This window comes from Petromyzon marinus, unplaced genomic scaffold (genome assembly GCF_048934315.1).
Source record: "Petromyzon marinus isolate PM22_M1 ecotype Great Lakes invasive population unplaced genomic scaffold, UKy_Petmar_22M1.pri1.0 PM_G_Scaffold_14, whole genome shotgun sequence".
Classification (NCBI taxonomy): Eukaryota; Metazoa; Chordata; class Hyperoartia; order Petromyzontiformes; family Petromyzontidae; genus Petromyzon; species Petromyzon marinus.
In genome coordinates this window covers 2,667,818-2,739,906 of record NW_027422695.1, presented here as the reverse complement: position 1 = coordinate 2,739,906, position 72,089 = coordinate 2,667,818, and the positions used below count along the sequence as shown (strand labels likewise).

The following is a 72,089-nucleotide window of genomic DNA, read 5'->3' as shown; positions in this document are numbered from 1 at the left end:
TCGGGATATTCATAATGAATGGTCATTCAGTCCATGCTTATTTAATCCATTTAGAATGCAGTTAGACTGCAATAGTTACGTTGCATCATGGATATGTTGGTTAATATCTGATGCGGAAAGTGACTGATGGATACAGCAGACTCGGCCAAATTTGTGGATTCACCGCGAATTCTCAGATTTTGACGTGAATTAACAACTCGTGGATTTTCGCCTCCTCGGCCAAAATGTGTAAATCTAACAACAGTGAAACCAACATTGGCGTTCTTGAAAATCCACGTGGCCGCCCCTACAGTGGAGCAATTGCATTTGTTTTACTGATTGTCCGTGTCGGGCGGTGGTGGTGGTGGTAGAGGGTTACGACACATTAACAATAACGCGAACTAACCCCCAAAAACATTCACGAATAATGCTGCTCGCGAAAAGCCTACGCGTTACACGAGTTGCATTTGTTTACAATGTGTGGGCAGAGTTTGATGCCGGTGGGGCGTGGCTCTGCTATCCACGTCGTGGGCCTGGTCTTCTGCGGCGTTCCGCAGGAATTGTCATCACCGATTTGGTCGTTTAGTGCTACACGTTTTAGTTTTTTCGTTTGCAAACTCGAGCGAACTCTGCAGAGACCCCGAGTTGGATTTCCTTGCTCACGGCCCAAAAACCGGTGTGACAATTATACTCTTTGGTTCTATTCGATAAAAGTCACGTAGGTAAAAAAATAAAAACAACAAAAAATCTAGAAGTATGACAATTATCTGAACCGGTCGTGGGCCTCCCCGAGATCGACTCCGCCTAAAAGTAGTACCTTGTGTGACCTGTAAAACATCACTGCTGGGGAGACAAAGGGGTGCCGGGCGTGGTTTCTGGCCACCCACCCCCCTCGTGTGCCACAGTGCCGGTAACCTTCGCAGGTGCTGCTGCTCGCCACTAACAGCGCTTGCCCCCGACAGCCTGTTCGAGGCTACACGGGGGATCTTTGTCTTTGGCGGCGACGGCGCAGGAGGTGCGCGCAGGAGGCCGAACGGCGTCCGGAGGAGCGAGGAGACGCGACCCGCGGAGAGCTTCCATGGAGAGAGGCGGGAGCGGGGCGAGAGAGAGAGGGGGCCAAGGAACGGGGCGAGGGAGGCCTGAGGGAGAGCATCGAAGGGGGGCGGACGAACGGCAGCGAGGGACCGGGGCTCGCTTCGAGGGGCACAGGAACTTGGCGGAACCGGGGAGCGGGAGGGGAAGAGGGGAGAGAGAGACGGGGCGGCAGGAGTCGAGGGGCGGAGACGTGGCGAGTGGGAGGCAGCGAGACCTGACGGCGTGGGGGACGCAGCGAGAGAGAGAGAGAGATCGCCATCAGAGGAATTTCATGCAACGATTTTTAAGGGAGAGGTTAGGGGCGCACAGTTCGGAAGGAGCGAGAGAGACGACGGGGCTGGAAGAGTCGAGGGGCAAAGACGTGGCGAGAGAGAGGCAAAGAGATGGGGAGGCGAGGGCACAGCAGGAAGTGAGAGAGAGACATCAGAGGGCGCCTCACCTTCAGCGACTTGTAAGCGAGAGGTTAGGGGGGTTCAGTTGGGAAGGAGGGAGAGAGACGGGGGGACAGGGAGGGAGAGAGACGGGGGGGGCAGGGAGGGAGAGAGATGAGGGGCAGGGAGGGAGAGAGATGGGGGGGCAGGGAGGGAGAGAGCGAGGTGTGGAGGGGGGCTTCGATCTACGACCCTTGAGGGAGAGTTTACCCCAAGTGGGTGAAGAGAGAGGGGGGAAGGGAGACAGTAAGTAGTGGGAGAGTAGCGTGGGGGCGTGGGGAGCAGGACGGAAGAGAAATGATTATCTGAACCTGTCCTGGGTCTCCCCTATGTCGATTCAGCCTCAAATGAGTACCTGGTGCAATGTTTAAACATCATCACTGGGGAGACAAAGGCAGACGGGCGTGGTGTTGGCCACCCACCCCCTCGTGTGCCACAGTGCCGGCCTTCATAGGTGCTCGCTGACAGCGCTTGCCCCGACAGTCTGTGTAGGTTCCGTGGTGGGGGGGGGGGTCTTTGTCTTTGTTACCGTATTATTAACATTTTCTGAAGTAAAGCTTTTGATCAGAAGCAACCTGGCCACAAATGACAGCTTAACGAAGTGACCCATCGTAACGTGAAACTTTATGGAAGCCAGATAGTCTGAAAGCGTGACGTTGATCTAGAATTCGGAGGGAGGAAAAACAGAGAACCCAGATAAAAATCCACGCAATGACGGGGAGAGAGACAGGCGAACTCCGAATGTGCAGCAGGCGTTTTGGAACAAACTCACGACCTCCTCTATAACCAGGTGAAGTAGTCCACGTCTTTTCAGACACCGTTGTGTCATTTACGTTTTTAATTTCTCAGCGTTTCTGTTCCTTCATTCTCGCGAGTCACGTACGGTTGCGTTGGAACGTTCGCCAGCTGTTGATTGCGCTACGTAACACAATCTTTTTTGTTTCCTGGATCGTCGGTGTTACTGCCTAATCGCTTATGCCTAAAAAGTTTACAAATATATACGAAGGTGACATCGTCACAGTGGAGACGCGCTTCGCCGCTCCTGACGCCGTTGTCCGACTTGACCACCCGAGTGTGACATTGTGGCCGTTGCCCTGCGTCTACATCAGCAGCCGTGCGGCAAGAACAAGCACGTGACACGTGGACACGCTGCACGATGGCCACTCCAGCAAGGTCTTTATCAGGGTAGATGTAATTTTTTTGTGGGTAATCGACAAATCAACTGAAATTAAAATATATCAGTGGTCTGAAGATAGCGACAACAGCAATTGTAAATCCGCTGCCAGCAGCGGACATTGGAAGATTTGCGGATAATATGCCGACGTGAAAGAGGAGGCCTACAGGGCTTGAAAAACTGACTGCCCCCAAAAGTACAAATACCGTGGGATTTGGACCCGGGCTAGGATTATGGCTGTACTGTGAGAAGATTCGGTTTCTAGCTTACGCAGTGCTGTTGTTAGACAGCACAACTCGCATTTGGGTGGGTTAAAAGTTAAAATCCTTGGTCAGGAATGAAGTCAGCTCATGGTCTCTCTGGTGATTGATAACGCGTCACTTTCTTAGCCAGGTCACTCGCGGTTATGCTCCATATAATCCAATCCTGGCCATATGAATGTGGAATGTCCACCTGTAACTCAGATCCACCAACAAAGTTGAGCACCAACCCAATTTAGATTTAAAGCTTTCGTGACTGCAGTGATTCATATTCTTGGTTCTTTCGGTAAAGTCATGTTGAAGGGAAACAATAAAATAATAAAATATATATAAAACAATAAAATTATCATGACGTTTCGACTGTAACACAAACAGTCATCATCAGGTGTGAAAAAATCAACGGCAAGATGATGATTTACAAACACAGACACAATTTCAACCGAGAGGATGGTTTCAAATTAAGCAACCATTGGAAAGATGTTCCAAATCGAACTAAACATTAAACTAATTTCAATGGTACAGTATATTTTTCGAGTAGTGGTACCCCAAACTTTCGCAGCTCTTATAAATTCCCATTTTCACACCATCAATAGGTAAACTCCCCCACCCCCCTTTCCCCCCCCGCGCCAAACTGCAAGTCCACTGGCACGTACACCACCTCTTTCCTAAAATCAACCAATCAAATGCTAATTTTTATGCTAATTTCTTTGTCAGAACACCTTGCTTGCTCGCACACAGGTCCGATGTCTGAGCGTGGTTGTGTTTCGCTAAATTCTCCTGTTTGATGAGTACTAGGTGCCTCGGTGAATGTATATACTCTAACTTTAACATAGCTATTTCTGTGACCAGTTACTAGCTAATCACTCAGCTATTTCAATGCTAAATTCGATGCTAATTCCTTTGTCAAGGTGCTTGGTCTTCTTTATCTTCTCACACAGCTTAAAGGTCGTGATCTAAGCGTGGCTTCTTCCACTCCAGCGCTGTCCTCCAGACAGGCTCGTCCCTTCACCTGATGAAGGCCGCTTGTGTTGTGGCCGAAACGTCGTGATTTTTTGTTATTTTATTTTCACCTACGTGACTTTACCCAATAGAACCAAAGAGTATGGACTGTGTTACAGTTGAAACGTCGTGAGAATTGTTTTATATATTTTATTATTTTATTGTTTCCCTTCAATGTGGCTTTACCGAAAGAACCAAGAATATCAGCAACCCAATGTCAATGTCGAGCAGGGGGACACTATTGCTTACATTTCAGATGACTGAGTTTCACTCTGGTGTTACGTGTTTAGTGTCGGCCGTACGTTCATGCACAGGGTAATTGTGCAAACACATGGGGAAGTACTGTGCTCATTTTACATTAAAACACAACTGGAAACAGCAGATTAATGCTCACCTGGGACAGCTTTTTTAGATGGACCAGAATCAAAATATTTACGTAAAAAGGTAGATGTGAGCAAGTTGGAGTTTAGAACGCTGAACTTGAAAATTCAACACTTAGGCTTTCGTGACCAATATCCATAGGTTTTTTTATATATACGGAAACAGGAGGATTTCTCCATAGCTCTGGCTGCTGCTGCCTGATGAGGCTGGCTGTAATTACTGGCAAAACATCACAGTACTCGAATTGTAAATGTTGTGTGGGGGTTTATTATCCAACACACAACCAACCGGTGTGCTGAATTGGCATGAATTCTAGATTTGAAGCTTTCGTGACTGCAAGGATCCATACTCTTTGGTTCTATTCGGTAAAGTCACGTAGGTAAAAAAATAAAACGTCGTGATTTTTGTTTAATGTTTTACCTATGTGACTTTACCGAATAGAACCAAAGAGTATGAATTGGCATGCTTTGTTTACGTGACAAACCTTGCTGATTGGCTGTGTTGCGAGGTGGTGGTGGATGTAACGACACATTTACGTGAGCTAACCCAAAAAAAAAACCTCATGGCTGATAAATAAAGGTAACATAGCAACGTGGCCTGAAGACTAAAATGTTGAATTGGTGCGTACTGCCTGCTGTGATATACGGTTTAGAGACACAGCCATCAACCGACAATAAAACTGAACAAAAACTGGAAATAACGTAAATAGGCTTGTCGAGACACACATTTGGAAATTGCGCCGAGAGACAGGAAGAAGAACACGTGGATCAGAAAACAAGCAGGTTGATGAAAACATTCAAAAGTGAGCGGGCTTGGGCAGGACACATCACTGGAAGGGTTTCATGACCAACATTCAAGGACACTCGATGGAGTGGAAGCCAAGAAACGAGATGCCTCCGAGTGGAGCCGAAGTGATGAAATCATTCGTAATAAAGGTGATGAAATCACTTTAACATAGCTACTTCTGTGACCAGTCACAAGCTAATCCCTCAACTGTTTCAATGCTAAATTCTCCTGTTTGATAAGTAAACCCCTTTGTCAAGGTGCCTCACTTCTCTCAACCGGCTTCAAAGACGCTGCGAATCTCAGCAGTGTTCATTGTAGCTCTGTCGTCCAGACAGGTTTGTTCCTTTCACCTGAAGAAGGCCACTTGTGTTGTGGCCGAAACGTCGTGAGAATTTTATTATTTTATTCTCATTCTACGTGACTTTACCGAAAGAACCAAAGAAGGTGATGAAATCAGCTCACGTGCTGTGGGTTGATCGTTGCATCGGCACAATCGTGAGAAGTGGCGGCGGTGGCGGTGGCTCGAGGCCTTCATCCAGCAGTGAATTTGATCGTTGATTTATTTATGATGTTTAAATTTAATCGCAGGCCAATCTTACGCGTAACGGGGTCACCCCCGTTGTAGCCTTTCAGCTGTGGCCGGTGTAAGTCGTGAACTGCCTCCACCTTCGGCGAAGACGGCAGAGAATTTATCATGAAACTCTGGCATCACTCTGGGGAAGCTGCGTATACGCCGCTACGCTCAACTGATTATATTTTAAATCACTAAGCAACTGGAAAGTATGTCAATTGTACGTGTGGTATAAGCCGCGCTTTGCATATTCACAGTGTGGTGCCTGTAATTTATGGAAACATTTTCTGTTTGTAAAAAGGGCTTAAGGCCATCCTCTTAAAACGCCTAACTTGGCGATCTTGGTATTGTGGATATCGGGAGGTGATTCGCCCTGAACTGCCCGTTTTAAATAGCGTTGTGCTTGTGCCCGTATGTATGCCGGCCTAAAAAAAGAAAAAATTCACCTGACAGGTGTCCTGTTGAAGAATTTACCCGTCGTACAACAGCAGTATCCTGCCTTGCTAAATGCAGAAAATGTGTTACATAATAATAACAAGCCTTCGCCGTGCACATGGGCGGTTCAGGGCAACTCACCTCCAGATGTCCACAATACCACGATCGCCAAGCTAGGCGTTTTAAGAGGATGGCCTTAAGCTCTTTTTTTAATCCGAACCGGGACCTGGGGAATGCACAGGTTCCCGGTTCGGATAATAATAATGTTTTATTTTATGTTATTTTATTTTTTACCTACGTGACTTTACCGAATATAACCAAAGAGTATGGATCCTTGCAGTCACGAAAGCTTCAAATCTAGAATTAAAAAATAATAATATTCACTGGCATTGGCCGCGAGCGGGAATCGAACTCGGGTTGGCAGGTTCGTAGCGCAGCGCGCTGACGGCTACACCACCGCTCCCCTTCGCCAGGAGCACGGCGACGTCACTGCCCCCCCCAACCACAGCCGCACAATCAACAACAACCGCACAACAACAACCGCATAATCAACAACAACGCTCGTGAATGCCTCGGCGGGGCGCGTTGTGGCGGCGCCCTCTTTGCGAGGTTTTCTAAGATCGGTTTCACACGACGGCTGTCTCCCCACAAATAATCTGTCTCATCGTGCCGCAGGGCCCAGGTGCCGCTAGCGCGCGACGTTCACTGCGGCCGTTTGAATTTGGGTTCTCGTGCGTGCGATTGGATTCGGGTGAATTAATGTTCAACGCTTTGTTTTATATCTCTCTCTCTCGTAATGTTGAGCGTAGGCGATCAAACCAGCCTGCAACCACAGCCACCTGGGGTGTGTTGTATATATAGGTGTTATGAAAATTGATGAAAATAATGAAAATTAAATGAAATTTGATATTTGCATAATTTATCCGAAATTATGTTAATCGGTGTAATTGTGCGCATAAATTATGCTGATTCGAGAGATAATCGTATTAATTTATGCGAGTGGGCGTGGTTATGATAATGCAAGTCGTTATGGATTATCAGGTCGAGCCTCGGTGACGAGGATTGTGTTATGAATTGGAATAACGCAATTAATCGTATGCAGTGACGCAGGCGTTGTGAACGTGAATGAGAGAGAGTCGATTCGACTCTGCTCTTTAATTCCGTATTATCGATAAGGATATGATTACTCTCGATTGAACATTATGAATTATGTGTGTTAGGGATTATGTGTGGTGATAGTGTGCTTATGATAGGTCCCCAGGATTCAGATCTCAAACGCAGAACAATATTATGCAGAATTTCAGGAAGAATCACACACAAACCTTCTGCTTTAATCAATTTTATTTCTAGCTAACTTTAATTTTTGGATAATATAAAAACTCAATCTCGGGATTTTGGAATTTCAACACAGCGTTAACATGATACCATCACGATTGCGTTGTTTCACCTCGATAGCGGCACCTGTGGTTAATTCCCGACGCGTAACGCAATCGATCGGTTGTTGAGAGAGAGATTAAAAACATGCGAACTATTCTATCAAACCTTAACTTTATAATATGCAAACTTGTATGCTTGAATTGTTACACAACACGGCACTTGGTCTTTGATTCGTATCCAATCCTTAATACATTCTGATATGCGAAGTTATTATGCTTGAAATCGTCAGCAAAGTACCACGTTGATGTTCGTTCATTGATTCATAACGATTATGAATTTAAAGCGTTCGACTGAAATACTTCTAATTGCCTTATCAACACCACTCGATGGCCGCAATGCTTCGTTACTTGAATTGTCACACAACACAGCATTCGGTCATTGATCATGCGCGGCCCTTAATGCAATTATTGTCAAGTTGTTAACAATAGGATGACTGATTATTATGCAACGCTACTCGTTGAAAGGGCACTCCAACCAGTATTATTCTTGGAGTTACAAATATGCATTTGAATTCGTTATTTCATTCGTGGATACCAGCAAGATTATGTAGAAAGAAAAATATTAACGAACGACTCAAGTATTTCTAATCGACTTCTCAACGCAACTCAATGGGTGGCGATGTTTCCTTTTGAGATCCTTATCTCGGGCAAATCTTTTAATTAATTGTGGCCAGACCCTTGACAGGGAACCGGTTGAACCCGCTCTTCACCCCCGCGAGCGGCGCTCCGTGGTGAGGTGCCAAGAATTAATCCTTGTTAATGGGTCAGTTGGTAATTTTTGCGGTTAGAAGTACAGCCCCAGCACAATATTACAGAGGAAAATTATGAACACTCTTAAAAACGATGGATTATTCACTCGGTCGTTGCGATGTTTCCACAATCACGGATAATTCAATGGCTTGAGGTTTTAGGCTTTGTTAATGACCCGTGTGTGTGTTGAATGGTATGAGTGGTGAAAGAGTAGACCAATGTTCGGAATCGATTCTTTGCGTCAAGCAGACGTCTGGTTTGTCGTGTAGTGGGGGGCAGTGTATCATACGTATCAGTTGATTCTTCTTTCAGTAGTTGGTTCGGACTCGACGGACGTTGGTGTACGAGTAGATACATTGTTGTAGCTGAGATGACCGTCTGGTAGACGGCGTTAGAAGCACGCCCGCAGCGGCGCGGTTGTACGCGGACGGTAGGTAATGCGCGCAGTGCGTCTGCGAGCAGCAGGCACGCTGGTGCTCCGTCGTCGGCGGTTGTAGATTGCAGGCTCACGATTCGCTCGTGGTGGCGCTGGCCGCTAACAGCGGCAGCGGGTCGCCAATCGGCGACACTCGCCGATTCGGCGAGTTGTAGAGGCGTCTCCGGCGTCGGTGATGGCTGGTCTTCTGCTGAGATGAGTTGAGCGGGTCTTCTGCTGAGATGAGTAGAGATGAGTCTTCTTCTGTTGAGCTGAGTTGAGATGAGTCTTCTTCTGTTGAGCTGAGTTGAGATGAGTCTTCTTCTGTTGAGCTGCCCCCGAGGGCTGATGAGTTGATTTCAATGCTGAAACGGCTCCTTTTTATGCCAAAAATCTCTCTCCTTCTCGGCTCCCCCTCACGAGGCGGAGCTATCTTTGATCTGATCGTATGTCGGTGGGGGGGTTCGTGTGTCGGTGGTGGGGGGGGTTCGTGTGTCAGTGTGTATGTTTGTGTGTGTGTCATTTATGACACGGTTCTGTTCGGGTCTTTCCTCAAGCCATAAACATCAAGACAACAGACGCCTCGATTCATCTTGGTGGCGTCTGGTTGTCTACTCCATCCACCCAGAGAGAGGGGCGGGTTCCCCCCCCCCCCCTTTTTCGTACACGTTTTCGACGCACAAAGAAATGGTTAAGATTTTTTTTAAGTTTAACATTTCACATCACAGTTGATATCTTATCATACACAGTTATGATCCTGCTTGTGATTCATAGTATTTGATTTATTTTCAAGTGAAGATGCTCTTCCGAGCGACTGCATTTTATCACGTGCTGCAGGGAAAGACAAAGGTGGCCAGGATCTTCCCATCTCTCTATACTTTGCAAATATCATTTCGACTCCACATTCTACCAGCCTAATCCACCCCGTTACCTTGGCTCTTACTTAGCTTATTAATTTTCGTCACTTTGTGTGTTTATAAATGTGTGACAGTTTAACTTAAAGCTCGCTCGCTCTTTTGCTGCCCGTGTGCAGGGTGGGGTGGGGGCTACTACTAAGTTCCGTGTGTGGCAGATGGTCCCCGCGATAACGATCTGTTTGCCCTAGCGTGAAATTCCTCTCTCGCGCTCTTCGAGAGAGACAAAGGTGGTCGGGAGCACCTCTTTATACTTTCGACTTATATTTCTCAAATACCATTTGGTCCCATGTTTGCCAAGACTCGTGTTTGTAACTACGTCCTCCCGACACCTCTCGGTTTTACCGAGGTTCGAATTGTTATGATGGAATTATTAAAAAGAAAAATAATTATCATCCTAAGTTTAAGAGGTCCGTTTCTTGATTGTTGGAATCCATATCCCTTGGTTCTGTAAGGTTCTATAATGGAATGTCGTGTAAGGTTAACACGTTATTATTAATATTATATTGCAATTTTCTTTAAAACTTTCTTTGCCTGGTTGCCGTGTGTGGGGTGGGGTGTGTCTCCTCATCAAACCCGGCTGGCTTTTCCAGATGGCCCCTTGTGATAAGGTGTAATTCCTGCTTCTCCGCGCTGTGAGAGAGACAAAGGTGGTCGGGGTTGCTTGGGATATTGTTTAAACTCTTTCGCAAGTTTGCCCGTTGTCTCATTCCTTCTCGATAACCTTTGATGTGACTCGGTATTCCTGCTCCAAGCTTTCAGTAAAAGTATTAAAGGTGAAAATCATTTGATAGCGAATTAATCATTGGATAATAATTCACTGATGTGTCTGGTGGCCTGTTCTTAATTGGAGTGAGCGTTAGGATCGCTAATTTTATCTTATTCTTGTTGTTGCCTCTTAATTTTTTTGTTGTTTTACTGGCAAATAAGGAAAAGAATATGTATACGATTTACCCTGTTGGCGTCTCCGTGTCTAGTCTCTTGGTGTTCTGACCTCGGAGGGACCTTTCCTAAGGGGCCCATCAAACTCTTGTTCATCTGGAGATTTTCGCCGATAGCTGTTACATCCTCGCCTTGAGAGTTTTATTATTTCTTTATATATATATGGCCTGTTTATGACCGACATCTGGTTTTTCGTGTTTCTGGCTTACGGGTTTGATTCATTAAAAAATATATATATTGTTCGTCACGAAAGAAAGGAAAAAGAAATCTAGGTGTATGCATCCGTAAATATTCTTATGGATATTAATTGTGGAAAAAGGGCCGTATACAACAGGTGGTTTACTCTCCCCCCCCCCCCCCCCCCCGGTTGTTGCAGCCTTTCCAGAATCCCTGCGTAAATTAAAACGTCGAGTTTAAATTTCGATTTAAAGCTTTCGTGACTGCAAGGATTCATCTTCTTTGGTTCTTTCGGTAAACTCACGTAGAATGAGAATAAAATAATAAAAGAACACAAAAAATTTCTCACGACGTTTCGGCCACAACGCAAGCGGCCGTCTTCAGGTGACAACAGAGCTTCAATGTCTGTCGTCCCGACAGTTCTGTACCTTTCACCTGAAGACGGCCGCTTGCGTTGTGGCCGAAACGTCGTGAGAATTTTATTGTGTTATTTTGTTGTCGAGTTTGCATGCTAAGATTGGTCCACACACCAAGTTCCTACAGGGACGTCTCTCTCTTTAATGTGGAACACCGGAATGGAGTGAAATCACAGCTGACGCATCTGAAGGCATTCCTGTATTCCCCCGGGGAACGTTTCACCCCACACGTACGTGTGTGTGTATACACGTCTCTTAATAAAATGAGTGCAAACCTGCAAGGGCGTATATTTATATAATTACGTGTAAGTTGAAATGGATTTTTGTTGTTGCCACGGACAATGTATGCCATTTGAGACTCTGATGCAGCCGGACGTCATCAGTAAATGTCAAAGCAGCCAGACGAACTTCCCTCAACACGAGCAGCAGAGGGATTGTCAACACCGCTGGCGTTTCCCTTCGTACCCCAACTCCCATCGCTCGCGTCTTTTATTTTTACGCACAATTAAAGAGTCATTGCCCGAAACGCCGCCGACTGCATACACGTTTAACCATTTTGATTTAAAGCTTTCGTGACTGCAGTGATTCATATTCTTAGCTCTTTCGGTAAAGTCACGTAGAAGGGAAACAATAAAATAATAAAATATATATAAAATAATATATCTTCTTTGGTTCTTTCGGTAAAGTCACGTAGTACGAGAATAAAATAATAAATTTATAAAATTTAATAATACAATAAAATTGCCATATATTTTATTATTTTGTTTCCCTTCAACGTGACTTTACCGAAAGAGCTAAGAATATAAACGTTTAAACATTCTTAAGGCCACGGTGTTGTTAAACGTTTTGCTGTTGTGGGTAATTATAACCGTCATCAGGTTGCGAGTTTGACATTTTAAATGTTTATTGCCGCATGAGCCGAGTGGAGCGGTGGCGCAGTGGTTAGCACACCGCCCGGGTTCGATTCCCCGCCCACGGCGGCGCGCATCAGTGGCAATATTCGAACCGGTCCTGGACCTGCCCACCCACCCCTCCCTCCCCACACTTCACCAGCCCCCACTGGCCAGAGTGGTCAAATATGGTGAATCACCCCCCCACCACCACCATCACCACCATCACGACCGACAACAACGGCGTGCGGAAGGGGTGAAGTGACCGTGACCATCATCCAGCAGTGGGTCAATCAAGGACTGACTTCAATCTTTATTTAAAGATTTCGTGACTGCAGGAATCCATATGTAGTAGGTAGAAAATAAAAAATATATATTTTATTTTATACCTACGTATAAAATAAAATGTTCATTCCGTAAAGTCACGTAGTAGGTATAAAATAAAAAATATATATTTTATTTGATACCTACGTATAAAATAAAATGTTCTTTCGGTAAAGTCACGTGGCTTTTCCGAAAGAACCAAAGCGTAAGGACTGACTTGGTCCTTACATTACGGAACACGTGACAAGCCACAGCAATGAGCATCACCCCCCCTGTCCCCCCCACCCCACACACTTCCGCTCATATACGTCCCTTCCGCCCACGCCCCTCACTTTCACTTCCTGCCCACGCCCGTCACTTTCTGCCCACGCCTCACTTCCGCCCATTTACGTCACTTCCGCCCACGCCCGTCACTTTCACTTCCTGCCCACACCTCACTTCCTGCCCACGCCTCACTTCCGCCCACACCTCACTTCCTGCCCACGCCTCACTTCCTGCCCACGCCTCACTTCCTGCCCACGCCCGTCACTTCCGCCCACGCCCCTTGGCTCTGCTGTTCGGTGGCTGAGCACGTGGGTGGGGTGCGGGTGGTGGTGGGGAGTTTCCCACAAGTCGACGAGAAGCGAGCGAGTGGCGAGCGGCACATCCGAAGGGCGACTCCACTCACAGTCGCCCGGGGCTCCGCACCGCCTCCACGCCCCCCGAGGTAAGAGACGGGACGCGGCGAGGATGGAGCGGTGGGGACGCCCGCGCCGTTCCTGGCCGTGCCCCCCGGTGGTCGACTCGGCCTCGAGGGAGCTCCTCGTCGGGTGCGGCCCTGGCGCTTGGTCCGCCCTCCCGCCTCGTGCAACCTTTCCCCGGCCTTCGCGGCCCTGCTCGCCGGCAGCGCTTTGCCCCCGGCGGTCTTGCCGGAGGCTACCCGGGGGATCTTTGTCTTTGGGTACATCGAGCGTGACCTGAGACAGTGGGGGCCGAAGTTTGACTCCCTGCCGCGGTGAACGCGACGAGCGGAGAGAGCCTCGTGGCGTGTACACAAATCGATTAAAAAGCACCAGTCGGAATTTCGATTTAAAGCTTTCGTGACTGCAAGGATTCATCTTCTTTGGTTCTTTCGGTAAAGTCACCAACATGTAGAATGAGAATAAAAATAATAAATTGATTAAATAAAATAACACAATAAAATTCTCACGACGTTTCGGCCACAACACAAGCCGTTTCAATGCTAAATCCTATGCTAATTCCTTTGTCAAGGCGCTCTGTTTCTTCTCACACAGCTTAAAGGTCGCGGTCTGAGCTTGGCTTTGTTCGCTCCAGCGCTGTCCTCCAGACAGTCTCGTCCCTTCACCTGATGAAGGCCACTTGTGTTGTGGCCAAAACGTCGTGAGAATTTTATTGTGTTATTTTATTTTATCAATTTATTATTTTATTCTCATTCTACGTGGTGACTTTACACAATACCTCCAGTCAAAATGTAAACAAAAAACATACTATGATAATATATAATGCATTGACCTTGAAACTGGTTGGTCCACACCAAGGGACGGCTTTCTTTCTAAGGGACAATGCCACATATATTATCATAGTATGTTTTTGTTTGCATTTTGGCTGCAGGTATTGTGGTTAATGCAGTAGACATGATTCCTTGTTAAAAGGTTTCAGTTTTGTTGCCAGAAAAAAAGGGGAAAAACCCTATTATTATTACAAATCGTGCGATTGATAAAGAGTTGGAGCCGTGATTGGAATACGTGATTGTAGCGTTTCGCCAAGGCGAAATGCCAAAGTCGCTCGCGACACTGCCCCAGGCTTGGGGCTTGAGTCCCCTGCTGATGTCTCTCTGTGCGGCAGGATGTGGCGATCCACTCGGCATACAACCTCGCACTCCCCACCAAACATTCCCCGTATCCCTCCCCCCACCTCGATGTCCCAAGATCCCCGTCCTCTCATCCACCCCCCCCACCACCACCACCACGATCCGATTGTGTCGAGAAGATTCCAGAAGAATGGATTATTTAATAAAGAATTAAAGCTTTCGTGACTGCATAAATTAGTTGCTGTTTTTTTCGGTAAAGTCACGTATGTAGGAATACCATAACGTTATATTAAAATAAATCAATCACGACGTAAAGGTAACTTCCCCGTAGAAGTGTGTTAATAAAGAATTAAAGCTTCTGTGACTGCATAAATTACTCATTGGTTTTTTCGGTAAAGTCACGTATGTAGGAATACCATAACGTTATATTAAAACAAATAAATCACGACGTTTCCTCCTGCCCCGTCCTTTCTCTCTGGCCCCTCCCCCCACCTTCACTTCTTATTTAAGGCTTCCGTTTCATCCGACCTCACTTCTCTGTCCGTCCTTGCCTCTTGGTGTCTCTGTATTTCTGACTTGTACCTCGTATTTGTTCACTCTGTCTATGCTGGTATGTTCAATCCAGAGGTTGAACACGAAATTTAACACTCTTCTGAAATTCGTGGTCCGCCAGGTAAGTGTCTGTGTTGTTGACCTGACTGGTTGTGTATCACGTAATTTTCCTTAGGTTTGTTGAATTCTCGTCTCTCCTTGTTGTATTTGCCTCCGTGATTCGTTTCTTACGCCTGATGAGGATCGCTTGTGTTGCGGTCGAAACGTGATTGATTTGTTTTAATATAATGTTATGGTATTCCTACACACGTGACTTTACCGAAAAAACACAATGAGTAATGTATAATTTGTCTCATTGTTTTATCCCCGTTGTCTGTGAACTCGCGTTTGAACTCTGCGGTTTTCCCTTCGTCTCGTTGCGCCCCCGCGCGGTCCATCTCTTTGCCGAACAACAATTGTGGTGATCGCATCGGTGCCCATCGAATGGTCGGCGATGATACCGCCCCCCCCGCCTTGCTGATCTCGATGCGGCGGTCATCGTTGTCGTCAGCCACGCGGTCATCGTTGTCGTCAGCCACGCTCGATCCTTGGCGGAGATGAAGACCCTCCCGCCAACCCACGGCCGTCTCTCACCGGTCGCTGGTGACGACGCACCAGCGATGTAACGCGACGCACGACATCTCCCGCCCGCCTGTGCTTAAACACAAAACGTGCGCGCTCCTCCCGCACCCCCCCCCCCCTCGCAGATCGCATCGGGGCTACGCTAGCGATGACAATGATGACGACGATGACGACGACGATGTTGCTGCTGCTGCTGGTGGTGATGACGGGGGCGGCGGCGTCGGCAGACGTCTCGCCGATGCCTTCACCTTCCCAGCCGCCGTGCGGGCTGTGTCCCCCGGGCCACCACGTCTCGCTGCCGTGTTCCACCAAGGCCAGCGAGCAGCAGCAGCAACAGCTCCTCCTGGAGGACGCGTCCGACGTGGAGGCGCGTTGCACGCCGTGCCCGCCGCGCCACTACACGCAGTTCTGGAACTCCCTGGACCGGTGTCGCTACTGCGGCCCGCCGTGCAAGGAGGGCCAGCGGCTCGCAAAGGAGTGCAGCCCCACGCACGACCGCGTGTGCGAGTGCGAGCCGGGCACCTTCCTGATGCTGCCGCAGGAGTTCTGCGAGCGGCACAGCGGCTGTGCCGCCGGGCACGGCGTCGTCACCAAAGGCACGCGCGGGGTGGGGGGCGGGGCGGGGTGGGCGGGGAGGGGCTGGGCTACACCACGTGTGTCGTTGCCATTCGTCCGGCGATCGATTCGCCCGTGACCAAAGACGCCGCTCAATCGTTGCGTCCGATTTAATTAGTTGAATCGATAAGGGTTCGTTCCGCGTGGCCTCCCCCGTCAACAGATCCCTGCGGCGAAAAACGCATGAACGCCCAAACTCCCCGTTCATGCATTCTTCATTCATTGGCTAGAGGTTAAATCGTTCGCGCATTATTCCTGTTGGGCGCTGGAGATTGTTTCAATCTCCAGCGCCCATCGGGACAGAGCTCCTTCGCACGCAGCGCGAGATTTCTACCCCACTCAGAAATCAATTGGTTCCTACTTTCACTCCTTTGATGATCATTCATTTGTAAACGTATTTACTGTGCCCCGCCGGCCAGTGCTCGTCAAGTCGGGGGGAATCTTATCTCCACTCTCCTATCTCCCAGTTATCTCCCAGCGCCAATTTATGCCTATTCTTCTTCTTTCGTTCTTTCGGTAAAGTCACGTAGAAAGAGAATAAAATGATAAAATAACACAATAAAATTCTCACAACGTTTCGGCCACAACACAAGTGGCCTTCAGGTGAAAGGAACAAACCTGTCGGGACGACAGAGCTACAATGAAGAAGGCCACTTGTGTTGTGGCCGAAGCGTCGTGAGAATTTTATTGTGTTATTTTATTATTTTATTCTCATTCTACGTGGTGACTTTACCGAAAGAAGCAAAGAAGATGAATCCTTGCAGTCACGAAAGCTTTAAATCGAAATCTATGCCTATTCTCTTCTCATCTTTCTCTCTCTCTCTACGCATCTCTACATTTTGTCCCGCGTCTCTGCCCGCCCGTGCGCCCCCCCCCCCCCCGTCTCGCGTCTCCGTTGTTCCGCAGGATCCCCGCGCGAAGACACGCGCTGCGCCCCATGCCCTCGGGGATTCTTCTCCCCCGAGGCGTCGGTGGACGCCCCGTGCCGCCCACACACAAACTGCTCCGGCCCGGGCTCCATGGAGCTGCTGCCCGGGGCCTCCACGCACGACGCGCTCTGCTGGTCGGGCGCCCGCGTGGAGTCGCGAGCGTGGGGACGCGGGGCCGGCAGGTGACCGCTCTCTCGCTCGCTTTTTTTTCCATACGGACGCGTCGTTTTAGCGGCAACCGTAGATCGACGGCGTCAAATGTTGATTTAAAGCTTTCGTGACGGCAGTGGATTCATATTCTTGATTCTTTCGGTAAAGTCACCACGTAGAAGGGAAACAATAAAATAATAAAATATATATTAAACAATAAAATTCTCACGACGTTTCGACCGTAACGCAAGCGGTCATCATCAGGTGTGAAAAAACCAACGGTCGTGAGAATTGTATTGTTTTATATATATTTTATTACTTTATTGTTTCCCTTCAACGTGGTGACTTTACCGAAAGAACCAACAATATCAACGGCATCGTCGGAGGACCGCGCTACTGGCCTCGGAGGGCAGCCGGTGCGGATGCCGCACGTGCCCACTGGGGAGAGCGCTCCGGGCTGGACACGCGTTCGCAATCTGGTCCACGGTCACGTATTTATCCGTTTAAAAAGACTACTACAACCGCAGTACATTTTGGATGTGTGTGTGCGTGTACGTCTTTGAGAAATTGTAACGTAATCGTGAAGAGGTCGCCGGTGCATTCTCCACGTTGCAGGAATAGAAAACGATAGGAATGTTCGCCACTTGAACGAGACGCTAAATTCCACGCGATGGCGCGTGACCGACCGGTAGCACAGCGAGAGGTACGCTGACGCGGTCTCGCTGGCTACAGAAGCATTTTCTGAGTCCATACTCTTTGGTTCTATTCGGTAAAGTCACGTAGGTAAAAATAAAACAACAAAAATCACGACGTTTCGGCCACAACACAAGCGGCCTTCATCAGGTGAAGGGACCGGGCTGTCTCGAGGACAGCGCTGGAGTGAAACACAGCCACGCTCAGACCGCGGACCTTTAAGCTGAGTATGGATCCTTGCAGTCACGAAAGCTTTAAATCTAGAATGTTCTGAGTCGCCAACCCGGAACGGATCTCGGTTGCCTGACTGCAAGCTGGCACGACGCCCGCGCCTCCCAATTAGCGAACGAGCTGGCTACGTGCAGTGCGAAATAAGTACGGTGAAAAGTCCACCTTGCGAAAGGTGATCCCGGAACAACGCGCTTTACATCTCCTTCCCTTCCTTCCGCTGCAGAGCCTCCGTCGCCGCCGCCGCCTCGTCCGCCGCCCCGGCCAGAGGGCCCGTGCGACGCCGCGACCCTGCGGTTCGCGGGCGGCGTCCGCCGCCTGCCTCTGTCGTGCCTGGCCCACCGCGGCGCAGGGAAGGCCGCCCACGTCCGGGAGCTGCTGCTCGGCGCCATGGGCGACGCGGGGCGGCGGCGCGGGCGCGGGCGCAGGAAGCAGGGGGGGAGGAGGCTGGAGAAGCACGTGAAGCTGCTGCTGCTGCTCCGGGTTTGCGCGAGGAGACCGCCCCGCCGGGAGGAGGGTCGGTGAGGATGCACGGTTCGCCGTTGCGGAGAAAGACCTGGTCGAACAAGACGGGGGTGGGGGGGGGGAAGGGCCTTTTAAATGGTCGTGTTGTAGTAGTCACGAACCGAGCGTGAGGGCTCAGAAACATTGATATAGCAACCATTTAAATCAATGTTTCAGCTGCCCAGCCGTGATTATATTGGGTTAAGTTCGGCGAGTTGACCGCGCAAAAATTGCCATCTTAAAAGGTGATTTGTTCGAATAATTCTGGGTTTCAGAATTTAAAATGTTGGTTTGATCGCCATGCGCGTAGGGAAGCCGTGGCTCCTGGTGGTAGTTCCGCGTGACATGCTGCTGTGGGCCGTTGGGCAAACTGCAGAAACATTTTTGGGAAAGAGATGACAGTTTTATATAAGCTGTAGCCGGAGTCTTTCAAGCCCGTCGATTGAAGCCCTCTAAATTATCCAATATAGAACACTCATCGCATTAATGAAATCGACTGTAGAGGGTTAAATAAGTACACGATGAGTGGTGATGATGAGGTATGATTAATTAAATTACATTCCATAGCTTGTAACAGAGGACACACATTAAGGTTATCGCATGCCACAAACTGCTTTGGGGGCAACATAACAGTGACTAACTTTAATAAGCCCACATTATTAACAAACGCTTCCTCACGACTGAAACCTTTAATCGCTGTACATTTCAGACAATTTGCCCTGTTATAAGGTGCAGAAGAGTACGGCGTAGTTACGAACAGCGACCACCGTGACAGCTAAAATGTTACAAAAATCTCCGATTTGAAGAAGGTTCATCGATAAACACATTCTCCTGCGGAGGGAGCTGGTAGGAACGTTGGGTTGCTCGGTCAATGGCCAGGGTCAACGGCAGTGTGGTGTATTCCACAAATAGGTCCGACTGTGAGGGCGGGCACAAGCCGGCGTGAGTAGGTTAAGCGTTGAGTTTTATAAGGGCACCACGGGGTGACCAGTCCCTCCCCACCCAGCCCCACCCCTCCCACCCCCCACCCAGCCCCTCCCCACCCTCCCCTCCTCACCCTCCCCACCCAGCCCCTCCCCTCCCATTTTTGGATGCACGACGGACGGACACAACAATAATCCCCTGTGGGCTGGTGGTGTAATAACCAGGAGGTTCCTGCCAGTACAAGCATGTGTTTTTCACGTGAAGAGAGAATGGAAATATATTTCAGCAGTATTCACAATCTCTCCTACAAGCAGGGCTCTCAACGTTTCCCTAGAATGCGTGCTGGCTTGGAGTTAGGAATTATTAGCAGAAGGCACTGCACCCAGAGAGTGTGAGATACACCCATCGTAAGAGTCCATGTTGTTGTGTAGGCCAATTAGTTTAAAGGGCAATGCATACATTACCGAAGGATATTTGTTTGAACAGTTTACCGCAAGTATGTGTGGTTAATGCAGACTGGATGCCTTGTAACAGGGGTCCGTTTCGTGTTTGAACATCTTAACACCTGCCGCCTTATTGCCAGTAAGGGTAAATCCTCCTTTTTGTATTATTCCATCGCTATGTTTATTGCTCCAAGTATCCTTACAATCAATCCAATGAGAGCTTTATACAAGAACAATAAGGATACACGAGGATATGGTTTGTCAAAGTTCCCAGAAGAGTGTTGATGTGAACAAAAATAACAAAAAAAGATTTCGTTGGTGAGATTTCTAGAGAAACATTTCTGGAGCAGAGCGTAATGTACCTCTAAGTACTGGGGGACTGGTTAACGCAGTTCCTCCACATGTTTGTTGACAGCACAGTATTTTTATAGTTGCGTGTGCACACGCGTCACATGACGTGTGCACGCATTACTTTTTTGGAATGTTCAATGTGTTTTTGTAATTGTCACGGATGGTTACGTGTCGACTGTTGAAACCTATGAATAAAAGTTGCACGAAATGTCCGCGTGTTCAAAATTCCTCGCCAATTCGGAGCGAATCCGAAATCCGCAAATACGTCGTCAGCTACGATCTGTCGTTTGCCGGCTGAATGCCTCCCTTCAATCGTGGCTGCGGTGGCAAAAAAGCCACCGAGCTTTTTCTGCCCGTGAGCTGTGATCTTACCGCCCCGTCTGCGTTCATCGGTTATCGCCCCCTTATCGCCGTGCCGCCCTGAACAAACTCAACAGAAGGCCTCCACGGTAATATTATATTGTCCTGAGAGGAGTTACGGTCGTCCTGAAGCCAACTCTACCAGAGCGAGAGAGAGAGAGAGGAGGCAGTGTGCGTAGAGTTGTGGTGGGCCCCCGAAAGTTCACCGCGACAAGTCAGGGGCCCCGATGCTGATGGGAAGATCGCCAGTTGGGGTAGACACGTGGCTGCGCCTCACCACGTGACCTCTTGACCCACACGACTGAATCCGCATTCCTAAGGCTACGCGAGCACCCCGCACCCTTCCCGTGCGCTTACAAGAACAGAACCCACATCCCCCAGTAGCCCCCCCCCCCCCCCAGCCTTAACAGCATGTTAGGGCAAATACTAATAGGAATCCACTGGAGACAGAGCCGGATTAAGATTGTGTAAGCCCCCTGGGCTACAGGTACCGTGAGGCCCCCCGGTAAAAACTGTTGAAAAGGAAAACAAAGTTAAAGAAAAATAAAATGTTTTTTTTTTACAAGGCTAACGAATAAAATTCGGCATGCGCAACTGAAATCACTTTTCACTTCGTCTCTGGAGGCGCTTCAGCTGGACGAGGCCCCTGGGCTGCAGCCCCTGAAGCCCCCCGCCCCCACGCCCGAATCTGGCCCCGATGTTGGTGGATGAGTGAGCGAGTGAGGACGAGTGAGTGAGAGAGAGAGAGAGGGGAGTGTGAGTGAGGACGAGTGAGTGATGTAAGCGCTATCGGTTCATCCGGCGGTTGTTTATTTTAGCGTTTCGGCGGCAAACGTGCGACCGGGGCGACAAGCTCGTACGCGCGGAACGTTGCAAATTACGCGGCTGTGGAAACTTTAGCTGACGTGGAAATAAGTCGATAATCATTAACATTATGAGACCTCCTTTGCCAAAAACAAGATATAGGAATAGGTTTTACCCTTTTAACTGGCACAAAAACTGACACCTTTATTCAAGGCATCATGTTTGCAATGACCACAACACAAGCAGTCAAAATGCAAACAAAAAAGACAACTCTGATAATAATATGCACTGTCCTTGAATTTGATTGGTCCACACCCGAGACAGCTTTTCTTAGAGCTTAGTCTCCATTGGTGTTGGACCAGAAGACGCCAAAAGGCGTACAACTCAAAAACAGCGCACTATCAGAGTATTGAGGGCTCGGGGTGAGCATTAACATTATGAGACCTCCTTTGCCAGAAACAAGATATAGGAATAGGTTTTACCCTTTTAACTGGCACAAAAACTGACACCTTTATTCAAGGCATCATGTTTGCAATGACCACAACACAAGCAGTCAAAATGCAAACAAAAAAGACAACTCTGATAATAATATGCACTGTCCTTGAATTTGATTGGTCCACACCCGAGACAGCTTTTCTTAGAGCCTAGTCTCCATTGGTGTTGGACCAGAAGACGCCAAAAGGCGTACAACTCAAAAACAGCGCACTATCAGAGTATTGAGGGCTCAGGGTGAGCATTAACATTATGAGGCCTCCTTTGCCAGAAACAAGATATAGGAATAGGTTTTACCCTTTTAACTGGCACAAAAACTGACACCTTTATCCAAGGCATCATGTTTGCAATGACCACAACACAAGCAGTCAAAATGCAAACAAAAAAGACAACTCTGATAATAATATGCACTGTCCTTGAATTTGATTGGTCCACACCCGAGACAGCTTTTCTTAGAGCCTAGTCTCCATTGGTGTTGGACCAGAAGACGCCAAAAGGCGTACAACTCAAAAACAGCGCATTTGACTGCTTGTGTTGTGGTCATTGCAAACATGATGCCTTGAATAAAGGTGTCAGTTTTTGTGCCAGTTAAAAGGGTAAAACCTATTCCTATATCTTGTTTCTGGCAAAGGAGGTCTCATAATGTTAATGCTCACCCCGAGCCCTCAATACTCTGATAGTGCGCTGTTTTTGAGTTGTACGCCTTTTGGCGTCTTCTGGTCCAACACCAATGGAGACTAGGCTCTAAGAAAAGCTGTCTCGGGTGTGGACCAATCAAATTCAAGGACAGTGCATATTATTATCAGAGTTGTCTTTTTTGTTTGCATTTTGACTGCTTGTGTTGTGGTCATTGCAAACATGATGCCTTGAATAACGGTGTCAGTTTTTGTGCCAGTTAAAAGGGTAAAACCTATTCCTATAAGTCGATAATCCTTCGACGCGCCCGCGCGCACAAAACCAGAGCGCCGCGCAAATTCGAGAATGGTGTTGAAGCCGCGTCAACGATTGGCGGAAAACAATAAATCTCGAGGCTCACTCAAACAACAAATATTAAGGAACGCGACCCTAAATAACAAACCGTGGGGCGGCGTGGCGCGCTCGCGAGTCCCAACGTACCGCGGCGACGGTGCCGAAGCAGACGAGCAAAAAAATTCTAGATTTGAAGATTTAGTGACCGCGAGGATCCACACACTCTTTGGTTCTATTCGGTAAAGTCACGCGGGTAAAAAAACAATAAAGAATCACGACGTTTCGGCCGCAACACAAGCGGCCTTCATCGGGTGACTTCTTGTCCCGTTGTCTGTTAAAAGCTCTAACAGATAGGTGAAAACCCTCCCCGTAGAGGCTATCAAGTCTAGATTTGAAGCTTTCGTGACTGCGAGGATCCACGCTCTTTGGTTCTATTCGGTAAAGTTACGCGGGTAAAAAAATAAAATTAAAAAAAATCACGACGTTTCGGCCGCAGCGCGAGCGGACGTCAAAGGTCTCGCCACGGAGCCCACACCACTGGGTGACGGGCTAAGGAGCTCGGGGAACGAGCGGCGAGGGTCGTCGAGCCTTCCGGCAAACTCGTAGCCACCTACCCGGCGGGTACGCGGGCGGTCCGTGTACACAACGCGCGCGCACGTGGCATCGTGACGTGTGCACGTGGCATCGTGACGCGTGCACGTGGCATCGTGACGTGTGCACGTGGCGTCGTGACGTGTACACAACGTGTGCACGTGGCATCGTGCCGTGTACACGTGGCATCGTGACGTGTGCACGTGGCATCGTGCCGTGTGCACGTGGCATCGTGACGCGTGCACGTGGCATCGTGACGTGTACACGTGGCATCGTGATGTGTGCACGTGGCATCGTGACGTGTACACAACGCTTACCACGGGAGCTGTGCACTTTGAAATGATCGTCTGATGATGAAAACTAATTCACTTACAACTGATTTAAAGCTTTCGTGACTGCAGTAATTCATATTCTTAGCTCTTTCGGTAAAGTCACGTTGAAAGGAAACAATAAAATAATAAATATATTATTGTTATATATTTTATTATTTTATTGTTTCCCTTCAACGTGACTTGACTGAAAGAGCTAAGAATATAATATTACTTAGAACTGTTTTTGTCCTTCCCCCCCCGCTCCCGCATCTCCGACTAGCGCACGGTTGGCATCGTGCTCACGCGCACCTACGTGTACGCACCTGGCCGAGTCGGTGGGACACCCTTCACCAAACACACACTGCTGCATTCCGAGGTGGGTTGACCGCCGCTCCCCCCTCCCTCCCCGCGCTGTCACACGCCACGCGGGGAGGAGCCGCGTGCCGCGGCGGTCTCCGCCAGCACGGCCTGCAGCAGGCCGATGTAGCGAACCGTCGCGCGCAGTGTCGCCGCCCGCGACGGCCGGAGGCGGTCCGGCGGCAGCAGGCAATGCAGGAGCAGGAACGCGCGGTTCAGGTTTCGCACCTGAGGGCACGGACACGCAGACGGACGGACGCGCGCGGACACGCCGTCAGTGCCGGGGATGGACGCCGCTTGGCCTTTGAGCGGCGGCGCTCGAGGGCCAAGCGGCGTCGAATTTAACTCGCTCCGCCACCCGTGGGCGAGGACTCGGTTCGACCAGACTTCAACCGTCTCGCGTCACCCCGTGCCGTGTTCCAACAACCGCATGGCAGGCCACGATAACGCAAAGTCATAGTAATAGGTTTTACCCTTTTAACTGGCACAAAAACTGACACCTTTATTCAAGGCATCATGTTTGCAATAACCACAACACAAGCAGTCAAAATGCAAACAAAAGAGACAACTCTGATAATAATATTATGCACTGTCCTTGAATTTGATTGGTCCACACGCGAGACAGCTTTTCTTAGAGCCTAGTCTCCACTGGTGTTGGACCAGATGACGCCAAAAGGCGTACAAGGATAAAACCTATTACTATATCTTGTTACTGGCATAGGAGGTCTCATAATGTAAACGCGAAGTCACTCAAAAGCACGGGGAGAGAAACGGACGCATGGGAGGATGGGCACACGGACGGACGGATCCGAGTTTTAAGTTAAAAAATAATTTGTTTTACGCGGCGTCCTCGTCGCGGGCCATCTCTTCGCGCGACGATGAGCGACTTTACGTTTTACACCTCAGACGTTTGAAAGGGCACCCGCCAGCTCTCCCAGTGGCAGCTATCCTCGTGCTGCACCACATGACGCCCGGCCTGCAAGTGGGGGCCAGTCGGGAGGAGACTGTCGCTGCTACGTGTGGTCCCAACTGATGTAGGTGCAGTGTCAATGTTTAAAACGTCACTCACATGGACCACGATGGGCTACTCTATTCACGTAATCGCTGGTGTGGCCTTCGAGATCCGAACTGAATCTGGAACGTGCCACCACTGGGCCATATCACCCCCCCTCCCCTCCCCCCCCAAGTTTTGTTTTAGTCTGAGTCAACCTAAGGGGATCGTGGCTTCTCACCCGGATCCTTTCGCGCACGTTCGCTTTGCTCTTCCGAGCTAACGCGGCAGCAGCCGCTGTCCTCGGGGAGGCGGAGGAGCTCCAGCGGGAGGAGCGCGAGGAGGTGGAGCAGACGGCGGTGGAGGTGGTGGAGCAGACGGCGGTGGTGGAGCAGACGGCGGTGGAGGTGGTGGAGCAGACGACGGTGGAGGTGGTGGAGCAGACGGCGGTGGAGGTGGTGGAGCAGACGGCGGTGGAGGTGGTGGAGCAGACGGCGGTGGAGGTGGTGGAGGTGCTGGAGGTGCTGGAGGGACCCGTGAGAGTCCTGCAGAGCCCAGCTGGAATCTGAGACCCCTTGAGAACCACGCTGGACGACCCCCCTTGCAGCATCCGCTGCTGCTGTGGCTGCTGGTGGTGGTGGACCTGCTGCTGGTGGTGGACCTGCTGCTGCTGGTGGACCTGCTGCTGCTGGTGGTGGTGGACCTGCTGCTGGTGGTGGTGGTGGACCTGCTGCTGCTGGTGGTGGTGGACCTGCTGCTGCTGCTGCTGCTGGTGGTGGTGGACCTGCTGCTGCTGCTGTTGGGGGTAGTGGACCTGCTGCTGCTGGTGGTGGTGGTGGTGGACCTGCTGCTGCTGCTGGTGGTGGTAGTCGACCTGCTGCTGCTGCTGGTGGAGGAGGACCTGCTGCTGCTGGTGGTAGTGGACCTGCTGCTGCTGGTGGTAGTGGTGCTGCAGGAGGACGATATCGACGAGACTTGGCTGGGAGTTGTCTCGCAGCTCGCCGCGCTGCACGGCAGAGAAGAGCTCCGGTGCCGGGGTGCGGAACAACCGGGGTGGCGGCGCCGGGGTGCCCCCCCGGTGGCCCGGTGCTCGGCGCTGCGGAAGGAGAAGCGCAGGGCGAGAGCGAGCGACCCCCTCTCGATGGGGGGGGGGGGGGGGGGTAAATTCGTTGGCCTGCTCTTCCACGCTGGCCAAGACGACTCGGGGAGAGGCGGCGGCCACCCCCACGCCTCGGCCCGCCGCACGCGACCTGCCCCGTTGGGCTTCGACTGCCGCACCACAGAGACCGCCACAGAGACCGCGAGTCATTGACACACCGCGGTCACCCTCGTGGCAAACAGCAATTACAACACAGCCAACACAATGAACACAGCACAGCGAACACAGCGAACACAACACAGCAAACACAGCCAACACAGTGAACACAGCACAGCGAACACAACACAGCCAACACAGCAAATACAGCGAACACAGTGAACACAACACAGCGAACACAGCACAGCCAACACAGCACAGCGAACACAGCACAGCCAACACAGCAAACACAGCGAACACAGCGAACACAACACAGCCAACACAGCACAACACAGCCAACACAGCGAACACAACACAGCCAACATAGCACAGCGAACACAGCGAACACAACACAGCCAAAACAGCACAACACAGCGAACACAGCCAACACAACACAGCGAACACAACACAGCGAACACAGCACAGCCAACACAACACAGCGAACACAGCACAGCCAACACAACACAGCCAACACAGCAAACACAGCACAGCGAACACAACACAGCGATCACAGCACAGCGAACACAGCACAGTGAACACAGCACAGCGAACACAGCACAGTGAACACAACACAGCGAACACAACACAGCCAACACAGCACAGCGAACACAACACAGCGAACACAGCACAGCGAACACAGCACAGTGAACACAACACAGCGAACACAACACAGCCAACACAGCACAGCGAACACAACACAGCCAACACAACACAGCGAACACAACACAGCGAACACAGCACAGCCAACACAGCGAACACAGCACAGCGAACACAGCACAGCCAACACAGCACAGCGAACACAACACAGCGAACACAACACAGCGAACACAACACAGCCAACACAGCACAGCGAACACAACACAGCCAACACAACACAGCGAACACAACACAGCCAACACAACACAGCGAACACAACACAGCCAATACAACACAGCGAACACAACACAGCCAACACAGCACAGCGAACACAGCACAGCGAACACAGCACAGTGAACACAACACAGCGAACACAACACAGCCAACACAGCACAGCGAACACAACACAGCCAACACAACACAGCGAACACAACACAGCGAACACAGCACAGCCAACACAACACAGCGAACACAGCGAACACAACACAGCCAACACAGCACAGCCAACACAGCACAGCGAACACAACACAGCCAACACAACACAGCGAACACAACACAGCCAACACAACACAGCGAACACAGCACAGCCAACACAACACAACACAGCGAACACAACACAGCCAACACAACACAGCGAACACAGCACAACCAACACAACACAGCGAACACAGCACAGCCAACACAACACAGCAAATACAACACAGCCCACACAACACAGCACAGCGAACACAACACAGCCAACACAACACAGTGAACACAACACAGCCAACACAACACAGCCAACACAACACAGCCAACACAGCACAGCGAACACAACACAGCCAACACAACACAGCGAACACAGCACAGCGAACACAACACAGCCAACACAACACAGCGAACACAGCACAGCGAACACAACACAGCGAATACAACACAGCCAACACAACACAGCACAGCGAACACAACACAGCCAACACAACACAGCGAACACAACACAGCCAACACAGCACAGCGAACACAACACAGCCAACATAACACAGCGAACACAACACAGCCAACACAACACAGCACAGCGAACACAACACAGCCAACACAGCACAGCCAACACAACACAGCCAACACAACACAGCGAACACAGCACAGCCAACACAACACAGCGAACACAGCACAGCGAACACAACACAGTGAACACAACACAGTGAACACAACACAGCAAACACAGTGAACACAACACAGCCAACACAACACAGCGAACACAACACAGCGAACACAGCACAGCCAACACAACACAGCGAACACAACACAGCCAACACAACACAGCGAACACAGCACAGCGAACACAGCACAGCCAACACAACACAGCCAACACAACACAGCGAACACAGCGAACACAATACAGCCAACACAACACAGCCAACACAACACAGCCAACACAACACAGCGAACACAACACAGCCAACACAACACAGCGAACACAACACAGCGAACACAACACAGCGAACACAGCACAGCCAACACAACACAGCGAACACAGCACAGCCAACACAACACAGCGAACACAGCACAGCCAACACCGCCCCTCACCGGCTGGCCAGGCCAGGGGTGCCCCGGGGGTCGACCCGGCTCCAAAGGCCCCGCGGGTCCCGGAGGCCACTGCCGGAGTCTCGCCGGGTCCGCGGAGGCCACGGGTCCCGGAGTGGTCACGGGGCCCCATGGGTCACGTGACCCCCGGGAGCCGGCGTGCAGCCGCTCCGTGGCGCAGGGGGCGACGGGGCTCTGTGGTGCATCAGAGACGTTCACAAGGCACTGTGGTGCATCAGAGGCGTTCACAAGGCACTGTGGTGCATCAGAGGCGTTCACAAGGCACTTTGGTGCATCAGAGGCGTTCACAAGGCACTGTAGTACATCAGAGGCGTTCACAAGGCACCGTGGCGCATCAGAGGCGTTCACAAGGCACGTCACGTGCATCAGAGGCGTTCACAAGGCACTGTGGTGCATCAGCACCGTGGTGCATCAGAGGCGTTCACAATGCACGTCACGTGCATCAGAGGCGTTCACAAGGCACCGTGGTGCATCAGAGACGTTCACAAGGCACGTCACGTGCATCAGACGCGTTCACAAGGCACAGTGGCGCATCAGAGGCGTTCACAAGGCACGTGGTGCATCAGAGGCGTTCACAAGGCACTGTGGTGCATCAGAGGCGTTCACAAGGCACCGTGGTGCATCAGAGGCGTTCACAAGGTACTGTGGTGCATCAGAGGCGTTCACAAGGCACTGTGGTGCATCAGAGGCGTTCACAGGGCACGTGGTGCATCAGAGGCGTTCACAAGGCTCTGTGGTGCATCAGAGGCGTTCACAAAGCACTGTGGTGCATCAGAGGCGTTCACAAGGCACTGTGGTGCATCAGAGGCGTTCACAAGGCACCGTGGTGCATCAGAGGCGTTCACAGGGCACGTCACGTGCATCAGAGGCGTTCACAAGGCACTGTGGTGCATCAGAGGCGTTCACAGGGCACGTGGCGCATCAGTGGCGTTCACAAGGCACTGTGGTGCATCAGAGACGTTCACAAGGCACTGTGGTGCATCAGAGGCGTTCACAAGGCACGTCACGTGATTTTGTTTCTGCTGAAGGTCAAGTCGAGGTCAAAGTGATTTGCCACTCAGGTGAGCGGCGGTGCTCATGTCCGGTTTCACAGCCCTGAGCCGATGGTGGAAATTCCATATTCCTCTGGCGGGGGCGATCCCTTTCAACTCCCCCCCCCCCTAACAAAGTGGTCGTTATTTTATCGACCCTGGCAGGACTGGAAAGGCGGCGGGAATTAATCTCCTGAAATGTCGGAGATAGGCGCACGCGAATGAAGATGCATACACACACACACGTGCATTCATTCGTTTGCACTACAGATCGGTGAAATAAATGTGCGGTCTTAATGAGGACCTACTGTGCAATGTGTGTTGACGTTTGCGACATCGCGGGGGGGGGGGAGGGAGGGGGGGTGGCGAGGGAGCTCCGTTACCTGTGAGCGTTGTGGGATGGCACGGCCGTGCGAGGCGTTGCGCGCCGCCACGCAGCAGATCACCCCGGCCGGGGGTGCCGGCGGGGCGCGCCTGGTGCCTGCCTAGCTCACAGCGGCAGCAGCAGCAGCGCCAAGGGCTTTCACGCCATGCCACAACACCCCACTGCTACCACCACCACCACCACCGTCACTACCGCTACTACCATCGCCACCATCGCCACCATCAATATTACAACCAGCACTATCACTACCAACACCACCGTCAATACCACTACTACCATCGTCACCATTGCCACCATCAATATTACAACCAGCACTACCACTACCAACACCACTGTCACTACCACTACTACCATCACCACCATCGCCACCGTTAATATTACAACCAGTACTACCACTACCAGCACCACCGTCACTACCACTACTACCATCACCACCATTGCCACCATCAATATTACAACCAGCACTACCACTACCAACAACACCGTCACTTCCACTACCATTGCCACCATCAATATTACAACCACCACTACCAACACCACCACCATCATCAATACCACTACTACCATCACCACCAATGTCATAACCACCACTGCCACCGTAATCAATACCACCACTGCCATCACCTCCGCCGGCACGTGGAATAAGCCGCCCTACCTGCGGCACACCTGCACAACTCGCAGCTCCTGGGTGGGGCTCACCGGACCGAGTCTCACCTGGAGGACTCGGGTCTACCCGCAGCGCACCCGTGCGGCGACTCGCACCTGGGCTGCCGACACTTGCGTGAGAGGCGCCCCGCGGATTGGCGTCCAACCAGGGCGCGCCAGACTGCGCCTCTGCGTCACCTCCGCTCCTCGCGCCCGCACGAGTCCCGGCGGCGTCTTCGCCGTCGCCCGCACCGCGACCCGCGAGCTCGCCGCCCGCCCGCCCGGCTTGCCAACCGGGCGAACGCGACTCCGGCTTCGGGCGGGGCGCCCGCCACTCGCCCGCCGCCCACGCCGGCGTCGACACCGGCCGCACGCCCGTCGTGAACCTCCAACGAGCGTGGCCCTTCTGAGAGCCTGGCTGGCACTCAGCCACGCCTGGCTGGCACTCAGACACACCTGGCTGGTATTCACCCACACCTGGCTGATACACAGCCACACCTGGCTGGTACTTATCTACACCTGGCCGATACACAGACACACCTGGCTGATACACAGACACACCTGGCTGATACACAGACACACCTGGCTGATACACAGACACACCTGGCTGATACACAGACACACCTGGCCGATACTCAGCCATGCCTGGCCGATACACAGACACACCTGGCTGATACACAGGCACACCTGGCTGATACACAGGCACACCTGGCTGGTATTCACCCACACCTGGCTGGTACACAGACACACCTGGCTGATACACAGGGACACCTGGCTGTCACTCACCCACACCTGGCCGATACACAGGCACACCTGGCTGGTACACAGACACACCTGGCTGGTACACAGACACACCTGGCTGATACACAGACACACCTGGCTGATACACAGACACACCTGGCCAAGGCACATCTAGAGCTACGCGCAGGTAACCCTGCGATAGTGAGACTAGCCCGGTGCCGACACCACGTGACGCAGCGCCTGCGAGTGGCCACGTGGTGCTCGCGGCTGCGGCCTCTCCTCCTCCTCCTCCTGCTAAGGAGTTGGAGTTGGGAAGAGTCTCGCTGGCAGCGCTGCACTGCATGGCGGTCGTGACGCTGCTGCTGCTGCCTCTGTTGCCGATGATGATGCTGTCAGATAGCGACAAGGGCAGTGCTGATGATGCTGTCAGATAGCGACAAGGGCAGTGATGATGATGCTGCTGCTGCTGTTGAGGGCCGATGATGATGCTGCTGCTGATGATGATTGAACTGATGATGCCACTTAATGCTATCGCAGCTGATGATGATGATTGACAAACATGATTGTTATATTCTTTGGGTCTTTCTGTAAAGCCACGTAGATAAAAAATATATATAAAAATAATAACAATATCATATAGCGGGAGAGCTGCTGAGGCAGTAAACATAAATGTGATTCCTGCAGTCACGAAAGCTTTAAGTCATTAATATTATGGTCATCGCAAAAAATCCAAACGGCTCGGCATTGTACGAAATGCATAACGTAACCCAAGAGCTACAGTATTATTACTACTACCACTGCTTAACGCGGTGTTTGTTGTTGTTGTTGAAATTAAGAATGGTCACATTCTCCAGAAAGTGCGTCTATGAATCTGGAGACTACGGTAGAGAACGCACAGAGTTGGGGGTCTGCCACGCGTCCACACCCCACCCCCCACTCGGCTATTTGTAGCTCGAATAACAAACGTAAACGCGAGACAACAGACCGTCCTGCTGGCCTGGTGAAGCTTCACTTTGTGCCCCAACTCCTTACAACATCACCACCAATGTCGAGTCCAGTGAACGATCATTAACAAGCCCTCCACAGCGCCGGCGGTAGCCACCGCTCCACACACGCACCGAGTGAACAATTCACTATTCACTAGGCGCACTCCTCCTTCAGCCTGCCCGCCTTGATTCATCAATCAGTGGGATTGCGACACTAATTTGCATAATTGATTGGCCGATGCCTTGACGGCCACGTGACGCTGGGAAGCCACGCGCGTGGATGTCAATGATTGCCAATCGGGTTAATGAGTTAATTGCGAGAGCACGTGACGTAGACGCGTGTTTACAATGCATTATTGGCACTTATCTATTATATTCATCACTCGCACGAGTGGGTGGAGGTTTATACATTGTGTCCGTGTGTGTGTCTGTGTGTGTGTCTGTGTGTGTGTCTGTGTGTGTGTCTGTGTGTGTTTGTGTGTGTGTCTGTGTGTGTGTGTCTGTGTGTGTGTCTGTGTGTGACTGTCTGTGTGTGTGTGTCTGTGTGTGTGTCTGTGTGTGTGACTGTGTGTGACTGTGTGTGTGTCTGTGTGTGTGTCTGTGTGTGACTGTCTGTGTGTGTATGTCTGTGTGTGTCTGTGTGTGTGTCTGTGTGTGTGTCTGTGTGTGTGTCTCTGTGTGTGTCTGTGTGTCCGTGTGTCCGTGTGTGTCTGTGTGTGTGTATGCGTGTGTGCGTGTCTGTGTGTGTGTGTCTGTGTGTGTGTCTGTATGTGTGTCTGTGTGTGACTGTGTGTGTGTCTATGTGTGCGTGTCTGTGTGTGTCTGTGTGTGTGTCTGTGTGTCTGTGTGTGTGTCCGTGTGTGTGTCTGTGTGTGTCCATGTGTGTGTGTCTGTGTGTGTGTCTGTGTGTGTGTCTGTGTGTGGAAGCGTAACACATTGTAGTGTAGTGGTTAGCGCTACGAACCCGGCGACCCGAGTTCGATTCCCGCTCACGGCCACCACCGGTGACGATTATTTTAACCGGTCCTGGGCCTCCCCTAGGTCGTCTCAGCCTCAAACGAGTAACTGCTGTGGTGTGTGAACATCCCCACTGGGGAGACAAAGGCGGCCGGGCGTTGTGGATCCAAGTCCTGGGCGAAGCCGGGTAGTACAGCTAGTATTTTATAATCAAGGCCATCTGTCACACTTATAACGTACTCGGTACATGCTGTCAGCTCCACTGAAACAAATTACGTAATTATCTTCATTATGAAAATCATGCAGGTCAATCACCGTGGCGTCAATTATTTTGAAAAATATTGCAGAGCATTAATGTAATGGACGATGCCCATTTATTAACGACGTTAACGAACCTATTTGTTATTGATGTTTTAGTTTTTCCCGGTCAGGAAATAAAACAAATTTAAACCAGCTACAACAATCACGGGGATATGACGGTATCTAGCAGATGGATCGTACGATCATCACGGATCGTACGATTGTCGTTGATACGGCGTAGTATCACCACGTCGCGAGGACCCTGTGTAGCGTCGGACATACACAGCACGTGCTGCCCGGTGTCTACTTACCTGTGGTTGGGGGCACAGTCAAATTGGGGGTGCCACCCTGCGCTGGGGAGAGACAGGGAGCCGGGACGTTGAGGGGCCGGGTTCTCCCCCCACCGACCCCGGGTGAGGGGTTGGGGATTTCTTCCAGAGCCATGATGATAAACAAAGGCAGGCCAAGCCCACTTTACCACGCCATTTGCTTAATCGGGACAGTTGCACGCACGCCTCTTAACTATGCTCAGATATATTATTGGTTCTTTCGGTAAAGTCACGTTGAAGGGAAACAATAAAATAATAGAATATATATAAAACAATAAAATTCTCACGACGTTTCGACCGCAACACAAGCAATCATCATCAGGTGTGAAAACCTGATGATGACTGCTCGTGTTGCGGTCGAAACGTCGTGAGAATTTATTGTTTTATATATTTGATTATTTGATTGTTTCCCTTCTACGTGGTGACTTTACCGAAAGAACCAAGAATATGAATCACTGCAGTCACGAAAGCTTCAAATCAAAATTCATGCTCAGATGTGTTTTTGGCATCTTTTTTTCCCCCCAAACGTTATTCCAGAAACGTGCGTTCCGTATGACGTCACGTGACGAAGTGTCCGTCTGGAACTCTCGCGAAGCGGAGCGGCGGCCTCCACCACCCCCCTCCCCCCGCTCGCGAGGCGGATTTCGCAAGCGTTTCTGAGATTCCCTTCAAATGACCTTCGATTGACACACACACCCACCAGGAGGAGGGGGCACAACACTTCACGTCGATGCCCTGCGACGAGGCGAACAAACAGCATGTTGATTGGACGAGTCGAATTATGGTGAGAAAAAAAAATATTTATTTGTGTAGAGCTGGAACTTGGCCCAAATTAAGTGAGAACTATTTTTAGCATGATGGTTAGCGTAGTCGTTGGTGATTTGGCCGACATCAAATGTACACATTTAAGGGTACGGTTTAAACATTAGGCGGTTGTTGCTTGGATTCAAACCCAGGGTCTCGGCGATTCTGGCTCAATGCCCTCGCTGCAGATCCGTCCATCCGTCCGTCCCAACGACACTCAAGATAAACAACTGGAGCTGCTCAGAAATCCATCAGCAAAAAAAGGCATTTTGAGATGAAATTGGGTTTCAAATAGATTTCAGTGAGGAGCCTAAAGGATATCAGTCCATTGTACAACGTCAGTCTCTTAGAAACTCAACCGCATCGGCTTGAAAACAGTAATTGAGGTGCTGCTCAGTTAGTCCTGAAATTTGCGGATAAAATAAAAACCAAACAGACGAATACATGATCATAGGGGTTTTCCCCTTTTCTTCTGGCAACGAAACAGCGGCGTTAAGATGTTAAAACACCAAAACTGAAACCTTTTACAAGGAATCACGTTGCTGCATTAACCACAATGCTTGTGGTCAGAATGCAAACAAAAACAACACACTCTGATAATATTTGATGATGCATTGTCTTTGAAAACTGATTGGCCCACACCAGAGACAGCTTTCTTAGGAGCCTCGTCTCAGACGGTGTTAGACCAGAGGACGCCAAAAGGCCAAAAATGCGTCTCTGGTGTAGACCCAAGCAGTTTCAAAGACAATGCATCATCATATATGATCAGAGTACGTTTTTTGTTTGCATTTTGACCACAAGCATTGTGGTGAATGCAGCAACGTGATTCCTTGTAAAAGGTTTCAGTTTGGCGTTTTAACATCTTGACGCCGCTGTTTCGTTGCCAGACAAAAAGGTGGACAAACCTACCATCACTTTTTGGCGCTGGCAACAGGAGGTCCCAGGATAAAGACAAATGTTGTCTGACCATTGTCGCGCGTGGCAGGACTTGTAACACACAAACTATATTCCGCTGCAAATCATGAATTACCTCCGTGATAGAGGTGTTTTTTGTGTTAGATCGCGTAAATATATAAATGTGTCGTTAAACCCGCCACCACCCGACGCAGCCAGTTAGTTTGTCCCGTGAACAGAACGTGGCCCAATTCGTCACTAGCACGGCAACAGCGGTGCGCTGGAGAGCAAAGCCCAAACATGAACAACGTGAACACGACGTTTCGTCAGTAATCACAACAAGCAGCTTCACCGACGTTCGGTGCTTCTCGGCTATCGGCCGTCAGAGGGGCCTGGCCGGATTTCCCTTGCCGCCCCTCTGGGCATCACCGACCGAGACCCCCAGCCGACGTGACTCTTGCGTCACGTGCTGCGCCGCCCCCGGCCGTTCGTTCGTCCGGCCCGGGGAATGAATCTCGTCACTTGGGGACCGCGACAGTCACCAGGGGCCCTTCTTGATGACGGAGTGGCCTTGGCAAATCCCCCCAAGCCTCTACAATCAGCGGTGCAGATTTGTTGTGTGGTAACACCGCAGTGCCGCTGCAATGCCAGCGCTTTTAAAGCGTAGGCCGATCAATGATTTTACTTTCGTCGGAGGATGTCTCTGTTTAAGACAACATCATGGTTTATAATGGCTGCTGTGAATTATACGAAGCATTTCTGAACGGTTTAACACGTAGCAGGCTGTAACGAACATTATCATCCACGAGAGGTTTTTGTGGGGTCAGATCGCGTACAAATATAAATGTTGTGTCGTTAAAACCCACCACCACCCGACACAGCCAACCAGTAAGGGTTGTCACATGAACAGAACGTGGCCGATTCGTCACTAGCACAGCACGAATGTGTAGTGTAGTGTATAGTGTAGTGTATATTAGTGTATAGTGTAGTGTATAGGGTAGTGTATATTAGTTTATAGTGTAGTGTATATTAGTGTATAGTGTAGTGTATAGTGTAGTGTATAGTAGTGTATAGTGTAGTGTATATTAGTGCATAGTGTAGTGTATAGTAGTGTATAGTGTAGTGTATAGTGTAGTGTATATTAGTGTATAGTGTAGTGTATAGTAGTGTATAGTGTAGTGTATAGTGTAGTGTATAGTGTAGTGTATAATAGTGCAGTGTATAGTGTAGTGTATAGTAGTGTATATTAGTGTATAGTGTAGTGTATATTAGTGTATAGTGTAGTGTATAGTGTAGTGTATAGTAGTGTATAGTGTAGTGTATTGTGTAGTGTACATTAGTGTATAGTGTCGTGTATGTCAGTGTATAGTGCAGTGTATAGTGTAGTGTATAGTAGTGTATAGTGTAGTGTATAGTGTAGTGTATATTAGTGCATAGTGTAGTGTATAGTGTAGTGTATAGTGTAGTGTATAGTGTAGTGTATATTGGTGTATAGTAGTGTATAGTAGTGTATAGTGTAGTGTATAGTAGTGTATAGTGTAGTGTATATTAGTGTATAGTGTAGTGTATAGTGTAGTGTATAGTGTAGTGTATAGTGTAGTGTATAGTGTAGTATACTAGTACAGAACACCGGTTGTGTGTTGGACAGCCAAGCCACGACATTAACAAACTGAGTACCATGACGTTTCGCCATTAATCACAACGAGCTTCAGGTGACAGCTAGCCAGCTCTCCAACACACAACCGGCGTGCTGTACCAGTGACGAATTGGCCACGTTCTGTTTACGTGACAACCCTCACTGGTTGGCTGTCTCGGGTGGCGGCGGGTTCAACAACACAACATTTACACATTTACGCGATCTGACCCCAAAAAACCTCCGTTATTGATTAATTTGTTAACACATTCGCGGGCTTCCGTTGACTTCTGTTCTTCACCGTATGGCTCTGCCTTGAATAACTCACCCACGAGCGAGGAGGGCCTTTGACAGACCGCGCGGTGTTGTACGGTAGAGCGTAGTGACCCGTGAGAGTGCAGCGATCACTCAACATAGACGTTGGACTTCTTTCGCGCCGTACGTGGCAATCCAAACAATTCCTTACATGGGAAAAAAACCAATGAATAACGATTGAATGATTACCAATCTATTATATAATTACAATACCCGCTCCGCCTCAAATCACCACACCAGACTGGGTTAAATGATGACGTCACCCTGCTGCTGCTCTATTTAAGACCGGGAGCAAGTGGAGAGGGCTTCACCATTCTGGCAAATCGCCCGTTGATACTGAATGTAATTACCAGCGAAACGTCGTACTACTCAAAAAATGTAAATGATGTTGATTCACTCTTCAACACACCGATTGGCTAAAGCAGTGAACTATTTGTCTTTTTTAAACGTGACACTTTTTTTACTGTTTGGCCGTGTCGGGTGGTGGAGAGTTAAAACACATTAAATAACACGATCTAACCCAAAAACCTTGATTGTGAATAATATTGGTCGCGAAAGCCTACGTGTTAAACTCAACATAAATAATATGTCGAGAAAACCACGTTTACGCATCTGCGTGAACGTGGACACAACGTTGCGGACATAACCCACCCCCCAAGTCTATCACTGTGGCAGTCAGAGTGATGGCGTTGGGGGCAGGGTGTCTCTTGATTGATGAGGAGCGAGGGACGCACGTGGGGAGGGGGGCAGGGCTTTGTGGAAAGTGGCTGCAGGTGTGTGTGGGATGAGATCATCTCGGGAGCACGTGGACTCGTGATGAGCACGCCGTGATGACTAATTTGACAAACAACAAGATCTATAAAAGGGCCCTCCGCTGACACTGCGGGGGTGTGGATTCCACTGCCTGCCTGCCCGCCTACCTGCCCGCCTGCCTGCCTGCCTACCCGCCTGCCTGCCTGCCCCACCTGCCTGCCCTGCCTTCCTGCCTGCCAGCCTACCTACCTGCCTGCCAGGCTGTGTACCTGCCTGTGCACCTGCCAGGTGAGACTGCCGACGACGGGGAAACTCGTCCACGGCCCGTGGAGCACGTCCCGAAGTGTCGCACCGTTTGCAATCGGAATGGCGCCACATTGCGGGCGAGTTTTTTTTCGTCTTCACGCGAAAGGATTTCGCTCCTTAGCCGCTTCGCCCCGAAGGGAGCGAGCGAGTGGTCAAACTTCCGGCCTTAAAAATATAAATCTGATGAACGTAGGTGGAGTCAATTCTTGACCCGATTTCAGTTCCCTCGCTCACGGCCAACGCCAGTGACGATTATCTGAACCGGTCCTGGGCCTCCCCTAGGTATACTCGGCCTCAAATGAGCACACCTGGTGCGATGGGTAGACCTCGCCACAGGGGAGACAAATGCGGCCGAGCGTGGCGCCGCTACTCGCTAACGGTACTTGCCTCGACGGTCTAAGGCTTGCACGGGGGACCTTTGTCTTTGTGTGTGCGTGTGCAAGTGTTTCACGGTGGGGAGCATGAAACTCCCCGGCCCATCGCGCTCTTCAGACGATACCGGGGAGACTCATCATCCTCACATGCCCTCACCCCCCTCCACCAGCAGCCACGCTCCATTGAGACTACCGTAGTTTCAAGCATGTAACCCGCAGAAATTCAGATAGCCCGCACCTCCATATACCCCGCATGCATTCATAGATTTAACGTCGTTACCGCAGCTTAATTCCATCGTACCCACCAGAGTGACGGCAGTCGAGTTGGTCACGATCACTGTGGCTAGGAGATGTTAACTCCCTCGCCTGGTACGCAAGCGGTCGTGGGTTCGATCCCGCGTACCACGCGAGGTAATGAACATCTCCCAGCCACCATGGTGGTGATGATGATGATGATGAGCGAGACGTGAAAACTCAAAACATACGGCAGCGGGCATCGTCAGGGTCGAACCCACGACCTCTTGTGTACCAGGCGAGGGAGTTAACATCGTCACCACCGGGCCGCTTCTCTTCTGCGCAGCGCCGCTGACCACGAGGATTTCGATGGATCCCCTGCGACGTGTGGACTGGTTCCCGCTGGGGCTCTGCGCCTTGGCACAGCTGTGGGCAGTCGCCAGCGCCTCCTTGTGGTGACCGCAAGCTGCCGCCACTGCCGCTGTCTTCGTCCTCACTGCTGCGATGAGAGCTCACAAGTTTCGACGTCGATTTGAGCAACCTTCTTACCTTGCCTCTATTTTGCACACTCAATACGGTTGTTGTACGGGATTTTTTTTATCGTGTGCGTGTATATACATCACATATACAGTATCTAGCGCGGTATATTGGGGCACCATGGTGGCTAGGAGATGTTGACGACCTCGGCTGTTATGCAGGAGGTCGTGGGTTCAATCGCGACCTTGACACATGCCGTATATTTGGAGTTGCTATATTTTCCCCGTGGTCGTCTTAAGAATTTTTATTCCGGGGTCCTCCGATTATTCCCTCCACATTTAGAAGCACGCGTTGAGAGTGTTTGCCTACTGCTGTAAGTGTCAGCGTGATGATCGCCAGGTCGCCGCTGAGGAAAGAGTCACTTGGCTCGGCCGGGGTCTTGCGCGCTAAAAGACAATCGCTTGTTTCCCATCCTGCGCCCATGTAGCGTCCTCCTCCGGCGAGCGGCACGCACACGCACAGTCGGAGACGATGCAGTCGCAGGAGGCACCGTCTCTTATTTCCGTTACACCAACTCCGGCCTCTCTCTCTCGACCACGCTGCCGTACAGCCGCGGCCCAGACACGACCCTGAACCGCGTTGCGTCGACCGAGACGACCAACCGCTGTCCGGCCGCACAATTACCGGTGAAGGCGACAATGAGAAGAAGAGTCCATTCCCAGTACCGGCAGCCCGGAGCGCTCTCACCGCTGCTTTTATATTGCCCCTGGCCCCTGGCCTGGCCTGGCCCCGCCCCTGGCCCTGCCCTGGCCCCGCCCCTGGCCCCACCTCCCTTCTCAAACCAACCAGAGGGTTCCAGGGGCCTCCCTCCCTGTGAGGTCTTCCGTGACCCTTGCCCCGGTTCCTCCGCCCTGCCGGCACGCAGCGGCCGTGTGTAGACTCTCGACGGCGTGAGTGCACTCGCTGTCCACAGCAGTTGCCGCCGCTGGACAGCGGTCGGCGCTGTGTCACTACACAACTTCAGAGAAGAATAACTCGTGTGTGTGTGTACATCGTGTAATATTCAAATTTACAAACCTGTAGAAATTCCACAGATATTTGCTCTATTTAACTTTTTATCATGTAGCACTTTTTCAGGAGAGGCCTGGCTATCGCACTTTATAGCTCAAGCAAGTGGCCGATATCATCATCACGTGCTGATTTATAGCAGCAGCCAAATCACTCCAAACGCGTAGAGACGTTGATTCTAAACCAGAGGGACCTGGAGATGAATCCACGCAACCACGGGGAGAGACATGCAAACTCAAAACGTACATGCAGCAGCAGGCATTTTTTAAGGGGTTTGGGATCGAACCCACAACTGCCTGCGTACCAGGCGAGGTAGTCAACATCCCCCGGCCACCGTGACTTCCGCCCCCATCCCTCTGCAGGTCGCTCGCACTGTGGGCCCCCAACTTTGACCCCTCCGAGTATCGACCGCTGTGCATTTGGGTGCCGGGGCTGTCTCCCGCACAGCGCAGAATATGCCTGCGGCACCGGGACCACGTGGCGCACGTGGCCGAGGGCGTCCACCTGGCGCTGTCCGAGTGCCGGCACCAGTTCCAGGGCAAACGGTGGAACTGCACCGTGCCTGGCGCGGAGGACGCACTGGACCTCGTGGCCGAGTCGGGTAAGGGGTCAGAGCGAGCCCGCCACATCCACTCGCACCTAAGGTGCCCGACCGCTTCCCCGAGACACGCACACAGAAGCTTTTTTTGGGGGGGAAAGGGGGGGGGGTCGCCCACCTCCCACCCCTACGCGACTCTGCTTCGGAGTTCCCGCGTTCCTCCTCCAGGGGTTTCCCCCTCCCCTACACGACTCTGCTTCGCAGAGTTCCCGTCCTCGGGCAGCGGGAGATGTCCGCGGGCGGCCCAAGCGGCCGCCCCGTTATCCCGATGGCAACCGCCTTCGCTCTGGGCCAGTGCCAGGCTGCGGCTCGCTCGCTTCACTGCTCCTGACGCTCCTGGCACGCCTCTTGGGGGTCCCGGACGTCCCACCGGCCCTAGTTCGCTCCCCAGGTCGGCCGCTGTAAAAGCAGCGATCGTAATACCCGTCACCTGATCGTTTCCCTGTCCCGAGATCTATTCCGCGGAGTTGGAGACGGCGCTCGGCTCCTACCCGCGGCGACGATCCCCCTGGTCCCCACTCGTGTCGGTCCTTGAGGGTGGGAGCTCTCCCCAGCCGCTCGTGCTGCTGCCGCTTCTGAGCTGCGCGCCCCCACGCCGCCGATTCGGGGGCTCTCCTTTCGCAGGGCCGCGGAGCCCATTGTTCGGTCCCCGGGCAAATCCCGTGAGAGGGGTCTGTCTCTAAATAGGCGACGTTTTCCCTACCACCTGCTTGGCGTGTTCTCCCCCAAAACCCCTTCCCACACCGGTCTGGCCGCACCGTCTCCAGCTGACGGGGCGGGCTTCACGCACGACGCCCCCCTGGGAGTCTCCCCAGGCTCGCGCGAGGCCGCGTTCGTCTCCGCCGTCACCGCTGCCGGAGTGGCCCACGCGGTGGCGCGCGCCTGCCGCCAGGGGGCCCTGCAGGGTGCTTGCTCCTGGGTCGTTCCCCACGCCATGAAGCTACCGCCGGATGCTCGGCGGGGCGGCTCCGGAGACGACGTCGAATACGGATACCAATTCGCCAAGTGGTTCGTGGATGCGGGCGATCACAATTGTGGCAGCGGGCAAGGAGGGGAGTCTTTGGCGATGAATTTGCACAACAACGAGGCCGGCCGGCTGGTGAGTGGGTGAACGGGTGGGTTGTGCATGTGTGTGTATTGTCATTAAAAAAACAAATGTAATGGAAAAAAGTTATTTTATGCGATCAATGCAAATTAGGTTCGGCTTTGTCGGCTCGGGTTGTATTACCAATCGTGATTGATGCAATGATTCTCGCTTTAACTTTCACCGGTTATATTCTTGGTTCTTTCGGTGAAGTCATGTAGAAGGGAAACAATAAAATAATAAAAAAATAAAAATATGAACATTAAAATTCTCACGACGTTTCGACTGCAACACAAACAATCATCATCAAAATTTGAAGAAAAAAACACAACTTTTTTCAAATTTTCTTGCGTGGTTTTCACACCTGATGATTGCTTGTGTTGCAGTCGAAACATCGTGAGAATTGAATTGGCTTATATATTTATTTATTATTTCATTTTTCCCTTCTACGTGACTTTACCGAAAGAACCAAGAATATGAATCCCTGCAATCACGAAAGCTTTAAATCAAAATTTTACCGGTTTATGTTTCAAGTACAATAACGTCTGGTCGCAGGATACAGTTCTTACATTTAAGATTATTGTTATGCATGAATCTTGATTTGAAGCTTTCGCGACTGCAGGAATCCACACCCCTTTGGGTTCTTTCGGTAAAGTCATCACGGAGGTAGAAAAAATAAAACGTCCACGCTGCTTTGATCGCAACACCACAAAGCGGTCGTCTTTAGGGCGAAAAAGCATACCCCAGCAGTTGAACTGCTGGAGCAGCGAGAGAGCCGTTACACACAGCAAGAGGTGATGTTTGTGGCGAAGGGCACGCTGGGTCTGAGCTGGAAAGGAATTCCATCCCCGGACGCAGGCACAGGTGCCGTCGTGACGTCACCGCCACTTGTTAGCGAACGGCGGTTGGTAGTGGCGATTATGATGGTGGCGGTGAGTGTGGTGGTGGTGGTGACGATGATGACGGTGGTGGTGGTGGTGCTGCAGGCGGTGTACAATCTGGCGTACATGGGCTGCAAGTGCCACGTGTTATTTGGCACCTGCATGCTGAAAATCTGCTGGCAGCAGCTCGCCGACTTTCGCAGCGTTGGGAACTTTCTAAAGGTGAGCTCACGGCTGCAGGTGATGAGACTGCACCCAGAGGAGGTGAGTGTGGGGTGGGAGTGACGAGGATGAAGCCTTCTAGATTTGAAGTTTCATGACCGCAAGGATCTTTCGGTAAAGTCACGGAGGTAAAGAAAATAAAAAATAAAAATATTTAAAAAATCACGACGTTTCGATTGCAACACAAGCAATCGTCATCAGGTGTGACAACCACAGCAAGAAATTTTGCTGAAGTGGGAAAGAAGCCGGAGTCAAGGGGTTTATACTGGGCATGGTGGGGGTGGGGGAACCATCACGTCACCATACATAGCAGGCGTTACCAAAAAGATTTCCAAAATCTTAAAAACAAGCACAAGATCCAGGTCCGATTCAGTACAGTACACAATCCCTGATCTAATCCCATCTGTGAAGGATGTCATTCCTGACATGCAATACCCTGGAGTTTACAAACTGAGTTGCATTTGTTTCGATTGTTACATTGGGGAAATGAAATGTCATGTCTCAGACCGTATCCGCGAGATTTGAAATACGGCAGGACTAAATTTTCCGCCGTGGCTGATCACTGCTACAACGCCGTGGGCTCCCATGATATTGTTTTCTCCGAGACCAAAGTGCTCTGCAAGCCGTCTGGCTACCATCAAAGATTTGTTCATGAAGCCATCCAGATATACAAACACAGACATAACTTCAACCCAGAGGACAGATACAAACTGAGCAATCATTAAAATGTGTTATTAACCAAGTAAAATTGAACAGTTCATAGTTGTTCCCTCTTATTTACCGGATACTAGTTTATTTTACAGAGTTAATTACATCGTCAGCGCTTGGCAGTGCGGCTATTTTGTTGCGAGTGCCACCATCCGTGTTGGCGGCAATCGTTGTAGATGCGTGGCTCTCTCCCCACTGGCCCCTCTTCCCGCACCTACAGCCCCGCCCACTCCCCCCCCCCCTACCATGGCCAGTATAAACCCCTTGACTCCGGTTTCTCTCCCACTTCAGTAAAATGTTCTTGCTGTGGTTGTCACACCTGATGATGATTGCTTGTGTTGCAATCGAAACGTCGTGATTACATTTTTTTATCTTTTATTTTCTTTACCTACGTGACTTTACCGAAAGAACCAAGAGTGAGGATGAATCCATAGGAGGGTTACAGACGGGGGTGGGGGGTGGGGGAGGGGGGGGTCCCTCACAGCTAAGGGAGCTCCCCGCATTCACTCAACAACCACCACATCCCCTGATGACGACGATTATGGTTGCCGCAGGAAAAGTACGACAGAAGTTCCGCCGTGCAGCTGGTAAGCCACAACGGTGGGGGCAGTGCCGGAGGCGCCAACGGCGGCAGGGGCGGCGCCGCCCGCTGGCCCCGCCAGCGTCTGGAGGCGGTGAACGAGCGGTTGACGGCGCCCACGGCGAGCGACCTGGTTCACGTGAACGCCAGCCCGGAGTATTGCGAGCGCGACGAGACTCACGGCGTCCCCGGCACGGTGGGGCCGCAGTACAGCATCACCTCGGAGGGGGCCACCGAGGGACGCTCCGTCACGTGCTGTGACAGAGGATACGACACCTCTCAAGGTGCACACCTCACCCCACCCACCCCCCCTCCCCTCCCCGAAAATAAACTAAAACTATTCATTAAAAAGCGGCAACTATTTCATATTACATAAAATCCGTGATCTAATCCCATCTGTGAAGGATGTCATTCCTGACCTGCAATGCCCTGGAGTCTACAAACGAAGTTGCACATGTGGTGATTGTTACGTTGGGTAAACGAAACATCACGTCTCTGACCAGATCCGCGAGCACAAGGCAGATCTGAAACGCTCCAAACATACAACAGCGGTCATTGTCAGAGTTGGGATTGAACCCACGACCCCTGCATATCAGGCGAGATAGTTAACATCTACTAGCCACCGTGATGATGATGAGACGCAGACTCCAAATATGCAGCAGCAGGGGCAGGCATCGAACCCACAACCTCTGCTGTCTCTCTCTACATGTGTGTCACATTTCAGTGAAAGGACATTTTCGGAATTTTTCTAATCTGGTATCGAGCAAAAATGTACAACTCAAACGTAGCAGCATTTATTGTTGAAATTACGGACGGCCGAAACACGGAATTGGGAGCCCGCGATCTGAAACGGAGTCAGCCATTTTGATTCCGCTCAGCCACTCGGCTTTCCACAAATAAACCACGGTAAAAAAAATGATCTCGTCCAGGAGCGTGAACCGTTGGAACAAACTCCGGTCATCTTGGTAGCAACGGCTTTTTGGCTCGGCCATCGAACAAAGGCGGTGGTCACTGCATCATTGCGCAGCGCTCTCGGATGTGCTTCTGTGGCCGTCTGGAATGCTCTTCCGATATTAGAAGGCGCTTAGATTTAAAGCTCTTCTTTAGAAGCACTTTTAGTGTTTGCCCTTCCCCCGCACCTCCTGAGCATGGTTAGCTACGTACGGTGTGAAGAAGTTCAGCACGCACACTATACACTGCAATGCACGACTACACATCACACACTATACCAGTGGTTCTTAACCTTGTTGGAGGTACCAAACCCCACCAGTTTCATATGCGCATTCACCGAACCCCTCTTTAGTGAAAAATAAAATGTGATTTTTTTCAAATTCAAGACATAGATATATTTTTTACTGGTACACAAAATGAGCCGTGCATGAACATTACCTTGTTCAAAGAATAAAACCAACACAATGCATAAACTCACAACAAATTACATACCTGGAAATCAATGTGACTTCTGCTGTTGCCTTTGAGAGATCAGTTCAGATATGCGTGGCTTCACCTTGGCAAGTGCCACTCTCATGTCATTTTCACAGCAAAGTCTGTTCCTTTTCTTCGTTTTTATGTCCAGCATCCTCGAAAAGGATTGCTCACAAAGATATGTTGTAACAAATGGTATAAAAAATCCAGGGCTTTCTTAGCAATAACTGGATACTTGTTCATTTGTCGACACCAAAACGTTGAGAGCGTTGTTGTTCTGAAGAGTTGCTGTTGAACCTGGCTCTGCTGAATTTCAATGATTTCGTCGAGGAATTCATCATTGACATCTGCTGTTTCAACAGCAAACGTGAACGGCTGTCTCACCCATGCTGGATATGACCCTCTTGTAGGGAAATATCCGTCGAGAGACTTTGCAAGCTCATCTAAGTGCGTGGCAATTGTTTGCTTCAGTTCCGTGGATACAGAAATATCTCCGATTCCAGACACATCTTCGATCTTACTTGCACAGTCGTCCAGAAGCGGGAAGTTTGCGAAGTTATTGTTCTCTGTTCGTCGTTTCCATAACGGTAGCTTTTTTTGAAAAGCCTTCAGGTGTTCTTCCGCTTCCATGATATTGACTCCACCACCCTGCATCTGCTGATTGAGATGATTGAGAGCTGCGAATATATCAGCCATGTACGCTAAAATGAGAATGAACTCAGGATTTTTGAAGCAATCTGCATGGCAGTGTTGGTGCTCTTGCAAAAACAGGGCTAATTCCACACGCATGGCAAAAACACGATTCAGCACCTGTCCCCGGGATAACCACCGAATATTAGAATGGAGCAGAAGTACCTCAAATTCAGAGCCCATTTCTTTACACAGCTCACTGAAGATGCGGTGCCTCAGAGCACTTTTTCGCACATAGTTCACACATTCCACCACAGTTTTTAATACTTCTGCCATTTTTGGAGGTAAGTTTTTTGTTGCCAACGCATGCCTGTGCAGAATACAATGCGTCACAATGATGTGTGGTGCATCGGCCTTTACTAGCGCACCAAAACCAGACTTTCTTCCCAGCATGACTGGAGCTCCGTCCGTACAAACTGCAGAAACCATATCCCATGAAAGATTGTTGTCTCTGAAGAAGTCATCCACAAGCTTCTTCACATCGGCTGCCTTCGTTGTTGTTGTAAGAGGCTTACAAAATAAAAACTCTTCTTTTATCATGTCGTCTTTCACATAGCGTACAAAAACAGCAAGCTGGCTTAGATCAGAAACGTCTGTGGTTTCGTCGAGTTGAAGGCTGAATTTTGCCGGGCTTGAAATCAGATCCGCGACTACTTGAGCCAAGATGTCTTTACTCATGTCTTCTATTCTGTCACTGATGGTGTCATTTGAAAGGGGAATTTGGGATAATTTACCTTCGGCCGCTGTTCCGAGTATCAGATTCGCCATCTTTAATGCAGCTGGTTTCACAAGTGTTTCACCAATGGTGTGTGGCTTGCCCTGCTTTGCGATCAGGTAAGCAACTTCGTACGATGCTGTCAGGATCGGTTTGTTAACAGGTACAAATCCAAGAGCAGGCAGAGAGGCCCTTTCATCGAATCTGGCTCTCTTCACCCTGAATTCAGCAAGTGTTGTGTTCTTGTATTCCCCGTCTCCATGCAGCTTCAAGAAGTGTTCCTTTAGTTTTGCCGGTGCAAGACTAGAGTTGCTCAACTTGGCGTTGCAAATCATGCAGATAGGACGCTCACTCCCATCACGTTCCGTGATACATGAGAATCCATGTTGTACATATTCGTCCGACCACTTTTCTTCTTTTGCCCGACATAGTTAGTATGGATAAAATATTAAAGAAATCACACGACGTACGACAACAACAGTCACATGTTGACTACTGAGTACGCACTAAATTCCCCGCAGCGCTGATTGGCCAAGCAGTGTAGCATGATCATCTGCAGCCAGTGATGGCCAAGCGGGCCGTGTGTGTCATCACAAATTTACACAATAATTCAAGTGTGTCCGGACCTCCGTGGCGGGGGCTCTGCCGAACCCCTGAGATCGACTCACCGAACCCCTGGGGTTCGATCGAACCCAGGTTAAGAACCACTGCACTATACACTACGCTGCATGCTACACTATACAACTATACACCAATCTACACTATTCTACACTACTGTAATGTCCCTCGGAAAACTTGCCTTTGTTCTTTTTTTTATTAGGGCGCATCGTGCAGATAACATACTTTCATATCCTACGGTACTTCGCTATGACCAGCATATACAGCGCTTGGGCTAGGATAGAAACAAATACTTGGGCTAGGATAGAAACAAAAACTTGGGCTAGGACAGCCACCCAAGCAATGCCGGCACGGAGACGGCGGCGTCAACGGCGATCGCAAGATTGCGATGAAAAAAATCTCGCGGTCAAAAAAAAATATCTCGCGGTCAAAACGACGACGCTTCTCGCGTTCGTTTCGCACTCTCGCCCCGTGCTGTTCCCCCCCCCCCCCCCCCCAGTCACGGTGGAGAAGCAATGCGGATGCAAGGAACAACTCCACTGGAACGTCGATTGCGAGCTGTGCCCATGGACCGATCAATTCTTGTGCAAGTAGCCTCAAGCCGCAGCCTAGGGGTGACCTCGGCTGAAATCGGACTCCATCTGGTTTCAGCCCCAGGTCCTGCGGGTGTTTGGTGACCCCCACGAAGTTTGTTTGGGGCACCACGGCATCCAGCATGCCCATCGCTACGAGCCGCGTCACACTATACATTACACTACTACAAACGCTACACGTTGATACGCTACACTTCACTACCCTACTATACACTTGTCAACATCCGCACATGGTGAATTTCCACAATGCAGAAGCACCGTTGTTTTTGACCGTCACCACTTGAATGCGGTTAGTGACTAAGTGGCCTTGTTGTTCCTTTTAACTCCGTTCTTGTTAACGCCGCGTTTTGCCAAATGTTAAAAACATTCACTCGGCACACTGAGGGTTCACAGTGCGGTTCGGTGACCCCTACAAAGTTGTTTAGGGAGCCGCCCCTGCAGCATCCGTCATACCCTTCACTGAGCCGCGTTGCACTGTATACACTTCACGCTACACTTGTAGACAACCTTGCCTATAAAAGTAATTTTCTGTGTGTCTATCTGTGTGTGTGGACGTCGGGGATGCGTTCCTGAGTATCGAAACGGCGTTATACCGAAGCGATTGATAGTGTGATGGTGGTGGTGGTAGTGGTAGTAGTAGTAAGTGGTGATGGTGGTAGTAGGTGGTGGTGGTGGAGGCGAAGGGGCTGAGAGGCGATGGATAACGAGAGAGGACGAACGGTGATGCTGTCAGCGACGTGAGTGTGGGGGTTGAGGCGACGCAAATCGGGTGGCGAGGTTAATAAAGTGACCACCTAATTTGCGAAGCGACGTTAAATCAGAGTATCACTGTAATTTCTGTGCGTTTTGGATCTCGATTAAGTCGGCTGTAGTGTTCATGATGGCGTATAGTGGTGCACTAGTTCTGCATTGATTGCAAATGATAACCAAGGCGGGGGGGGGGGAGAGTGGGCGTCATGATGGATACCGTAACGCTCTCCAGCAACGCCTTATCCCACTGGAACAGTTTCATTATCGATAAACTAGAATCGCGCAACATTCACGAGTTTCCCCTCCATCTCTCCACACGCGCAGGGGCGGAGCCATGATTTTGACTTTGGGGGGTTGCTGACTTCAACATTCTGCGATATCCAGTTTATGTTTTCCAATGGGCGCCACAAATGTATGAAACACATTTTATTGGATTTGAACGCGGAGTTTATTATTAGGTCGGAGCCGCTGACGTGGCCGATAAGTTCGAAAGGCTGCCGCTCAAGCAGCCTGCAGGGCAGCACACAGGGTGGCAGCACAAGGTGGCAGCCTGCAGGGCAGCACGAGGTGGTAGCCTGCAGGGCAGCACTAGGTGGCAGCCTGCAGGGCAGCACAAGATGGCAGCACAAGGTGGCAGCCTGCAGCATTTTGCAGCAGCCAGATATCGGGTTATCCCGATTACCGACTTTCCCAAAATTTCAGGGGGGGCTAAGCCCCCCCCCCAGCCCCCCCCCCCCTGTGGCTCTGCCCCTGCACGCGCGTGATGCCTCCCCAAATCGGTACATCAGATGACAGCAAAAATAACAACTGGGTGCGGAGTGTAAATGATGATAATTTAATTATCCAGGAAGTTACACAGAATGAGCAATGCCTGAATCCTTACCCTTGGGGTTCCTCTAGAAATGGCAAAAAAGCCACTGAGAGTGGCCACGTGGAGGAGAGGCTGCTACTCTGTACAGAGCTGGACCGGTACCGCCTGGATCTCTGTGGCATTCGGGAGATCCAGTGGACTGGCTCTGACTCCAATCATCATGAGGGGTGCAGAGTCCTCCACTCAGGGCAGGAGAATGCCAAACAACAAGGAGTGGCTCTTATTCTGAAAAAAAGAATGAAGGCGGCGTGGGAAGGTGGCGGCGAGGTGTGGGAAGCTGTAAGCCCCAGGCTACTTTGGGCTCGCCTCCCCATCAACAGGAGGCAGAGAATGGTGGTGGTGGTGGTGGTTGCTTACGCCCCCACCGAAGATGAACATCAGTGGAGGGATGCATGCAAGCCCGTGGATTCAGATTCCTTCTATGACCTCCTGTCACAGGTGTTAGCTAAAAGTGGCCCCTCCTGATAGAGTCATCCTGTTGGGTGACTTCAATGCCCGAGTTGGTGATGATGCTGGCACCTGGTCTGGAGCCATTGGAAGGCATGGGCCAGATCAACTCAATAACAACGGTAGGAGGCTGTTAGACTTCTGTGCAGCCTTTGGGCTTCTCATTTCCAACAGGCTGTTCTGGCATCTGTGCATCCAGACAACATCGTGGATTCACGCCGGGTCCAAGCAAGAACATCCGCTGGACTATATAGCAGTGGACCAGCTAATGCAGGCCCATGTCCTTGACACCAGAGCCTACAGTGCTGCTGACCTCACTGACCATTAGCTTTTCATATGTAAGATCTGTGGGCTGGGTAAATCTGTGAGGAGGAGCGAGGTACAATTAAGCTCCCAAGCATTCACTACGTTATAAACAACATTTGCACTCATAAGTCGCTTGCCTAATTGCCTCAGCAACTCGGTGTTTCGTATTGAATTTCAAACAATCGAAGGGTGCCCCTAAGTGGCAGCTGCCCCTGTGTAGCACAAGGTGGCCCTCCACCGGCCTGCACGTGGCATAATTCTGTCTGTAGGGGGCGATCATTGACGCGTCATTTCCGTTGTAGAGTTTCCGAATGTTTTGGAATTAACCACAATTTTGACCGTGACACCAACATGCAATGACCTGTGCGTTGTGAGTGACACAATACTCTGTTTGACATCCGCCGTGAAGCAGAACAGCGCATATTGTGGTGAATGTTACTGGGGTAGCCAGGTGTGCCTGTCGGATTTGAACTTTGAACCTCTGCAACAAATAGAGAATGCGCTACCATATTCCTGGTTCTTTCGGTAAAGTCACGTAGATAGAAAACAAAAACATAAACAAAATAAAATATTAAAAAAATAAAAAATGTAATGCAAATAACAAATAAAAATACATTTTAAAAAATAAATTGATGAGAAGATGCCATGGGTCGACTGACTGAGATGACTGGCCAATACACCGCCTTTGCTCCCCACTACACGCACACACAGTGTGTACGTACACACAGTGTACACACACATAGTGTGAACGTACACACACAGTGTGTACATACACACTGTGTGTGGGGAGCAAAGGCGGTGTACACACACACTGTACACACAATAATGTTCACGTTGTTGTTGCTGAGTTCACGCACCCAAGGGAGGGGGCAATGGAAAATGAATCTAAATCAACTTAACATCCATCCCCGTTCTGTGCCGTCACCACTCAGCATGACCTCATCGGCATGAAGTGCCAGCGGGAGGTGTACCTCGCTAGTGATGTCATGTCACCAAGGTATTCACACTCGTTACAGAGCCGCTCATTATGGGAGGGGCGTGTCTCTTGCCCCGGAAGTGACGTCACGTTACCTGCTTACCCGCGTGACGTCGCGAGGTAACAGGAGGCTGCCGATCCACGCTTGCACTGAAATCCGAGGTGAGAAATTCTCATGGTGGTAGTGGTGGTGGTGGTCGTTGTGGTGGTTGTTGTGGTGGTGGTTGTTGTTGTTTACCAAGGTAGAGCCTCTCTCTCTCTCTCAGGGATGTCAGTTGAGTAGCAGCGAGCATGGGAATCGATGTCCAGGTTGGAACTTTACAACGCGGGGCCTAGCCACGTGGGGCCTTGCCTCCTGCCCTCGCCTGATTGCATTCACTTTATCTCGCTTAAGTTTAATTTGTCTTCACCCGGCTCGCCACTTTGTAACTTTGTTTTATTGTAAATATTCACGCAGTTTTTATTTTCTTTTGTTAGCAGGCCAAGCCCGCTTGAGCTGCTATACCGCTCTTGTTATCAGAAGCGACCTGCCCACAACAACACAAGGTGAGGCTTTGTCAACGTGTGTGAATGTTTTGACTTAAAACTTTGGTGACTGCAGGAATTAATATTCTTGGTTCTTTCCGTAAAGTCACGTAGATAGAAAATAAAATGAAAATAACAGATACTATTTTTTTTTATTTTTTTAAATGAAGCAGAAAACCCCACAACGTTTCTATGGCAACATTAATGTTGAAGATGCGAGGGCTTACAGGAATATTTATGACATTTGCCCTCTCATTGCGTGCCATGACAGTGCTGTTTGCACAGTCACACATAGTCACTGTAAGATGATTTTCTTGGTCGTGTTTTTGTTTTGTTGCTTGTTGTGGTTGCACCCGATTCAAGAGCCGAATGGCTCACGGGACTATAACCAAAATAAATCAAACTGAAAATCAAAAAACTGAAACCGCGTGATGAATTTTGGGAAAGTTTTTCACTGCATCTCCAAATATATATAAAAGGCAAAGTTGTGATTGTGTGTGTTGTCTGTTCAAAATGTTTAGCGTACTTCCCGACATGCAACAAACTGGAAATTTGCCATGTGGGTACTTTCCAGACTGTACACCGTGCAAACATTATACAAATACACTTTTGTGTTTTCATGGGGGGAAGGGAGCTCAATAATGTATAGATTTTTTGGACGGCAAGTGAGCTGTGACGTCAAATCTGTCACGTGACCCTCGCATGTGGAAGAGTTACGCATTGTAGTGTAGCGGTTAGCGTTGTCTGTGTGTTTGCGTGTGTGTATGTGTGTCTGTGTGTGTGTATCTGTGTGTGTGTGTGTGTGTCTGTGTGTGTGTCTGTGTGTGTGTGTCTGTGTGTCCGGCAAAATAACCCCCTACCTCCTCGCGGTGCCGGACGGGCAACTCTGTCGTGGACAGCGCTGTGGGGGGAGATCCAATTTTGATTGGCTCCTCCCCTCATGGCATATGCATCCACCACAGGGGCTAAACGGGGGCTCTGGACGGGTGCGAGGGGCTGGTAACCCCTCCACCTTCAATTAATTACCACGAAACTACGAATTAAACTGAAATATGTAACAACTAAGCTTGTGCCGGAGGCCCCGGGGGGCCAGGCGTCTATGACGTCTCCTGGCCAAACCCCAATTGGCGGAGCCAGGAGATTGAATAACTACCCTCGGGGCTACTCCAGAAACAACGAAAAGCCACTACGGTTGGCCACGTGGAATGTTCGAACGCTCACTGCAGAGGAGAGGCTGCCACTCCTCTGTCGGGAGCTGGACCGGTACCGCCTGGATCTATGCGGCATTCAGGAGGTCCGGTGGACCGGCTCTGGCTCCTGCCACCATGAGGGGTGGACAGTCCTCTACTCGGGGCAGCAGACTGCCAAACAACAGGGTGTGGGTCTTCTTTTGAACAAAAGAATGAAGGGGGCGTGGGAGCGTGGCGGTGAGGTGTGGGAAGCTGTAAGCCCCAGGCTACTTTGGGCTCGCCTTCCCATCAACCGGAGGCGAGGAATGGTGGTCGTGGTTACTTATGCCCCCACCGAAGATGAACATCCGTGGAGGGATGAAGGCAAAGCCGATGAGTCAGATGCCTTCTATGACCTCCTGTCACAGGTGCTGGCTAAAGTGGCCCCTCGGGATAGAGTCATCATGTTGGGTGACTTCAATGCCCGAGTTGGTCATGATACTGGCACCTGGTCTGGAGTGATTGGAGGGCATGGGCCAGATCAGCTCAATAACAACGGTAGGAGGCTGCTAGATTTTTGTGCAGCCCATGGGCTTGTAATTACCAACACGCTGTTCCGGCATCGGCGCATCCACACAACATCATGGATGCATGCCGGGTCCAAGCAAGAACATCTGCTGGACTACATAGTGACGGACCAGCGAATGCGAGCCCATGTCCTTGACACCAGGACCTACCGTGGAGCTGATCTGCCCTCTGACCATCGACTAGTCATCTGTAAGATGCGCCTGCCATTCTTCCACTCCGGTGGTGGGTGTACACCCAGGACCCCATTCCAACCTAAAGTGGCCTGGTCTCAGTTATCTGATGAAAGTTGCAAGCGAGAATTTCATCATCGCTTGCGGCTGGGATTGGCATCGTCCCCGACTCCTCCTGATGTCGAGGGTAAATGGGCGAGGTTTAGGACTGTGACTCATGCAGCTGCAATGGCTGCTTTGGGTACGCGGTCCAGACCTCCCCAGACACCCTGGATGACAGAGGAGTTGTTCACGATGGTTGAGAAAAAGCGACAGGCCCACTGTCATCGGCTACAGAATCCCACGTCAGAGAATGAGGAGGCTTACCGCAGCCTTGGCTCGGAGGTTCGGAGAGCCGTGAGGCGCTGCAAGGATGGGTGGTGGTCGCGGGTTGCTGAGGAGATGGAGTCTGCCTCAGTGGCCCGTGATCACAAATCTCTATTTAACTCCATCAAAAAAGTAACCTGCAGCGCCACACCTATTACCATCATTAGGGGAAAAAACGGTGATCCAATTTCCGACCCCCAGGAACAGGTTCGCAGATTTGCTGAGCATTTCTGTGAGGTCCTGGGGGAGGGAAAATCCCTCAGCCAGGAAAACATCGTGGCACAAAGTGAGGATGACCCTGCTGAGGCTGCGGTGCCTCAAATATTGGATGAAGTCACCCCCTGTGAGTGGCTGGCTGAGGCGCCATCTGCTGAGGAAGTATTGAAGGCGATCCGGAGTCTGAGACCAGGAAAGGCAGCGGGCAGAGATGATCTCCCAAGCGAAATGCTGAGGGAGGGTGGCGTTTGTGCACAGACTGCCCTATATGACATCATAACAACAGTCTGGACCACTGAACGGGTTCCGCAGGATTGGAAGGATGCCCTGGTGGTCCCCCTTTTTAAGAAGGGGGACCACCAACTACAGGGGCATCTCACTCCTCAGTGTGCCGGGAAAGGTCCTGGCAAGGATTATTCAGCATCGCCTTGCCAGGCACGCTGAGGAGAGGCTTGCGGAGCCCCAATGCGGTTTCAGGAAAGGGCGGTCCTGCACAGATGCCATATTTTCTGTCCGTCTGCTACAGCAGGGGTGTAGGGAATTCCAACAAGACCTACATCTCTGCTTTATTGACCTGGTCAAGGCCTATGATACCATCAGTAGGCCTGGGCTCTGGGTCGTTCTTCGTGCTTTTGGAGTACCTGACCCTCTGCTCACGATCATTAAGGACCTTCATGATGGTGAGCGGGCCCGGGTAAAACTACGTGGCCGGGAGTCAGAGCCATTCCCTGTACACCTTGGGGTGCGACAGGGATGTCCTCTGGCTCCCACATTATTTAACATCTATTTTGACCACGTAGTTCGTGAAGCCTTCAATAGCTGTACCGGGGGAATCTCCATATGGTACAGATATAATGGGAGGCTAATCGATGCCCGGGTGCGGTCAAGGGATGGCTCCCTATTGCTCAACCACGTTATGTATGCTGATGACTTGGTAATAGCTGCTCAGTCAGAGGAGGAGTTGGAGACGCTGCTGCTGAGACTGGAGCGTGCCACTAAGAGGTGGGGCCTTACCATCAGCCCCACCAAAACTAAGCACCTGCCTGGGTATTTTGTACCATCGGACACTCCACCCCCACAACTCCGAATCGGTGATGGGGCAGTTGTGGAGAGAGTGGAGAGTTTCCCATACCTGGGCAGTGTGCTTATGACTGGCTCCAGTTTAACAGCAGAGGTCTCACTCCGAATCAGTCGAGCGGCAATATCTTTTCATCGGTTGCGTAACGCTGTGTGGAAGCTACCTGGTCTGTCGCTCCGCACTAAGCTTCAGGTCTTCTCGGCCACGGTCATTCCCTCCCTTCTCTACGCTTGCGAAACGTGGACCCCCCTAATGGAACATCTTCGCCGGTTAGAAACATTTAGGCTGGCCTGCCTACGATCCATCCTGGGTTTAACCAGACTGGATTGTGTGAGGAGCTCACAAATCCTTGAAAGATCTGGGCAGGGTCCCATCGGTGAGCTCCTCCGGTAGGCAAGGCTGCGATGGCTGGGTCATGTAGCCCGCATGCCCAGCCACCGCATGCCGAAACAGCTTTTGTTTGGCCGGATTGAGGGGGCTAAGCGGGCGCGGCACGGGCTAGAGAAGAGATGGAGTGATGTGGTACAGGAGGACGTGGAGCTGAGTGGACTTGCCGATGACTGGTACCAGCGGTGTCAAGATCGGCCTCTGTGGAGGAGGCTCGTGAAGGATGCTACTGGGCAGTTGGAGGCAGTCGCCCTCCAACAACAACGGAAGGCGGAGGAGCGACACTCACAACAGCGAGCGGAGCGCCGGGTGGCTAAAGCACAGCAGGTTGGCACAGTCGGGGGCACAGGTGGTGCATCAGCCAGTCATCTCAGTCAGTCGACCCGTGGCACCTGGGTCTGCCCCGTGACCTCCTGCCAGCGGGCGTTCGACACTTCACGTGGCCTCAGGGTGCACATAGCCTGGCACAAGCGTCGTGGTGACGTCACCGCCACTTAGTGGCGAATGGCGGTTGTTGTTGTTGTTGTTGTGTCTGTGTGTGTGTCTGTGTGTGTCTGTGTGTGTGTGTGTAAGCGTAACGCATTGTAGTGTAGCGGTTAGCGCTACGCTGCGCAACGAACCCGGTGACCCGAGTTCGATTCCCGCTCACGGCCACCACCGGTGATGATTATTTGAACCGCTTCTGGGCCTCCCCTAGGTCGACTCAGCCTCAAACGAGTAACTGTTGTGGTGTGAACATCGCCACTGGGGAGATATAGGCGGCCGGACGTGGTAGATCCAAGTCCCGGGCGAAGCCGGGTAGTACAGCTAGTGATGAATACATGAATGAATATAGACGTGTAAGTCACATGTGACTGTATATATTCATTCCTCCATGGCTCGATACTGACGTGTAGATGGTGTGGATATTCTTATTTTCTGTGTGCAGCTGACGCTGGTCTGATGGAGCAAAGGCCCTCAGCACAGCATCTCGGTACGACAAGTCAACAATGTGACCAGCGTGCATACAGCACGGATCGGACTGGAAATTTGACACAGCACCAGAGAAGTCACACAGGAGAGAAACCCTTCAAGTGCAGTGTGTGTGGGAAGACATTTTCAGATTCATCTACTCTTAAAACACACCAGAGAACACACACGGGAGAGAAACCCTTCAAGTGCACTGTGTGTGGGAAGAAATTTTCAGGTTCATTTGCTCTTAAAACACACCAGAGAACACACACGGGAGAGAAACCCTTCAGGTGCAGTGTGTGTGGGAAGACATTTTCAGATTCATCTACTCTTAGAACACACCAGAGAACACACACGGGAGAGAAACCCTTCAGGTGCAGTGTGTGTGGGAAGACATTTTCAGATTCATCTACTCTTAGAAAACACCAGAGAACACACACGGGAGAGAAACCCTTCAGGTGCAGTGTGTGTGGGAAGACATTTTCATGGTCATCCGCTCTTAAAACACACCAGAGAACACACACAGGAGAGAAACCCTTCAAGTGCAGTGTGTGTGGGAAGACATTTTCAGATTCATCTACTCTTAAAAGACACCAGAGAACACACACAGGAGAGAAACCCTTCAGGTGCAGTGTGTGTCGGAAGACATTTTCACAGTCATTTGCTCTTAAAAAACACCAGAGAACACACACGGGAGAGAAACCTTTCAAGTGCAGTGTGTGCGTGAAGGCATTTGCACAGTCATCTGATCTTGTAAAACACCAGAGAACACACACAGGAGAGAAACCCTTCAAGTGTGCTCTGTGCAGGAAGCCGTTTGCAGATTCATCAAATCTTCGAAGACACCAGAGAACACAAAAGCATCACAAGGAGCGGAGTCGGCGTCTGAAATCAGCTTGTGAAAGTCAAAGTGCCGCAATGAGCCCATCATGAAACAAGAACCGGACGAAAATCCCAGCTTGGACACTTTTAAAGGTATAAAGGTGAAATATGAAGAGGTGAAGGTGAAATATAAAGAAGTGATGAGCGAAGAAGTGAAGGTAAAATGTGAAGATGACGATTCAACTCCAAAATGGGACCTTCACATCGTAAAGCAGGAGGAGAATTCTGACTGTGAATCAGAGTGAGGCAACTCCCAGCAGTTTGTGGAAGTGGAGGTGTGGGTGGACGTGCTCCTAGACAATACAAAGTCAAGTGGAGACCCGGTAGATGTGTAAGCCAGAGACGATGTCGCTACAATAGATGCACCTTTGTCACAGGCCTTTAATGACAAGAATGTGAAGTTGAACACTCAGCTCCTAGGTTCAACCTGCAGAGTAAGAGCGAGCGGCCAGTCTTTGTGGACCTGTGGATTGGGGAGATCTCTGACCAGGAGCGAGAGCCAAGAAGCCCCCAAGCATTCACTATGTTACAATAATTGCTTTTACACGGTGCTCACTTAATCGCCTCAGCAACTCGGAGTTTCGTATCTCGTCTGAAACACTCGAAGAGCATCCCCAAGTAGCAGCGGCCCCTGTGTGGCACAGGGTGGTGGCCCTGCACCGGCCTGCATTTATTATTTTTTCCGCCTGACGACGACCGCTTGTGTTACGATCGAAACGTCGTGATCTATTATTATTTTGTCTACCTACGTGACTTTACTAAAAGAACCAAAGAGTATGTGAACAAGAGGCTGTCAGTAGGGGGCGATGATTGATGTTTCATCTCAGTTTTGTAATTTGTCGCTAATGTTTAGAATTCGCCAGCATGCAATGGCCTACAAGTTTTGAATGACACAATAGTATTTTTTACATCCACTGTTAAGCAGACCGTGCGTATTTTTAAAATAGCTTCTTGTTAATACGATGTAACCTGATGCAGGATATTTCACTGCAGTAAATCAATTTTGTTAATATGCCTGTCAATAATTAAGAATGAATACTTGTCTGATTGTGCGTGTACATGTAACATTTTGTCTATGAGGGTCAAACATTGATTAAGTGTTCAAATCTAGATTGATTAAGTGATGTTAGGACAAAGTGTGTGTGTGTGTGTTTGGAAGTAACCTGTATAGATATCTCGGGTGAGACACGTTCCATGTGATACAGGTCAAAGGGTACTTTTGTGTTTCACGAAGCGTCTGGAGCAACTCATCGTCTTTGAAATAGGGAGCACCCTCGGATCATTCATCAGTTACAAGGCATACCACTTAAAAGTTACACGTATAGGAGGAGGTACATTCTCTACAACACGAATTATAGTTTTGTGTTACGTGTTGACGTAGATTTTGTCTAACTGGGACTAGAAATGCACCTTGCTGATTCGCGTCTGGATGTTCGTATCTATTGGTTGAAGCAAGCCCCACTTCTGTTGTTGAGACGCTGTGCACCAATGAGGGTCCAAGCATTTTAGGGCCTTCGGCCAGGAAAGTCACAACATTTACGGCACACGAAGGACGCATTCACGCCAGCGCCCCGTGCTCCGTTTTGAAGTTTTAAAATGAAACATCTTTGAATCGTGTTGTGTTTTGAATTAGATGATTGTTATTTCTTCATTAAAAGCTTATTTCATATTACATCCAGAAGGCTTCGTTGAGAAGGATATTTCGCGTGAATTTTCTCTCGTCGTTAAGTAGGCGGCCTTGCCGGGGGTTCGGTTCGATGCGGACTTTCACCTGTTTGGGATTGCGGGATCGAGATAAGGTGACACGGAGCTGCTGGCCGTCTGCAGATCGATTCCAACGTAATCGAACGTCTGTCCCTGCGCCTCCGTCGTTGGTACAGGGGGTGCTCGATAATGATTGGAATCACCCCAATTTTGACCGTGACACCAACATGCGTTGTGAATGACGCAACGTTATGTTTTACATCTGCCGTTTAGCAGACTGCGCATATTGTGGTGAATGTTACTGGGGTAGCCAGGTGTGCCTGTCCGTCGTTCGCATGCAGGGGGTGCGTGTAGGTTTACAGCGCCCCCTGCGTGAAAACGACGGAAAGGGCAGCGTTCGTCACGGTTAAAGTTGTGCGCTTTTATTTTAAATGTTATTCTTTTATAAGGTGATGTTGATATCGAAAACTGACACATAGCTGGCATGCCATAAATAGGAAATTAACTCTGCTTATTCGAATCAATGTATTCATATATGTTGATGAACTGTTTTCAAGCAGATTGTCTCTAACGGCGACTACAGGGACCACGTGATTGTTTAAAAATGTCTTTGATTATAACTATAATTGCCTACAATTCGTCATGTGTAGCTTATTTAGACTATAATTTATTCACTACCCAAAATGTATTTACTTGAAAACATAGAGCTGATATTTATTCTTGTTCTTTCGGTAAAGTCACGTAGAAGGGAAACAATAAAATAACAAAAATATAAAACAATTACATTCTCACGACAATTCGACTGCAACACAAGCAATCATCATCAGGTGTCACACACAGGCACACACACAGAGACACAGGCACACACAGATACAGGCACACAGTGTGTACACACACACAGTGTACACACATAGTGTACACACACACAGTGTAGACACAGTGTACACACACACACTGTACACACAGTGTATACACAGTGTGTGTACACACACACTGTGTACACACACAGTGTATACACATAGTGTACACACAGAAACAGTGTGTACACACAGTAATGTCCACGTTGTAGTTGCTGAGCTCACGCACCCAAGGGGTCTCTGTTCAAGAGATGGAGCAATGGAAAATGAATCTAAATCAACTTAAACTCCATTCCCGCTCTGTGACGTCACCACTCAGCATGACCTCATCGCTGTGAAACGCCAGGGGGAGGTGTGCCTCGCTAGTGACGTCATGTCACCAAGGTATTCACCCCACCCCCGTCCACCGCGCCCTTGAGCGTGACATCACCTCTGCTTGGTCACTGCCGATATGTTCCGGTACAATCCTTATTTGGGCAAAGCTACGCCCAGTGACTGGCGGCTCATTAACATAATGTGTTCGTGAAAGCCGTCGCGAGTTTATTGGGACGGGTTCAGCACCCACGCCCCCATCCCTCGACATATGGCCCGGCCTCATTAACATAATTTATTCAGTTAGAGAGCCGCTCGTGGGAGGGAAGTGACGTCATACTACTTCCTGCTGTCGCGAGGTAACAGGAAGCTGCCGTGTGCGCGCTTGCACTGAAATCCGAGGTGAGAAATTCTCATCGTTGTGGTGGTGGTCGTGGTGGTTGTGGTGGTTGTTGTTGTTGTTTACCAAGGTAGAGCCTCTCTCTCGTAGGGATGTCAGTTGAGTAGCGGCGAGCACGGGAATCGATGTCCAGGTTGGAACTTTACAACGCGGGGCCTAGCCACGCGGGGCCTTGCCTCCTGCCCTCGCCTGATTGCATTCACTTTAATTATCTCGCTTAAGTTTAATTTGTCTTCACCCGGCTCGCCACTTTGTAACTTTGTTTATTGTAAATATTCACGCAGTTTTTATTTTCTTTTGTTACCAGGCCAAGCCCGCTTGAGCTGCTATACCGCTCTTGTTATCAGGAGCGACCTGCCCATAACAACACAAGGTGAGGCTTTGTCAACGTGTGTGAATGTTTTGACTTAAAACTTTGGTGACTGCAGGAATTAATATTCTTGGTTCTTTCGGTAAAGTCACGTAGATAGAAAATAAAATAAAAATAAATAAAAATAATTGCAAATAAAGCAAAACAACTCACGTCGTTTTGATCGCAACACAAGTGGTCTTTATTTCATGTAATTGTATTATCTGTTATTGTTATTTTCTATCTACGTAACTTTACCGAAATCAACAAGAATACGTGTGTCAATGTCTATCGGTCAAAGACGCTAAACGGAGTGACGCAAACTCCAAATATACAGCAGGCATCAGGGTCGGGATCGAACCCACGACTTCCTGTATACCAGGTGAGGTAGTTAACATCTCACCACGGAGAGAGACACGCAAACTCCAGTTAGCCTCGGCTATGTTCATTGATCCTCAATTACTTGGTGGAGTGATGAAGCATTCATGCCATGCAGATGAAGGTGGCCAGGCGTGATTCTAGACACGCCACTGCCTGTTTACCCATTGACAGTGTACAGTTTGTGTTTGCATTAACGTCTATTAACTCTGTTGAACACGGAGGTTATAGCGTAACAATAGTTTATTTTTGTTTTCCTCTGGAACTCTTTATAAGAATGGAAACAGGAAGTTAACACAGCACACACATTCAGCTGAAGTCGGAACTGTTCATCCCAGCATTCAAGGACATCTGAGCCTAGATTCACACCTCTAAGTTGTGATTGAACATTAATTTATGAATTTCTGCATAACACAAATAGTATTGTTTTCAACACCCTTTGCTATGTCAGCTGAATTTAGCTCTCATAAATATTCCTTTTGTAGCCAGACCGCCGAAATTGTGTGCTTAGAGTTTTGGGTGAACATTCATTTTGAAGATACGAGGGCTTCCAGGCATGCTTATGACCATTTGCCCTCTCATTGTGTGCCATAACAGCCCTGTGAAAAATTTGGGAAACGTTTTTACTACATCATGAATATATGAATATAGACGTGTAAGTCACATGTGACTATATATGCATTCCTCTGTGCCTCGATACTGACGTGTAGATGGTGTGGATATTATTTTTTTCTGTCTGCAGCTGACGCTTCCTCTGACGCTTCCTCCGCAGAATTGGTCTGATGGAGCAAATGCACTCAGCGCAGCTCGGTAGGACAAGGCTCCAATGCGGCCGGTGTCCATACAGCACGGATCGTACTGGAGATTTCACACAGCACGAGAGAACTCACACAGGAGAGAAACCCTTCAAGTGCACTGTGTGTGGGAAGGCGTTTGCACGTTCATTTACTCTTGTAGAACACCAGAGAACACACACGGGAGATAAACCCTTCAAGTGCAGTGTGTGTGGGAAGGCGTTTGCACATTCATCTACTCTTGTAGCACACCAGAGAACACACGGGAGAGAAACCCTTCAAGTGCAGTGTGTGTGGGGAGGCATTTTCACAGTCCCCACATCTTCAAGTACACCAGAGAACACACACAGGAGAGAAACCCTTTAAGTGCACTGTGTCTGGGAAGGCATTTGCATGGCCATCAGTTCTTCAGACCCTCCAGAGAACTCACACAGGAGAGAAACCCTTCAAGTGCACTGTGTGTGGGAAGGCATTTGCACGTTCATCTGCTCTTGTAACACACCAGAGAACATACACGGGAGTGAAACCCTTCAGGTGCACGATGTGTGCGAAGGCGTTTGCACATTCATCAAATCTGCAAAGACACCAGAGAACACACACGGGAGAGAAACCCTTCAAGTGCACTGTGTGTGGGAAGGCATTTGCACGTTCATCTGCTCTTGTAACACACCAGAGAACATACACGGGAGTGAAACCCTTCAGGTGCACGATGTGTGTGAAGGCGTTTGCACATTCATCAAATCTGCAAAGACACCAGAGAACACACACGGGAGAGAAACCCTTCAAGTGCATTGTGTGTGGGAAGGCATTTTCACAGTCAGCTGTTCTTAAAAAACACCAGAGAACACACACAGGAGAGAAACCCTTCAAGTGCACTGTGTGTGGGAAGGCATTTGCACAGTCATCTGTTCTTAAAATACACCAGAGAACACACACAGGAGAGAAACCCTTCAGGTGCATTTTGTGCAGGATGATGTTTGCACAGTCATCACATCTTGAAGTACACGAGAGAACACACACGGGAGAGAAACCCTTCAAGTGCACTCTGTGCGGGAAGGCGTTTTCACAGTCACCACATCTTAAAGTACACCAGAGAACACACACGGGAGAGAAACCCTTCAAGTGCAGTGTGTGTGGGAAGGCGTTTGCAAAGTCATCTCCTCTTGTAACACACCAGAGAATACACACAGGAGAGAAACCCTTCAGGTGCACTCTGCAGGAAGGCGTTTGCACATTCATAAAATCTTCAAGTACACCAGAGAACACAGAAGCATCAGAAGATCTGCAAGGAGTGGAGTCTGAAATCAGCTTGTGAAAGTCAAAGTGCCACAATAAGCCCATCCCTCATGAAACACGAACCGGAAGAAAATCCCAGCTTGGACACTTTTAAAGGTATCAAGGTGAAATATGAAGAGGTGATGGTGAAATTTGAAGAGGTGATGGTGAAGAGGGAAGAGGTGATGGTGAAATGTGAAGATGAAGATTCAACTCCAGAATCGGACCTTCACATTGATGGAGGCAACGTAAAGCAGGAGGAGAATTCTGACTGAGGCAGAGCGAGGCAACTCCCAGCAATTCATGGAAGTGGAGGTGTGGGTGGACTTGCTCCTAGACAATACAAAGTCAAATGGAGAACCGATATATGTGTAAGCTTGAGACGGTCGCTACAATAGATGCACTTTGTCACAGGCCTTTAATGAAAAGAATGTGAAGTTGAACACTCAATTCCTAGGTTCAACCAGCAGAGTAAGAGCGAGCGGCCAGTCTTTGTGGACCCGTGGATTGGGGAGATCTCTGACCAGGAATGAGAGCCAAGAAGCCCCCAAGCATTCACTATGTTATAATAATTACATTTACTCGGTGCTTGCTTAATCGCCTCGGCAACTCGGAGTTTTGTATCTCGTCTGAAACACTCGAAGAGCATCCCCAAGTAGCAGCTGCCCCTGTGTGGCACAGGGTGGTGGCCCTGCACCGGCCTGCATTTTTTTTCCGCCTGAGGACGACCGCTTGTGTTACGATCGAAACGTCGTGATCTATTATTATTTGTTCTACCTACGTGACTTTACTGAAAGAACCAAAGAGTATGTGAACAAGAGGCTGTCAGTAGGGGGCAATGATTGATGTTTCATCTCAGTTTTGTAATTTGTCGCTAATGTTTAGAATTCGCCAGCATGCAATGGCCGACTCGTTTTGAATGACAATAGTATTTTTACATCCACTGTTAAGCAGACGGTGCATATTTTTAAAATAGCTTCTTGTTAATACGGCGTAACCTGATGCAGGATATTTCACTGCAGTTATTCAATTTTGTTAATATGCCTGTAAATAATTAAGAATGAATACTTGTCTGATTGTCCGTGTACATGTAACATTTTGTCTATGAGGGTCAAACATTGATTAAGTGTTCAAATCTAGATTGATTAAGTGATGTTAGGACAAAGTGTGTGTGTGTTTGGAAGTAACCTGTACAGAGAACTCGGGTGAGACCCGTTGTTCTTGTGATGCAGGTCAAAGGGTACTTTTGTGTTTCATGAAGCATCTGCCTCTGCAGCAACTCATCGTCTTTGAAATAGGGAACACGGTCGGATCATTCATCAGTTACAAGGCATACCACTTGAAAGTTACACGTATAGGAGGAGGTACATTCTCTACAACACGAATTGTAGTTTTGTCTTACGTATTGACGTAGATTTTATCTAACTCGGACTAGAAATGCTCCTTGCTGATTCACGTCTGGATGTTCATACCTCTCGCTTGAAGCAAACCCCACTGCTGTTGTTGAGATGCTGTGCACCAATAATGGTCCAACACATTGACGGCCTACAGGCCAGGAAAGTCACAACATTTACGGCACACGAAGGACGCATTCACGCAAGCGCCCCGTGCTCCGTGTTGAAGTTTTAAAATGAAACATCTTTGAATCGCGTTGTGTTTTGAATTAGATGATTGTTATTTCTTCATTAAAAGCTTATTTCATTTTACATCCGGAAGACTTCGTTGAGAAGGACATTTCGTGTGAATTTTCTCTCGTCGTTAAGTAGATGGCCTTGCCGGGGGTTCGGTTCGATGCGGACTTTCACCTGTTTGGGATTGCGGGATCGAGATAAGGCGACACGGAGCTGCTGGCCGTCTGCAGATCGATTCCAACGTAATCGAGCGTCTGTCCCTGCGCCTCCGTCGTTGGTACAGGGGGTGCGTGTCTCCGTTGTGGAGTTTCTGGATAATGTTTGGAATTGCCACAATTTTTACCGTGACACCAACATGCGTTGTGAATGACACAACGTTATGTTTTACATCTGCCGTTTAGCAGACCGCATATTGTGGTGAATGTTACTGGGGTAGCCAGGTGTGCCTGTCGGATTTTAACCTGGAACGTCTGCAATGAATAGAGAATGTGCTACCACATTCTTGGTTCTTTCGGTAAAGTCACGTAAATAGAAAATAACAAAAACAAAATTGGAAAATAATAAATTGATGAAAAGATGCCCATTGGTCGACTGAGATGACTGTGCCCCCCACAGTGTACACACACAGTGTACACACACACAGTGCACACACACACAGTGCACACACACAGTGTACACACACACAGTGTACACACACAGTGCACACACACACAGTGTACACACACACAGAGTGTACACAATAATTTCAGTATATTTTTTGGTATACCCCTGTCAGCCATTCGGCTCTTGAATCAAGTGCAACCACAACAAACACAAACAAGAACAAGGAACACATCTTAAAGTGACTACTTTGTGTGACTCTGCAAACAGAAAATTCATGAAAAAAACAGCTAAATGTTCCTGAAAAAAGCACCGTACACCAACGCTGTGTGCTAAAAATCCCAGTGGGATGCAATGTCCACGTTGTTGTTGCTGAGTTCAAGGGAGGGAGCAATGGAAAATGAATCTAAATCAACTTAAACTCCAATCCCGCTCTGTGACGTCACTACTCAGCATCACCTCATCGGTGTGAAACGCCAGAGGGAGGTGTCCCTCGCTAGTGACGTCATGTCACCAAGGTATTCACCCCTCCCCCGTCCACCGCGCTCTTGAACATGACATCACCTCCGCTTGGGTCACTGCCGATATCGTTCCAGTGCCAATCCTTATTTGGGCAAAGCTACGCCCAGTGACTGACTGGCGGCTCATTAACATAATGTATTCGTTGAAGCCGTCGCGAGTTTTTTGCGACGGGTTCAGCACCCCACGACATATGGGACGGATAACATTAACATAATTTATTCATTCAATAACTTATTTATTTACGGAGCAGCTCATTGTGGGAGGAGCGTGTCTCGTACCCCGGATGTGACGTCATGTCACCTGCTGCCGCGTGACGTCACGAGGTAACTGGAAGCTATCGCTTCCTTCACTGAAATCCGAGGTGAGAAATTCTCATTGCGATTCTGGTTGTTGTGGTGGTGGTTGTGATGGTGGTGGTGGTTGTTGTTGTTTACCAAGGTAGAGCCTCGCTCTCTCTCGTAGGGATGTCAGTTGAGTAGCAGCGAGCATGGGAATCGATGTCCAGGTTGGAACTTTACAACGCGGGGCCTAGCCACGCGGGGCCTTGCCTCCTGCCCTCGCCTGATTGCATTCACTTTAATTATCTCGCTTAAGTTTAATTTGTCTTCACCCGGCTCGCCACTTTGTAACTTTGTTTTATTGTAAATATTCACGCAGTTTTTATTTTCTTTTGTTAGCAGGCCAAGCCCGCTTGAGCTGCTATACCGCTCTTGTTATCAGAAGCGACCTGCCCACAACAACACAAGGTGAGGCTTTGTCAACGTGTGTGAATGTTTTGACTTAAAACATTGGTGACTGCAGGAATTAATATTCTTGGTTCTTTCGGTAAAGTCACGTAGATAAAAAACAAAATAAAAGATAAAAAAAATAAAAAAATTTATACAAATAACAAATAAAAATAAATTTAAAAAAATAAGTTGATAAGATGCCATGGGTCGACTGACTCAGATGACTGGCCAATGCACCGCCTTTGCCCCCCACTACACACACAGTGTGTGTACGTACACACACTGTATACACAATGTCCACGTTGTTGTTGCTGAGTTCACGCACCCAAGGGAGGGGGAAATGAAAAATGAAGCTAAATCAACTTAAACTCCATCCCCGCCCTGTGACGTCACCACTCAGCATGACCTCATCGGCATGAAGTGCCAGCGGGAGGTGTACCTCGCTTGTGACGTCATATCACCAAGGTATTCACACTCCCCCAACCTGCTTCCGCGTGACGTCGCGAGTAACAGGAGGCTGCCGATCCGCGCTTGCACTGAAATCCGAGGTGAGAAATTCTCATGCTGGTGGTAGTGGTGGTTGTTGTTTACCAAGGTAGAGCCTCTCTCTCTCGTAGGGATGTCAGTTGAGTAGCAGCGAGCATGGGAATCGATGTCCAGGTTGGAACTGTTGTATATATAGGTGTTATGAAAATTGATGAAAATAATGAAAATTAAATGAAATTTGAAATTTGCATAATTTATCCTAAATTATGTTAATGTATGTAATTATGTGCATAAATTATGCTGATTTGAGAGATCATATTAATTTATGCGAGTGGGCGTGGTTATGATAATGCAGGTCGTTATGATAAATAGGTCGAGCCTCGGTGACGAGGATTGTGTTATGAATTTGAACAACGCGATTAATCGTATGCAGTTCTGTAGGTGTTGTGAGCACGAATGAGAGAGAGTCGATTCGACTCTGCTCTTTAATTCCGTATTATCGATAAGGATACGATTACTCTCGAATGAACATTATGAATTATGTGTGTTATGGATTATGTGTGGTGATAGTGTGCTTATGATAGGTCCCCAGGATTCAGATATCATACGCAGAACAATATGCATAATTTCAGGAAGAATCACACACAAACCTGCTTTAATCAATTTTATTTTCTAGCTAACTTTAATTTTGTATAATATGAAAACTCAATTTCGGGATTTTGGAATTTCAACACAGCGTTAACATGATACCATCACGATTGCGTTGTTTCACCTCGATAGCGGCACCTGTGGTTAATTGAGAGAGAGATTAAACATGCATAACTATTCTATCAAACCTTAACTCTATTATATGCGAATTCGTATACTTGAATTATTACACAAGACGGCACTCGGTCTTTGATTCGTATCCAATCCTTAACACATTCTGATATGCGAAATTATTATGCTTGAAATCGTCAGCACAGTACCACGGCGATGTTCGTTCATTGATTCATCAACGATTATGGAATTAAAGCGTTCGACTGAAATAATTCTGATTGCCTCATCAACGTAACTCAATGGGTGGCGATGTTTTTCGTTATCAGCTAATAGTTGACGCAGTTATCATGAGTCTTGTATGTTTAATGGGAGGGTTGTTGATTTCTTGCGTTGAGCAAACGCCTAGGTTGATTTCCTTGTCAAAAAAAAATGTTTGTTCGTTGTGTAGCGGTGGGGGAGTGAGAAGGGAGTGTGGGGGAGGGGCATACGAACGACTGCCAGTTTCTGTCCACCGCTGGCTGGATAAGTCAGCACGACGCTCGCCGTCGTTGCGCCGATGGGTGTTGAGTGCGGGGCCGCTGCCCTCTCAGCGCTGGTGACGCGAAGTTGCGCGCTGTGGCACGCTGGTGGCACGCTGTTCGCGCGCTGGTGCTGATGCTGATGCTGATGGCACGCTGGTGGCGCGCGCTCCCTCTCCTTGAAGATGCGCGAACGTGCCCGTGCTGGTTCGCTGACAGCAGTTTCCTCCACTGCTGGATGAGCTGCTGCACGCTCTTGCTTGGCGTTGCTGGCCGCGCTCTTTCCGCTGCTGTAGTATCTGACGCTGCGCTCGCGGGCGACAGGTCAAGTTTTATTCTGCTGAGTGAGCCGAGTCGCACGTGCTCTCTTTGTTGAAGTTGTTGGCGGCTCTCTGACAGCAGGTTTCCTCCACTGCTGTATGACTCAAGTCGCACGCGCTTGGTCGCTGGTTTGCTGAAGTTGTTGGCGGCTGTCCAAGCTTTTCCGCTGCTGGTTGAGCCACGTTGCACGCTCTCTCCCTGTGGAGATGCTCGAGCGCTCTCAGCGCTGATTCGCTGATAGCAGTTTCTCTCCACTGCTGTATGACTCAATTTCGTTGATACATGGCGACTCATGCGATCCTCGCTACTCAGCAAGGCTCGGAGCCAGCCGCTCCATGCGACTGCTCGTCCTGTGGACGTCTTGACTCGCTGATCTGTCTTGACTCTTGACTGTTGACTGACTTTTGAAAATGCGGCTGACCGTTATATTCAAAGACAATTCTCTCCACGCTGTGGAAAAGGTGGGGGGGGGGGGGGGGCGTGGTCTGTTTGTGTGTGAGTTCGTGTGTGTACAGATGGCTCCTGCGTTAACGATCTGTTTGCCCTGGCGTGAAATTCCTCTCTCGCGCTCTGCGGGAGAGACAAAGGTGGTCGGGAGCACCTATCTCTTTATACTTTCGACTTTATATTTCTCAAATACCATTTGGTCCCATGTTCGCCAAGACTCGTGTTTGTAACTACGTCCTCCCGACACCCCTCTCGGGTTACCGAGGTTCGCATTGTTATGATGGAATTATTAAAAAGAAAAATAATTTTCATCCTGAGTTTAAGAGGTCCGTTTCTTGATTGTTGAATCCATATCCCTTGGTTCTGTAAGGTTCTATAATGGAATATCGTTTAAGGTTAACACGTTATTATTAATGTTATATTGCAATTTCTTTAAAACTTTGTTTGCCTGGTTGCCGTGTGTGGGGTGGGGTGTGTCTCCTCATCAAACCCGGCTGGCTTTTCCAGATGGCCCCTTGTGATAAGGTGTAATTCTTGCTTCTCCGCGCTGCGAGAGAGACAAAGGTGGTCGGGGTTGCTTGGGATATTGTTTAAACTCTTTCGCAAGTTTGCCCGTTGTCTCATTCCTTCTCGAAAACCTTTGATGTGACTGTGTATTTTGTCTCCAAGCTTTGTTTTAACAGTAAAAGTATTAAAGGTGAAAATCATTTGAAAGCGAATTATTGGATAATAATTCACTGATGTATCTGGTGGCCTGGTCTTAATTGGAGTGAGCGCGAGGACCGCTAACTTTAGCTTATTCTTGTTATTGCATTTTAAATTTTAACCGTTGTTTTAAAAAAAAAATGGTTTAACCCGTGGGCGTCCTCATTTCTGGCTTGCGGAGGGCTTCCCTCTGCGTGACCTCCCTTAGGGCACATTAAACTCTTGTTCATCTGGAGATCTTCGCAGATAGCTGCTAACATCCTCACCTCGAGAGTTTTATTATTTCTTTATTTATTAATGGCCTGTTTATGACCGACATCTGGTTTTTCGTGTGCCTGGCTTATGGGTTTTATTGATTATTTTTTTCGTTTGTTAAAAAAAATATGATATATATAATGGCAAATATTATTGTTCATATCAATTTTGGAAAAGGCTCATATACAACAACAGCGCTGGAGTGAAAAAAAAGCCACGCGCAGATCACGACCTTTAAGCTGTGTGAGAAGAAAAAAAGCGCCTTGACAAAGGAATTAGCATAGAATTTAGCATTGAAATGGCTAATTGAAATAGCTAAGTTAAAGTATACACATCCGGAGAGGCACCCCTTGACAAAGGAATTAGCATAGAATTTAGCATTGAAATAGCTGAGTGATGTTCTGTTTGAGAGGAGACCTGATGTCTACAGGAAACC

General features: G+C 49.5%; 2 protein-coding genes and 1 pseudogene across 2 annotated transcripts; all 3 read left to right on the top strand.

Moving 5' to 3' along the window:
• The first annotated feature begins 12,746 nt into the window (after positions 1–12,746).
• LOC142910208 (uncharacterized) lies at positions 12,747–20,401 on the top strand. The gene is made up of 4 exons (XM_076059898.1): positions 12,747–13,081; positions 15,484–15,954; positions 16,880–17,084; positions 18,200–20,401. Exons 2-4 carry the CDS (start codon positions 15,507–15,509, stop codon positions 18,606–18,608), a joined length of 1,062 nt encoding a protein of 353 aa, XP_075916013.1. The 5' UTR covers positions 12,747–13,081; positions 15,484–15,506; the 3' UTR covers positions 18,609–20,401.
• Positions 20,402–38,476: 18,075 nt separating this feature from the next.
• On the top strand, positions 38,477–49,469 carry LOC142910207 (protein Wnt-5b-like). Its single transcript, XM_076059897.1, has 7 exons — positions 38,477–38,645; positions 39,618–39,726; positions 41,179–41,417; positions 42,182–42,513; positions 43,485–43,601; positions 44,864–45,173; positions 48,837–49,469. The coding sequence occupies exons 2-7, from the start codon at positions 39,641–39,643 to the stop codon at positions 48,929–48,931; spliced, it is 1,179 nt and encodes a 392-aa protein (XP_075916012.1). The 5' UTR covers positions 38,477–38,645; positions 39,618–39,640; the 3' UTR covers positions 48,932–49,469.
• Positions 49,470–57,721: 8,252 nt separating this feature from the next.
• LOC142910256 (uncharacterized) lies at positions 57,722–64,721 on the top strand (annotated as a pseudogene).
• Positions 64,722–72,089: the final 7,368 nt, after the last annotated feature.

Excerpts from the sequence above, each read along its gene's own strand:
- LOC142910208 (XM_076059898.1), top strand. The coding sequence starts at position 15,507 with ATGACAATGATGACGACGATGACGACGACGATGTTGCTGCTGCTGCTG. Across the intron at positions 15,955-16,879 it reads GCACGGCGTCGTCACCAAAG|GATCCCCGCGCGAAGACACG; the intron begins GCACGCGCGGGG and ends GTTGTTCCGCAG. Across the intron at positions 17,085-18,199 it reads TGGGGACGCGGGGCCGGCAG|AGCCTCCGTCGCCGCCGCCG; the intron begins GTGACCGCTCTC and ends CTTCCGCTGCAG.
- LOC142910207 (XM_076059897.1), top strand. The coding sequence starts at position 39,641 with ATGGATCCCCTGCGACGTGTGGACTGGTTCCCGCTGGGGCTCTGCGCC. Across the intron at positions 39,727-41,178 it reads GTCGCCAGCGCCTCCTTGTG|GTCGCTCGCACTGTGGGCCC; the intron begins GTGACCGCAAGC and ends ATCCCTCTGCAG. Across the intron at positions 41,418-42,181 it reads GGACCTCGTGGCCGAGTCGG|CTGACGGGGCGGGCTTCACG; the intron begins GTAAGGGGTCAG and ends CACCGTCTCCAG.